Source organism: Apis laboriosa, unplaced genomic scaffold (genome assembly GCF_014066325.1).
Source record: "Apis laboriosa isolate Shangri-la unplaced genomic scaffold, ASM1406632v1 scaffold34_cov151, whole genome shotgun sequence".
Classification (NCBI taxonomy): Eukaryota; Metazoa; Arthropoda; class Insecta; order Hymenoptera; family Apidae; genus Apis; species Apis laboriosa.
Window position 1 is genome coordinate 8,988,145 of NW_025222928.1, and position 61,079 is coordinate 9,049,223.

The 61,079-nt window shown below is 26.5% G+C and overlaps 14 protein-coding genes and 1 long non-coding RNA gene across 18 annotated transcripts in view; 8 read left to right on the forward strand and 7 right to left on the reverse strand.

Moving 5' to 3' along the window:
• LOC122715093 (mitochondrial import inner membrane translocase subunit Tim13-like) overlaps nt 1-508 on the forward strand; it is a 1,285-nt gene extending 777 nt beyond the window's left edge. The window contains exon 3 of the mRNA XM_043937017.1: nt 374-508. Coding sequence (XP_043792952.1) covers nt 374-472 — 99 coding nt within the window. The 3' untranslated portion in view covers nt 473-508. The remainder of the gene's footprint in view (nt 1-373) is intronic.
• Nucleotides 509-3,588: 3,080 nt separating this feature from the next.
• On the reverse strand, nt 3,589-6,576 carry LOC122715334 (myb-like protein D). Its single transcript, XM_043937449.1, has 6 exons — nt 6,402-6,576; nt 6,204-6,257; nt 5,727-5,996; nt 4,807-5,596; nt 4,525-4,739; nt 3,589-3,968 (listed from the first exon to the last, which is right to left on the reverse strand). Exons 1-6 carry the CDS (start codon nt 6,495-6,497, stop codon nt 3,891-3,893), a joined length of 1,503 nt encoding a protein of 500 aa, XP_043793384.1. The 5' UTR covers nt 6,498-6,576; the 3' UTR covers nt 3,589-3,890.
• Nucleotides 6,577-7,082: 506 nt separating this feature from the next.
• LOC122715336 (EEF1A lysine methyltransferase 1) lies at nt 7,083-8,827 on the reverse strand. The gene is made up of 5 exons (XM_043937451.1): nt 8,675-8,827; nt 7,961-8,143; nt 7,598-7,745; nt 7,305-7,514; nt 7,083-7,243 (listed from the first exon to the last, which is right to left on the reverse strand). Exons 2-5 carry the CDS (start codon nt 8,114-8,116, stop codon nt 7,110-7,112), a joined length of 648 nt encoding a protein of 215 aa, XP_043793386.1. The 5' UTR covers nt 8,117-8,143; nt 8,675-8,827; the 3' UTR covers nt 7,083-7,109.
• On the forward strand, nt 8,724-12,119 carry LOC122715333 (probable glutamine--tRNA ligase). Its single transcript, XM_043937448.1, has 10 exons — nt 8,724-8,851; nt 9,030-9,334; nt 9,415-9,605; nt 9,682-9,937; nt 10,054-10,351; nt 10,488-10,867; nt 10,997-11,315; nt 11,397-11,617; nt 11,701-11,893; nt 11,958-12,119. The coding sequence occupies exons 1-10, from the start codon at nt 8,729-8,731 to the stop codon at nt 12,006-12,008; spliced, it is 2,337 nt and encodes a 778-aa protein (XP_043793383.1). The 5' UTR covers nt 8,724-8,728; the 3' UTR covers nt 12,009-12,119.
• Nucleotides 12,027-13,521, reverse strand: LOC122715335 (parkin coregulated gene protein homolog). Its single transcript, XM_043937450.1, has 4 exons — nt 13,100-13,521; nt 12,676-12,994; nt 12,389-12,538; nt 12,027-12,307 (listed from the first exon to the last, which is right to left on the reverse strand). The coding sequence occupies exons 1-4, from the start codon at nt 13,202-13,204 to the stop codon at nt 12,147-12,149; spliced, it is 735 nt and encodes a 244-aa protein (XP_043793385.1). The 5' UTR covers nt 13,205-13,521; the 3' UTR covers nt 12,027-12,146.
• Nucleotides 13,522-13,582: 61 nt separating this feature from the next.
• On the reverse strand, nt 13,583-19,967 carry LOC122715332 (DNA-directed RNA polymerase III subunit RPC1). 2 transcript variants are annotated; one of them, XM_043937447.1, is made up of 20 exons: nt 19,791-19,967; nt 19,351-19,486; nt 19,133-19,282; nt 18,708-19,043; nt 18,298-18,630; nt 18,080-18,217; nt 17,793-17,990; nt 17,273-17,509; nt 16,859-17,192; nt 16,507-16,756; nt 16,194-16,423; nt 15,753-16,103; nt 15,529-15,697; nt 15,118-15,457; nt 14,797-14,984; nt 14,560-14,707; nt 14,300-14,452; nt 14,036-14,236; nt 13,826-13,959; nt 13,583-13,719 (listed from the first exon to the last, which is right to left on the reverse strand). In XM_043937447.1, exons 1-20 carry the CDS (start codon nt 19,832-19,834, stop codon nt 13,632-13,634), a joined length of 4,158 nt encoding a protein of 1,385 aa, XP_043793382.1. In that variant the 5' UTR covers nt 19,835-19,967; the 3' UTR covers nt 13,583-13,631. The 2 variants fall into 2 exon arrangements, with proteins under 2 accessions (XP_043793382.1, XP_043793381.1); XM_043937446.1 differs by having other exon boundaries at nt 13,583-13,959.
• Nucleotides 19,968-20,416: 449 nt separating this feature from the next.
• LOC122715299 (replication factor C subunit 1) lies at nt 20,417-25,794 on the forward strand. Its single transcript, XM_043937383.1, has 16 exons — nt 20,417-20,470; nt 20,608-20,736; nt 20,840-20,980; nt 21,040-21,142; nt 21,238-21,650; nt 21,977-22,156; nt 22,259-22,660; nt 22,726-22,891; nt 23,017-23,232; nt 23,588-23,814; nt 23,905-24,239; nt 24,541-24,759; nt 24,860-25,033; nt 25,156-25,231; nt 25,357-25,533; nt 25,610-25,794. The coding sequence occupies exons 1-16, from the start codon at nt 20,462-20,464 to the stop codon at nt 25,718-25,720; spliced, it is 3,078 nt and encodes a 1,025-aa protein (XP_043793318.1). The 5' UTR covers nt 20,417-20,461; the 3' UTR covers nt 25,721-25,794.
• Nucleotides 25,795-25,935: 141 nt separating this feature from the next.
• On the reverse strand, nt 25,936-30,096 carry LOC122715300 (angiotensin-converting enzyme-like). The gene is made up of 9 exons (XM_043937385.1): nt 29,940-30,096; nt 28,413-28,755; nt 27,865-28,183; nt 27,569-27,793; nt 27,065-27,428; nt 26,819-26,980; nt 26,435-26,689; nt 26,195-26,370; nt 25,936-26,033 (listed from the first exon to the last, which is right to left on the reverse strand). Exons 1-9 carry the CDS (start codon nt 29,948-29,950, stop codon nt 26,023-26,025), a joined length of 1,866 nt encoding a protein of 621 aa, XP_043793320.1. The 5' UTR covers nt 29,951-30,096; the 3' UTR covers nt 25,936-26,022.
• A 3,205-nt stretch (nt 30,097-33,301) lies between these two features.
• LOC122715302 (actin, clone 205-like) lies at nt 33,302-35,244 on the forward strand. The gene is made up of 2 exons (XM_043937387.1): nt 33,302-33,531; nt 33,968-35,244. The coding sequence occupies exon 2, from the start codon at nt 33,999-34,001 to the stop codon at nt 35,127-35,129; it is 1,131 nt and encodes a 376-aa protein (XP_043793322.1). The 5' UTR covers nt 33,302-33,531; nt 33,968-33,998; the 3' UTR covers nt 35,130-35,244.
• Nucleotides 35,245-37,809: 2,565 nt separating this feature from the next.
• On the forward strand, nt 37,810-41,217 carry LOC122715303 (actin, clone 205-like). The gene is made up of 2 exons (XM_043937388.1): nt 37,810-37,946; nt 39,923-41,217. The coding sequence occupies exon 2, from the start codon at nt 39,949-39,951 to the stop codon at nt 41,077-41,079; it is 1,131 nt and encodes a 376-aa protein (XP_043793323.1). The 5' UTR covers nt 37,810-37,946; nt 39,923-39,948; the 3' UTR covers nt 41,080-41,217.
• Nucleotides 41,218-41,739: 522 nt separating this feature from the next.
• Nucleotides 41,740-43,772, reverse strand: LOC122715304. 2 transcript variants are annotated; one of them, XR_006346811.1, is made up of 3 exons: nt 43,401-43,772; nt 42,635-42,820; nt 41,740-42,069 (listed from the first exon to the last, which is right to left on the reverse strand). It is a non-coding gene; the product is annotated as an uncharacterized LOC122715304 (long non-coding RNA). The 2 variants fall into 2 exon arrangements; XR_006346810.1 differs by having other exon boundaries at nt 42,635-43,734.
• A 333-nt stretch (nt 43,773-44,105) lies between these two features.
• LOC122715301 (actin, muscle) lies at nt 44,106-47,170 on the forward strand. Its single transcript, XM_043937386.1, has 3 exons — nt 44,106-44,247; nt 45,358-45,508; nt 45,585-47,170. The coding sequence occupies exons 2-3, from the start codon at nt 45,383-45,385 to the stop codon at nt 46,587-46,589; spliced, it is 1,131 nt and encodes a 376-aa protein (XP_043793321.1). The 5' UTR covers nt 44,106-44,247; nt 45,358-45,382; the 3' UTR covers nt 46,590-47,170.
• A 2,986-nt stretch (nt 47,171-50,156) lies between these two features.
• On the forward strand, nt 50,157-53,942 carry LOC122715022. Its single transcript, XM_043936887.1, has 9 exons — nt 50,157-50,412; nt 50,679-51,386; nt 51,463-51,799; nt 51,880-52,214; nt 52,277-52,502; nt 52,593-52,931; nt 53,040-53,193; nt 53,256-53,419; nt 53,503-53,942. The coding sequence occupies exons 2-9, from the start codon at nt 50,740-50,742 to the stop codon at nt 53,800-53,802; spliced, it is 2,502 nt and encodes an 833-aa protein (XP_043792822.1). The 5' UTR covers nt 50,157-50,412; nt 50,679-50,739; the 3' UTR covers nt 53,803-53,942.
• Nucleotides 53,943-54,271: 329 nt separating this feature from the next.
• On the reverse strand, nt 54,272-55,938 carry LOC122715024 (26S proteasome complex subunit SEM1). Of its 2 annotated transcripts, none has more exons than XM_043936889.1 (4): nt 55,820-55,938; nt 54,762-54,927; nt 54,573-54,669; nt 54,272-54,353 (listed from the first exon to the last, which is right to left on the reverse strand). In XM_043936889.1, the coding sequence occupies exons 2-4, from the start codon at nt 54,844-54,846 to the stop codon at nt 54,305-54,307; spliced, it is 231 nt and encodes a 76-aa protein (XP_043792824.1). In that variant the 5' UTR covers nt 54,847-54,927; nt 55,820-55,938; the 3' UTR covers nt 54,272-54,304. The 2 variants fall into 2 exon arrangements, with proteins under 2 accessions (XP_043792824.1, XP_043792825.1); XM_043936890.1 differs by lacking the exon at nt 55,820-55,938 and adding an exon at nt 55,065-55,083.
• A 57-nt stretch (nt 55,939-55,995) lies between these two features.
• Nucleotides 55,996-59,556, forward strand: LOC122715023 (sugar transporter SWEET1). Its single transcript, XM_043936888.1, has 6 exons — nt 55,996-56,134; nt 56,620-56,697; nt 56,953-57,076; nt 57,745-57,900; nt 59,016-59,135; nt 59,228-59,556. Exons 1-6 carry the CDS (start codon nt 56,058-56,060, stop codon nt 59,333-59,335), a joined length of 663 nt encoding a protein of 220 aa, XP_043792823.1. The 5' UTR covers nt 55,996-56,057; the 3' UTR covers nt 59,336-59,556.
• The last annotated feature ends 1,523 nt before the right edge of the window (nt 59,557-61,079 follow it).

Genomic DNA, 61,079 nt, shown 5'->3' on the forward strand with positions numbered 1-61,079 from the left:
ACAATCATAATACTCATTATTTAGATTATTAATTACAAATATAATTTGTAATCAAATAACTATATTTATATTTAAATACAATTTATTTATTATTTTGCATTTGTTCAAAATGATAATATAAATAGTAAATAATAAATGATAAATAGATATAAATAATTAAAATTTAAAGTCTTAATAAAGCAAATCAAAAATTAAAATAAGATTAAATATATATTAAATATATAAAGATGAATTGATTTCATTTTAAATATAAAGTTTTTTTCTGTATTATATATATTAAATTATGCCATATAGAGAATAAAATGGTTAAAAATAAAGTTGAAAAAAAAATATGAATGAATTTTTTATAAATCATTTTATAATTTATTTGCAGAAATGTGTAGCAATGTGTATGGACCGATATATGGATGCATTTAATCTTGTATCAAAAACATATAGTGCTCGAATACAAAGAGAGCATAATAGAATGTAACAGTACAAATTGTTAAATAAATTGTTTCTGGTTGTATATTGTGTAATTGTATATCAACTATTTCCAAATATTGTTTAGGAAATTGTAATTATTATGTATATTTGTTATCAAATCTATAAACATTGTCATTTATAAACATTGAATAATTTTGTATATAACAATATCATTTTTGATTAATATTTATATAAAAAATAGATTTTTATATTTATAAAACTAAAAGTTAAAAATGGAATTTCAATATTACACAGTGAAATAACACTGCCATCTGTACTTATAAAGCATTGACAAATAAATTACTTAAACTTATAATCTGTTTTCTTTCATCTGAAATATTATGATTCATTATATTTGTCATATTAGCAATAATAATTTTTTATTTAATATAATTCTTTATTTATATTTTAAGTTTAATATAATTTAAAATTTTGGTCTTTCTCTTATATATGTAAAACTAAACTTTGAATAAAAATTTGTAAAAATATAAAATAATTTGTTATATGAGAAGATTAAACTTTGGGTAGATTGATTATAAGGTAGATAAAAAGAAAACGCAACAATTGCAAAAGAGAAAAATCTTTATAAAATAAATAACATATACATGAATATTGTTACATCATATTTCAAAATCATAAATAAGTAACTTAGATATTTTATAAATTCCGCAATTCCATAGTATGTATTTGCATTGTTTCTTATTCATATACACTAAAAGGCACAATATAGCTACCAATACTTCAACGTGGTTACAAAAATAAACCTCTAGGATTGTATGAAAAAATATTGTAAGTGATTCATTAATACTTCATCTGTTCAATTTGATATTATAAATTAGTAAATAACAATAATTACAACTATTTCATATCAGTGTTTGCAAAATCTATAATTAATTCATAATTCAGTACATTATATGCCATTATTATATGTACAGATCAATACAGATAGTTTATAACATAACAAATCGATGTTATTAATTATATATATATCTTTTCTTAGCAAAAAAAATAGTGCAAAGATATACATATGTGTTACATATAAAGAAATTTATTAATATTTTTTCTAATCTTAAAAAATATATTTTCAATTTTTTTTATATTGTATTTATTTTTATGTTCGGCATATAAAATGAAGAATTATATATTTATTATGTACCTTATGTACATTTTACAGATTTTCCAAAAGAAAAAAAAAATATATATATATATATATATATAACAAGATTTTTGTATATATTAAAATGTAGAACATGTGATATTATATTAATTAGTTTAGGATTATTTGAAATCACTTCTTGAAACTACATAAATATAAAAATGTTTATATACCCTGCAATAGAAATGTTTACAAAAACATTTTCTAGTTTATCAGAATGTAAAATAAAATTTGTTGATATACTGTTATAAGTTATGAAACATTTCTTAAATTACTCTCTTCCTTCTTTCTTATAATTTACATTGAAAAATACTTTTTATGTAAATTTCTTTACTAATGCTAACAATACAACAAAAGTGCTTAATAATCTTAATAACAATGGAATGTATTTATATTTTACATTCTATAAAGTGTAGGAATGTTCAGTATCATCCTGAAATTGTTTTTATAAAATTATATGTCATATCATATTAAAATGTAACCACGTTGATTGGTCAGGAACACACCTGCTTTAATATATACATAGAGATAAATATTGATTCAAATTAAGAGATTTCATAATACTGTAGAAAAGTAAACTTTAAATTTTATATTTTCATTGTTAAAAATATGATTTTTTAAAATAGATAATTGATTATTTTTTAATTCAGTTATAAAAATTGAATATTAAAACAATAAATGTTATAACATTAATTTTTAACAAAGCAATGAAATTATAGTAAAAAAATATATATATATTCATGAAATTATAGTAATTACTATATTATTACTAAAACAAAGTTTTCTAACTAAATGAAATTAGATTAATGGCATATTTATAGTATATTTTAAATATAATTAATGTTTAATTGAAATTTTTAAAAAATGAAATCTCTTTGTTTGAATCATTTACAATATTTACTATTGATGACATTACAGTAATTGTGTGCTACTAAAAATTTTGTGAAGGAAGCAGGCTGTACAACCGTTAACAGATTTTGATTTGTCAAGCATCCAGTTGATCCATTATGAATTGTACTTAGTTATTGCATTTTATTGGGGCATAGTATATTTATATCAAGATATTGGATTGCCCAAAAATTGAACTATTTAATATAGATTTCATCAATATTAATTCATGGATGCAAGTAAACATAAGCATCTATCAATCTTTTATTGAATATTAATCTTCAAATTCTTTAATTTTTAATTTTATGCATTTAGCACCATTATCTTTAAAAAAAAATAATTTTATACATTTTTTTAGACAATCCATTTTTATATAGACGGATGATTTACTGATATTGCTATCAATACTATATCAGTAACTTTAGTTAAATGAGGTAATGACATTTCAGTCATAAAAGTAGGGACAGGAATTATTTCGATAAACATAACAAAATTGTTACAAAATTTTTTAAAAAGATATAACTAAGTATTCAACAACCATTAATGTAACTGATTACTTTTCATTTTTAAAATATTTTAACATTAAGATAATTGTTTTTAATGAGTATAATACTAGATATATTTACAGAACAACGTAGAAGGCAGTTTGTCTGAAAGTATACAATTAACAATTTTATTACTTTCCTAATTCTTATGTTAATATAATACATCATAAAGAAAAGAAAACATTACTTTCCTAATTCTTATGTTAATATAATACATCATAAAGAAAAGAAAACAAAAAAAAAGAAAAAATATTTACTTTAAATAATATTTTATTATTTAATTGCTTCAAAATTTTATTTCATAGAAATTTTTTCTTAGAATTTTTATATGATTTCTATTTTTAATATTTTTAATTACAAAAATATAATTTAATATCTTATTACAATAAAATACAGATAATAATGGCAATTCATTAATTTAATTTATAATATTCAATTTCTTTTAATAAAATTTTTATAATGTTTCTATAAAAATCTGAATCTTCTAATATAATATAATATTAATCTCTTAAGATGTATTTAAAAAATACTACTAAAATAAAATAAAGTTCATTATTTATAAAAATATTTTTTGACAAAAAAAATTATAAAGTATTGAAAGTATAATATTTATAAATATATTTTCAGACAGTTTCCTTCTACGTTTTTTTGTAAGAGAACTTATAAGTATTGAGCCATAAATGGCAGTGCCACGTTAGAAATCAAAATAATTTTATAAATTTATACCAATTCGCATTAATATACTTGATGCCCTGACATAGAATATTGAATATTAATGCTATAAATGAATTAATATTTTAAAGTTCTTACAGTAGTTCTTTAGTATGTGTAGTGCATTATAGTTCCTTTGCACAATTTGTTGTAATACCCGTTGAAAAATTTGACATATTTTTGTCTATGTTTAGATCTTCAAGCTAAAATAAAATATATGTAATATTCAAAATATATAAAAAACTAAGATTATATTGTATAGGATGATTATATTATGTAAGATATTTTCATAAATAATTACTATTATAATTACTATTATAAGAATTATAAATTATATAAATATATTATAAAAAAGAATTATGAAAAATATAAAAATCACATATTGCTAATATATTATAAAAATAATTGTTCTATTTTTTAATATTTGTTGATATTTAGTAATATAAATTTTTTATTTTTCTAATATTTAAATATATGAAATAAACGCTTTGATATAATAATTCATAATTTAATAATATCTTTAATAATATATTTTATAATTTATATTCTAATAAAATATATTTAAAAAATAGTATAATTCCATATAGAAATTAAAAAGCGTAAAAAAAACTGATTTATGGAAGTTATGCAGATAATATACTTATATTTTTATAATTTTTGTTTAATATTGCTAATATATTTAAGTTTTATCAAACAATATTTTATAGAATATTCTGTATATCCAAAAAATAAATCTAAATTTATATAAAATTTACTTACACATGATGTACTGCTTAATATATCATCCACATCTTCAATTTCTTCACTTATATCTTCACTATGAGCACTATGAACATTATGAATTTTATCTTGTTTTTTTATTTGTAATTTTGGACTATTTGATTTTTGAGGATCCTTAGAAGGACTTTGATCATATGTACTACCAGATGCAGATGAGACAAAATCTTCTTCATAATTATCTATTCCATCAGTTCCTAAAAATATTATTTTTATAAAATTAATATTGTTAAAAATATATTATAAACATATACATCAACATACCAAGTCCAATATCCATTAATTCTTTCAAATCATTAATATTAGTTTTTTTACCATTTAATGGTGGGAGATTGCTAAGTATAGAATGTGATTTTTTATCTAAAGGTGGTAAATCTTGTAAAAAGGTGTCATTATTATGTATATCATTAATATTTTCTCTTTTTCCATCAACAATAATTTCTTCAAAGTATACAGTTTTTCCAAAACTGTTTCCAGTATTAACTGGTTTTTTGTTTTGTACATTATTTACTATTTGTAATTCCAAACTATTTATATTATTTTGCTTATTTATATCTTCATTTTGATTTGTTTGCATTTCAGTAATTATAGATTCATCAAACTTAATTAAAGGCTCGGTTTTATTTAGTAAACTTGTTTGAATGTGTGTATCTATCTCAGTCTCCTTTGTAGTATGATTCATCATTGTGCCATTTGGACTTGTAGGGAGTGTATCAAAATTCATACTATTGTTCCCTTTGCTATCAATTCCATTGTTTTCTTCATTATATTCAGAAGTTGTACTATTTTTGAGAGAATCTTGCTTTTCATAATTTAATTCATCTAATGAAACATGAACAGATGTTTCTTTATTTTTTTTTTCAGTTATTGTCACATTTATTGGAAGTTTTGGACTTTGTTGTGAAACACTTTCTAAATTATCCGATACATCATTATCATTTGACAATGATGTAGATTCATTGTTTAATACTTTTGGAATGGAAATTTCAAATGTTGTATTTGTAATATTTGTTTCAGTTGTATCAGTTTTACTAAATTTTTTGTCAATGTTATTCTAAAAAAATATTTATAATTATAATAAATATAATAATTATTTTTTCAGTTATTTATAATAATTTATTTCTTAACTATAACATTTTATATTATTTTAATAATATAATATTGTATTATTTTATTCTAAATACCTTTTGTGTATTTTTGAAGGCACTGTGCATGCTATTTTTTAAAATTTCTCCAAGCAATGGCTCATTGGATTCAATACCTAACTCTTCGCATAATTTATTTCTTCCAATATAGTTATATTCTTTTCCAAAGTATGTTTCTGGATCATATACAGATATTGTATAATCAAGACCAAAATATTCTAGGAACTCCCTAACCAAGGAAAACAATAATTTTCCTTCTGAATTAGCCAGGTACTGTTTAACGGTTTTATTAAGAAGTGGTTCTGGATTCTGAAATATTTTTATACTTGAAAATTTAAACAGTTTATATTTACTATATTTTTTCATCATATTATTTTTATTTTTTGCATTTAATTATAATATAAAAATATATGAAGAATATTTCTGTCCTTTAATAAATAAAAATATATTTCACATATGAAAAAATTTATATTTATTTAATATTGAGAATATTTAATATTCAGAAATTTGACATACCATTACAGATTCTTGTTCTTCTAGAGCTAAAAACACACTTGCCCTGAGTTCTGCCTATATAATTATAAAATATTTTAAAAATCAATATCATAAAATAATTATATTTATGTTTTATACAAATTTAATGGAAGAAATTATTTGATGTGATCTACATAACCTATGAAAAAATATAATTTTTAAAAAAATTTTCTATCATACCCGCACTTTTGCAAGAACACCATTATTTTCAAGGGTTTGCACCACTAAATCCCGTAATTCTGTGTCTTCCTCCATAGAAATGTTTCCGTCTATCATGATTATAAATAAAAATTATTCTCACAAACACTCAAGAAATGTAAATATTTACGCTTTCCATCGCGTGTCTTCTTTTCATCTGTTTACCTAGAGAATATTTTTTCTGTCTAGGGAATTTAAACTTAGAAACTGAAAAAAAATTTATTCCTATTTAATTATTATTATGATTATTTATTAATTTTGATATATTAATATACATAAAATTAAAATAAAATACATTTATACAACAAACATTGTAAGATAAATAAAATATAATTAAATAATAAATAAAATTACTTTAATACTTTAATATTTTACTCGGATATGTTATAAATTTAGAAATATTATCAACTTTTTTAAATTTTATTTTAAAAAAAATTAAAATTAAATTTGTAAAAAAATATTTTATATAATTATGATTTATTTAATAACAAATAAAAAAATATTTTTAGAAAATACATTTTTGATAACATTCGAATATGAAGATATTAAAATTTGCAGTTAAAATACCGGAAGTAAATATTATAAGTTAAAAATACGTATTATTTAAAAATAATAAGAATTTCTTTTTAATTACCGTGTAATTAATACAATAAAATACTAAAATTTTATATATAATATTTTTATTATTTTTTATTGTAACATTTTATCAAAATCAAAATTTGAATAACAGTAAAATTCATTTGCAAGATTATTTTGATGATGAGGTACAAAACAACAAACTTCTACATTTAATAATCTTTTTGCTAATTCACTCATAATAGAACCTGAAAAATAAAAATAATTAAAAATTTTAATTAATATGTAAAAAAAAATTATTAAAAATACCTGTACAAAGTACATAATTCTTTTTAGCTAAAAATTTTATTGTAAGAGCAGTTTTTGTTAAACATTCATCAGAAAGAAATGGTGGATCGGCTATAACCAAATCATAAAAATTTGACATATGCTGAGGTATATTCAAAGGAAACTTATAGTTATATGGTACAAAGTCAACTCCATATATTTTAAAACGTTCATCATATTCAAAAAGAGTAACTGCAAATAAATATTTGACAATATTATTAATAATAAATATTTTAAATAATGCATAAATTATTAGAATACAAATATTTCCATACTTTGTCGTTCATCACAATTCTTTTTTAATTTATTATAAAGTGTAGGACATGAGATTAAAGCAATTTTTCCATCAGATTCTGTACTTTGTACAGCACCTTTTACAAGAGTATTTATTGTCTTATCATCATACCAAAATTGACTTAATTGCTAAAATTTAAATATGTAAATGTTAAATTAATATATAATAAATAAATATATATAATAATATATATAATATATATAATAATAATATATATAATATATATAAATAATAAATAGATGAGAATAACTAATCTCTTTTGTAAAACACTTAATATATCAAATTTATGTATAAATTATTAAAAAATATTAAGAAATATATTATTTAATAAGAGTTAATTTACCCAATTTTCATCAAAAGAAATTTCTAAATCTTTATTTTCTAAACTACATTTTAACTGGTTTTCTCTTTCTTGTTTTTCTTTAAGAAACTCATTTAAAGCAGCAAGTGTTGTAGGGCATAATTGTAAATCATCATCATCATCATTATTTTTATACATCTTTCGTCGTTTTTAACTTTTTATTAACTAAAACACATTAAATTTATATTATTTTTAAATATATTTATTTTATATATAAACTTTATAAAGAATAGAATTATTAATTTGTTATTTGAAAAATTTATAATTTATAACAATATTTTATATTTATTAAAAATTTAATAATTTCACTGTAATTGATTATTTATTAATGTAACTTATTTTTATATAACTTAATAAATGTTATATTTTAAATGAATTAATTTATGTAATTAATGTATTATATTTATTATTTAATTATAGAATTATATAATTCAATATTTCATGTTTGTTCAAATTCGAATTATCAATGTCAATATCAATTTATTAAAAAATAAAAAAGTTTGATCTTAATCTTAATCTTTATAGGTTGTAAAAGATAAAAATAAAAAGCAATAGATATATAAAGCTTAAAATTTAGAAAAAATCTGTGATCTTAGTAATAAAATATTAAAGATTTCTTATCGCATTATTGCAATAAAATTTACACATTTATTTACTTACGAAATTTATTACTTTTATTACTACATAAGAACTTACCTTCCCGGCTAAAACAAATTGTCTAATTACATATTAAAAAAAAGAAAAAAATATATGATCATGGATGTAAAAGATGATATACAATTATTTGAATCTATTGGTTTAAGTGAACAAAAAGCTAAGGAAACTTTAAAAAATAAACAAGTTTCTAATAATTTGAAACTTGCTATAATAGAGGTTAGTAAATTATATAAATATATTTAAAATTTTTTTTAATATTAGTAATATAATTAAAATTTCTTTGTTTATATTTAAAATTAATTAAATTTAAATTTCTTTGTTTGCATTTTAATTTTATTATTTAATTTTATCAATCTGTAAATATTTAATTGTGCCATATGTGTAATATCTATAGGCTAATAAGTATGGAATTATTACACCAGAAATTGGAATTTTATTATATCATCTTGCTTCAAAAATTAAGAATCAAATTGCAGACAAATTGTCATTTCTTGCTAAATACATAGCTGAAAAGAAATTAGATACAATTCAAAGACTAGATGCCAGTTTAAATTATTTGCTTAATCATATAAAAGAAAATGTTAATATATCTGATTTTGAAAAAGAATGTGGTATAAATATTGTTGTATCACCAGAAGAAATAGAATATGAAGTAGAAAAAGTAATAAATGCACATAAAATAGAAATAACAGAGAAAAGGTATTTATATTATATTATCATACTTATAATTATTAACATTAATATTTAATATTTTATGTTTTGTAAAATAATTTTTATAGGTATCATTTTAATATTGGTCCATTGATGCAACAAGTACGTAATATTTTAAAATGGGCAGATGGAAAAGCAATAAAAAATGAATTTGATATTCAAATGCTTGATTTGTTAGGTCCAAAATGTGAGTCTGATCTTGTACCATTAAATAAATCAACAAAACAAGCAAAAATGCGAAAACCAGTGAAAGAAAAAAGTAAATCAGATAATTTCTTATATTTATATAGAACTTATATATTATAATTTATTAAAAAAATATTTATATTATTTAGTGGAATCAAAAAATGTGACAATAACAAATGATAAAGAAGATGTTGAGACAGTAAATGAATTAATGAAAACTAAAGTTAATTTTCATAAACCAGGAGAAAATTATAAAACTGAAGGATATATTATAACACCAAATACACATAAATTACTTCAAGAACATTTAAAAATAACAGGTGGTAAGGTAATAACTAGATTTCCACCAGAACCTAATGGAATTTTACATATTGGTCATGCAAAAGCAATTAATATTAATTTTGGGTATGTTCTATCTTAGTATATAATTATATATATTAATTTTATTTAATTTATATTATATTTCAAATAATATTCCTTATTTATTTATTTATAATTTAATGTATAATAATATAATTTAGATATGCAGCAGCTCATGATGGAATCTGTTATTTACGCTATGATGATACAAATCCTGAAAAAGAAGAAGAAAAATTTTTTATTGGTATTCGTGAAATGGTAGAATGGCTCGGTTATAAACCAGTTAAAATTACTCATTCTTCTGATTATTTTCAACAGTTGTATGAATGGGCTGTTATGCTTATTAAAAAAGATTTAGCATATGTCTGTCACCAATCTAGTGAAGATATAAAAGGTTTCAATCCACCTCCAAGTCCCTGGCGAAATAGACCAATTTCAGAAAGTTTACAATTATTTGAAGTAATTATTAAATTAAATTATTATATTTTTTAGTATAACAATATAAATATTTTTAATTTTTGTAATTTTTTAACTATATATATAAAAAAAAATATAAAATTTTAAATATTTTAATTACTTTTGATTTTTTATATAGGATATGAAAAGTGGTTTACTTGAGGAAGGTGAAGCTACATTACGAATGAAAGTAACATTAGAAGAAGGTAAACAAGATCCAGTTGCATATAGAATAAAATATACTCCACATCATAGAACAGGAAATCAATGGTGTATTTATCCAACTTATGATTTTACTCATTGTTTATGTGACAGTATAGAGAATATAACTCATTCTCTTTGTACAAAAGAATTTCAATCAAGAAGATCATCATATTATTGGCTTTGTAATGCTTTAGATATTTATTGTCCTGTGCAATGGGAATATGGTAGATTAAATATTAGTTATACAGTTGTTTCTAAAAGGAAAATCAATAAATTGATTGAAGAAGGCATTGTATCAGATTGGGATGACCCAAGGTATATTTTAGTGAAATTCTACAAATATAATATCATATAAATCTTTGATATTAATATTTAAAGTCGTGAATTTTTAATTTATTGTATATATATGTATATATATTGTATATATATATGTTTTATTTTTAGATTATTTACATTAACAGCTCTTCGTAGGCGAGGTTTTCCTCCTGAAGCTATAAATAATTTTTGTGCACAAATGGGTGTAACTGGTGCTCAAGTAATTGTTGATCCACTTGCTTTAGAGGCATCTGTTAGAGATGTCTTAAATATAACTGCAAGTCGACACATGGTAGTTTTAGATCCATTAAAAATAACTATTAGCAATTTTCCTCACGAAAAATCCATAAAAGTAACAGTTTTTAACTTTCCTAATGATCCAGACAAAGGCAAACATGAGATTGATTTTGATGAAATTGTATATATTGAAACATCTGATTTCAAAGAGGTATATAGTATTATTTTAATTCAATTATACGGATTAATAAATATTTTTTATTATTTTATTAAAAATGTTATATATTTATAGAAAGCAGAAAAAGATTTTAGACGTTTAACACTAAACCAATCCGTTGGTTTAAAGCATGTAGGAATAGTATTAACAATCAAGGAAATTGAAAGAGATAGTACTGGTAATATTGTAAATCTCATAGTCAAACAAGAATCTATTTCTGAAACTAATAAACCTAAAGCCTTTATACATTGGGTATCAAATCCTATATTAGCATCCATTAGATTATATGAACGTTTGTAAGTGTTAACTTAATGCAATAAAATAATAATAATTTATCATTTATATAAATAATTTTTTACTTATTTGTGATAATTTTCAGATTTAAACACAAAAATCCTGAAGATATTAATGAGGTACCAAATGGCTTTTTAAGTGATATTAATTCAGTCACTAAAAAAGAAATTGTCGGATATATTGATAAAAGTTTAGCAAATTCGGCAAAAATTTTTGAGAAATACCAGTTCGAACGTATAGGCTTTTTTTCTGTAGATCCTGATACGTTACCGGGAAAGGTAATTGAAAGTATAAAATTTAAATTGAAATAATGTTATTATTATTGATTTTAATCTTTTGCAGCTTGTTTTTAACAGAACCGTAACATTAAAAGAAGATGCAGGAAAAATATAAATAGAATTATTACATTTAAGCAATATATATTTTCAACTTGATAGATTCATCATCAATTTTTATAATATTTTGTTATGATATTTGTAAAATAATAATTTAAAAAATTATTAGATAATTAATGGATAAATAAAAAGCTATTTAATTCATCATGCAAGATTCATATGTAGGAATCATATACTTAATATTTATAAAGGCATCTTCACCTCCATATATTTCAAGTAATTCAAGAGTTTCTTGTATTATATCTGCAACATTTTCACCCTTCTGTTGTGCATAATCAATACCTTCTCCAAGATTTACTAAAATATCAATTTTTATTATTTTTATGTAAAATTATATAAGTAAAATTGTAGAATTATAGAAGTATATTAAAATCTTACCGTTCCTATCTTTTAATAAATTAAGAACTGGTAAGATTTGTCTAAAATATGGTACTAAAGCTTCTCCAACACAATCTGCTGAGCGTACAAGATTTTGAAGAGTTTTCAGTGTTGTACACAAAACTTCCGGTACTTTTGTATTTAAAGCTTCTACAATATATATAAATTATATATAATTATAAATAAATTATATAAAATAATAAAAATTTATAAATTTTAAAATTATTTAAAAATAAAAAATGGAATAAAAAAATGAGAAAATGAGAAATGAAAAATGAAATACCTACTTTTAATAGGAATTATTAATTGTGGTACAACAGGTAAAATTTTAGGTCCACCATGTTCTAACATATCAGATATTCCTTGTTCTACTATGAACTTAAGTGGTTGTTCAGTTTCTGTTAAGCCATCAAAAAATAAAGGTAAATAGTGATGGAAATCTAAATCTTCGATGTTCACTTTCCAATTAAGTTTTAAACCATACATATCTTTTTCCAATGCAATTGGAAATACACCCCATTCATAAAATTTCCGAAAAGTTGATGGTTTGGCTGGTTGAGGTTTATATAATTCATAGCGAGGAGGTTTTGCAACTACAGTATTTTCCTATATAAATATATATAGGAAATCTTATAAATAATATTATAAATATTATAAAGAAATATTAATTCGTATAAATTTAATTTTTAGAATATTGAAATATTATATTACCTGTAGAGCTTGAATAGTGAAAGCAGGAACAACTCTGGGTTTTCTTTTTTTATGTTCTGATGTATCTTTTCGAATTTCTTTCCAAAATTTAGTTTCATTTACCATTCCGATACTTTTTTTTAGTAATATTCAATCAAAAAAAATATTTCAAAATTCGAATGAAATATTATAGAATATATATATAAATGAATATAATTTTATTTATTAAAAAGATACCAAAATTTTATATTGATAATTCGTCAGTACCTAATATCACTGAATCGTTCTAGGCAGCAACTGAAAATATGGATTTAACACGTTTCTTAGCAACTATTACAGCTGATTAATCAACTATTATAAATAATAACACATATACATCTATTTAAAAATTATTTTTATCTTAAAATTAAATTTATCTTAAATTTTATCTTAAAACATACATAAATTTTAAATGAAATATACTAGGAAATATAAAAATATTAAACTTCTATTAATATACATCTCTTCATTTTATGTACATTAAATATTTTGGTAAAGAATAAATAACAATTATTTATGATTTTGTTGCAGATTTTATAATTTTCTTGAATTGTAGATCATCAAATATTAAATCCCTTTTTTTTGGTTCATCTTTATCAGCTGTATACTTTTAATAAGAAAAATAATGTATTAAAAATATGATTAATATATAAAGTTAAAAATTGAATAATTTTTTTGAATTTGAAAAAATAAATTTGAAAAGGATATTTGTGAAGTAATTTGAAAATTCCTGTTCCTACAGGTACTGGAATACCCATTATAATTGATTCAGAAACTCCGCAAATAACATCTTTTTGCCCATAATAAGCTGCATCAAATAAGTGATCAGATGTCTTTTCAAACTGTTAAACAATCATTTATATTAGTATTTTTTCATAACAAAGATATAATAAAAAATATAGATATATAAAGTCTTACTGAAGCTAAATTTAAGACAGATTCCTTCATTTTAGCTAAACCTTGTCTTGTAATACCTAATACTTCTCCTCTGCTAGTCATTAAATCTGCTACAAGCATTGGATGTCTTCGATCAATACTCATTCCATGATTTTCCATGACCAATTTAATTTCTGTCATTATAGTTGCTCTTGCAGCCTCAATACCTAAAGTTTTAAAAACCTGAAACATTATATAATGTATATATATAATTCATAGATATATAAAGATAAATTTTATATTTACTTCAATTGTATTGTTTGAAGTTGTTTTTTTGCCAAGAACTCCAAGAGTTGCCATTACATCTCGCATATTGTCTCCTTCTACGAATAATTTATATTTTTTTTTACCACATGAATCATCATTATGAATTACAGCTCTAGAAACTGATGGTAAACCCTTAAATTGTATAAATATAAGAATATATTAAATTTTTCAAAATTAAAAAATATTTATTTATAATATATATATAATATATATATTCGTTTTTTAATTTATACATTTACCTTTATAACAATATTTGGAATCAATTCTTTAAGTTGTGTAAGAGCATAATTTAAACTATATTTATTTTTGCTTGGATTCACAGTAATAATAGAATCTCCTCTAACATTTACCAATTTTGGATTTAGTCTTAATTTTGATGTACAAATTCTACATAAATGTTATAATAATTAAATTTATTTGTATGCAAAGGAAATAACACTTCTTTTTATATTATAAATATAAATTTATACACTTACGAATAACGTATAGAATTGACATCTACTTCTAATTTCAATAATTTTATTCTATCAATATCTATCTTGATTAATAAAAAACAATCATCTGGAAGATAAACTTCTTCAATATATTCTGTCACTTCTCCTAAAGTAGTTTTTTCAATTCTGCCTTTTACTCTTCTAGCATATTCTGGATCTGCATCATTTATCTAATACCAAAATGAATCAAGAAATGAAAAATAACATATTATTTAAATACATATTATATAAATACTATTTAATTAATTAAATAATATCTTTTCATATAAATAGAATTTTAAATAAATATAACACAAAACTTACTAAAGCAGCAGTAATAATCGGAGTACTAATTTTGGGACTTGCATTAATAATTTCTTTAATACGCGGTACACCTTGAGTAATATTCATAGACGCTACACCGGCGAAATGGAAAGTTTTTAATGTCATTTGTGTTCCTGGTTCTCCAATACTTTGTGCAGCAAGTGCACCTACAGCAGTACCTGGTTCTATCTTTGCTCTCATATATTTTTCTTTACAAGTATGAATAAATTCAACTAATTGAGAAACTGTGAGTCGTTCAAGTTGTAAAATTACAGGTACATTTAATGCAGCATTATGTCGAAGGCGTGCTATTTTACGTGCTACAGTTTTAAGGAATGTGCTATAAGAAAAAGTAATATTTAATAATTTATTTTTAATAATATTAAAAAATGAAATAAATGCTATATTTACGATAATTCTTGTTTAAATTCTTCACTGAGACATTCATATTCCTCAGAATTTAGTAATTCATTTGTAGCTTTAATTACACTATGACCATCTAATGATTCTTCATTTTTACATGGAGATTTGGCTCTTACATGATCCAATATTCTCTTATAATCTACTGGACAATCTTTTCCTATTAAAATAATTATGTAATTATTTTATTTTTGATATTATACATAATATGTTACCTTCCATGTATGTAGGATCTAGAGCATCTCCCCCATACAATATTTGTACAATATCTCCTACTGAATTACGAACTGTCATATCATAATGAAGGCACAAATCTTCTAAACTCTTAACTAATCGTCGTTGCATATAACCAGTTTCAGCAGTTTTAACTGCTGTATCTACAAGACCTTCTCTTCCACCCATTGTATGAAAAAAAAATTCCGTTGGTGTTAAACCAGAATAGAATGAATTTTCTACAAAACCTTTAGCTGCAGGAATTTTCGAATGTCTTTCAAAATGTGGTAAAGCTCTATCTTCAAATCCATTTGGAACTCTATGACCACTAATAGCTTGTTGTCCCACACATGCTATAGAGTAAAAATATCATAAGAAATATTAAAAAAAATATTCTTTTAATTATTATAAAAAATATGTATATATGTAATTAATAAATATACCAATCATTTGAGAAATATTAATAAAGCTTCCTTTACTGCCAGATAATGCCATAATTAATGGACTATTACTTGGATGAAGTTCTTTTAAACATGCTTTACCAGCATGATCACGAATTACTGAAAGTTCCTTTAATATCATTGCTTCTAATGTTTCTTCTTCTGTACAACCAGGTTGACATATAAGACGTCCTTCTTCCATGTCTTGAATGTATTCTGTACACTTAGAATATCTAAATCATAATAATTAATAAATACATAATTTAAATATTTTTATTTATAAATAAAATAAAATGAGTTTTAAATTTAAACTTACCCTGCATTTAGAAGTTCTTGTTTAGCTTTAAGAAGTCCTTGACCAGGTGTAACATCACCAATACCAATTGAAAAACCTCTATTCATAAGGAAGAAACTTGCCATTCTTGCTAACCGCCACATAGCTATTGTTGCAATATCTTCACCCCAATCACGCAATAAAATATAAAATATATTTTGTTTTGACCCCGAACCTAACGTTGATTTATCCATAGATCCTGCTAATAATTCTGAGTTCCGAATAATAACATCTGCAATTTATTATTTTCGTTATTAACTAATAATATTATTAACTAATTTAAATAAAAAAAATTTTTATTAACTAATAAATTATTAATAATAAGAATACATACAAGAATCATTAATACATAATTCTTCATTGGTAGTGTAAGCTCTTCCTTTGGTTTTTAAATTAGCTTTAATATTACAAGTATTATTAGGTTTTAAAATTAAACTAAAAATTTGTTTTCCTGTCCATAATATAGTTGGTTTTAAAATAGCTGGTTCAGGTAGATTTATAGACATAGTAATATCAGGTCCTGCTAGAAGACAACCAGCTAATTGACTTGCTTGAGTTTTATTTAGAAACATGTCCTTTTGAGTCAGAAGATATCCACCAGTAATAAAATCTTGTGTTGCAGCTATTAGTAATTCTCCATTGCGAGGCGTAACTAAATTTGATTTATTCTAAAAAAATATATAATATTATGATTTATATGTAAATAGTACATTATTATAAAGTTAATAAAAAATAATTTGCATATTACCCCCATTAAAACTAGAGCTTCTGCTCTTGCTTCTTCAGTTTGAGGGACGTGTAAATTCATTTCATCGCCGTCGAAATCAGCATTATATGGAGTACAAACACATTCATTAAATCTAAATGTTCTATGATCTAATATTTTTGCTTTGTGTGCCATGATGCTTAATTTATGTAATGACGGTTGTCTATTGAATAATACTACATCATCATCCCTCAAATGTCTTTCAACAATGTCACCATACTATTAAAAATAAAATATATTATTGATCATTCGTTTTTATATATAAAATATTGGATAGGAATTACATATAAAGTATTGCATATAGATAAAATGATTTAAAGAAATGTTTAATTAAAGATATATATTAAATAAATATAATTTCAAATGTTCAATTCAAACATTTCTTTTTCACATTTCTAATGTTTTAAACTATTCATCACTTGCATCTATTGTTCACCACATTTAAATCTTCATTCATTCAATAAAATTATTTATAATTGTATTATTTTAAAGATAAAATTACCTGTAAATCTTGAGCAATTTTTTGACGGTTACCATATCTTAAATATTTTTTGAATTGTGTTTTTCCTTGTTGTATAAAATTTGCTCCTGGATGTATATCTGGACCATTTCTTACAAGTTTTCGCATTAATTCTATGTTTGATGGATTAACTTTTTCAGGATATGTTAAAATTTTGGCAACATGAATAGGTACACCAACCTAATAAAAAAATATAAAATATGTAAATTTTAATGTTTAGAACAATATAAATATATAAAAAATTAATTTATAAAAATATAAAACTTTACTTGTTCAATTCTAAGATTAGGATCTGGTGAAATAACAGTTCTACTAGAAAAATCTACACGTTTACCAGATAAGTTACCACGAAAACGACCTTGTTTTCCTTTTAATCTTTGAACCAATCCTCTTCCAGATTTTTTTGGCTGGTCAAAATATTTTAGCAATTTATTAATGATATATCAAAATAGATAAAAATTTATATCATTTATTATAAAAAACTCACTTGCATATTGAGAGGTATACCAGACATTTCACTATTTATATAAAGGGCACAATGTAATTGTAGAAATTCCCAATCCTCACTATACATTTGTACTTTAGCTCCACTTTGTCTGTGTTTTTGAATAACATCATTAATAAAAACTATTTCTGATAATTTCATTGTTAAATGATCTTCTGTTGTGCCAGCTTTGATATCAGATACAACACTAGGCCTAATACAAATTGGTGGCACAGGAATCCTTGTTAATATTAAATCTTTTGGTAATGCACATTCTGTATTCATCATTAATAGAGGAATGTCATTTTCTGGAATTTTTTCCAAAATACTTTGTACCTGGAATTATGGTATTATTATTGGATTAAATAAAAAATAAAAATTATTAAAAAATGAATTTGATTTTTATTTTTTACCTCTAAAGGATTTAACACATTAACTAATCCACTTTGAAGTATTCCTTCTAATGCTTTATTTTCTTCAAGAACATTATTATATTCTGCTAACTTTTGTTGAACAATAATATCTACTTTTTTTTTCGCCTTATATTTTTCATGAACTATTTTGAGTAAACCAGCCTTTTTGACAGTTCCATTAAGATCTCCACAATTTTGACAAACTGATGTTTTCTTAGCTTTATCCAAAATCTGTTTACGCAATGCTTTACGTGTTAAATATCCCAAATTAGGATTTAATACTCTAGTTAAATAATGTTTTTTATCTATTTCAGATAACATAACATGAGAACAATTCTATAAATAGATAATGAGATAATGCAATTATTATTATGTTATTAAAACTAATATGTTATTAAAATTAAATAAAATAAATAATAGATTACTTTACAAATAGTTTGAAGAATACCAATAATAGATCTAAAATAACCAACATGAAAAACTGGCAATTCTAAATCAATATAACCAAAATGTCCAATACATTCATTTAAAGTTTTACCACATGATGCACAATTGGTAGTATTATTACAGGTACCCTAAAAATTTATATTGATATTATTTAAAAACATTAATTTATGAAACATAAAAAGAAATTTATATGTACCATTCTTCTATCAAGAACTCCATATGGAACTGGAGTGTGTTCAACATCCTGATTATATAAATTTTTAGCCACAACATGCATATGGGCTTGTCTTTCCATATTGTGGCGGCTATCCACTCCAAATGAGACATGAGAACTAAATAATTCAAAAGAATATAGATAAAATATATCAAAATTAATAAATAATAATTATATATATTAAACTTTAACTACATTATTAATTTTTTTAATCAAAAAAAGCAATTAAATAAGTATAACAATAAATATTTTAACAAAAAATTCAGTTAATAAGATATATAAAATATATAAAATTATATAAAATTTATAATATACAAAATTTGTATATTTATACTATATTTTTAAAAATACATTTAACATTAAAAGTAATAAAAATGATAACATAAAATTTACTTTTAAAGCGAATTAAATAATATACATACATTTTGCGAGCTACGTCTGTTTCTCTAAATTGTTCTTTTACCATTGTGGAGGTTATATATTATATTTTATTTTCTAATGTTTAATATATTATTTAATGTAATTTATTTATAACTTATTTATAAATATTGTATAATATAAGTGAATAAATGTTAAACTATTATAAGATATGTATTACTTTTTTTACATAAATTACTTAAATATTCAAAAAAATTCAAAGAGTTCTTAGAACACGTGTAATCTTCTATTCGTGGTGCCATCTCGAATTTGACAGCTATAAGTCATATAATCTTGTGCTATCACGCCTATATAGCATGTAATACTTTTAGTTTTATCTATGTATAGGATTTGTATAAAACTTTTATTAAATTAGATTTTATTTTTCTTTTAATTTTTGTTTAAAATGAAATAATAAATAATTATAAATTTATTTCTAATAAAATTCTTTATTAGAATTCAAATTTGAATTCAAATACATATATATATATATATCAATACAATATAGTAATGTATTAATACATGCATAACAATGTATATAAAAGCGCGCGTGATGGATTGGATATATTGAAATAAAATATTTTTTATTATATTCATTGATTTATCTTTTTCGCTCAAAATATTATTTAATTGATTTATATATTGCATATTTATCGAATTCAAATATATTTAAAATATGCCAAGAGTAAGTTTGAAATCCTTAATTAAATAGTTAATCAAACAATCGAGGTTAAATATATTCGTTTTTTATCGGTATAGATATATTTTAAAAGTACTTGTTGAAAATGATATTAATTACTTAACATTTTTAATTTTTTTTAGGATATACGATCCTATTTTCAAACAGCTAAAATAAATTCTAGCGTCGTTTCAACAAAGGCTGTTAAAAGACGTATTATTTCATCTGATGAGGATGATGAAAAACCAAAACCTTCATTTAAACAATCTAAGGTTTAAATTAAAACTTTTAATATATTTGTTTATTATAACTTATTTTTAAAATTTTAATCTTTTAATTTAAAGAATAAGAAAATATATTTTGATTGTGTTTTAGAAAACAAAAATATTGGGAAAGAAAGTTATTGCATCTGATTCTGAAGAAGATGTTAAGATTGTTTCTCCTGCTGATATATTTGGTAAAAATCCAATAAAGAGACAAGAAGCACCAAAAATATCTAAACAATTACAAAAAAAGGTAATATTATCTAAATAATATTATAAAATAATTACATATAATTTCATTAAATATTATAGGAAGCTAGAAGTCATCATGATGATGATTTTGAAAGAACATTATGTCAATTAGATACCTCTGATATTGAACAAAAATATTTAACAGAAACTAAAGTTAACAAAGGTATTACTATAAAGTTATAAAAAATAATATACCAATTATTAGTATATTATTTAATGTAATATCATTATAATTATATTATTTTTTTATATTTATAGATTCTCATAAAAATAATGACGAAAATAAAGAAAAGATTCCTGTTATAGCCATAGATTCTGACAAAAATAATGATGAAAATGAAGAAAAAATTCCTGTTAAGAGTAAAGAAAATGTTAAAAAAAAAAAAACATTTGATAAAACAAATCAAGAAAAAAATAATGAAAAAATATATAAATTAAAATCAAAAAAACATTCTAATAATTCTAATAGTTCTAAAAGTTCAAGTGAAGACATTGAACATGAAAATTCTGAACATAATAAAATTCAACATAAAAAGACATCTTCTAAAAAAATGGACACTTCTGATATATATGAAGAAATAATTGCAAAGAAAAAACAAAGTGCTACAATGTATCAACAATATCTTCAAAGAGGAGGAGCTAGAAACCCAGGCTCAAAGAAAATTCCTGTTGTATGTAATGACTGAACAATATTAGATTAAAAAAAATTGTTCTTTTAATTTAGAAATACTACGTGTTGCTGGTAAATTGATATTTGATTTGGTAAAAGAGTGCCAGTGATAAATTATTTGATCCAACAAATGTGACACACAATTGATATATGGCTATCAGTGCTGATTAATATATGTATGTGTTGAATTCAATTAATACAATACAACTATATGTTTGTGTAAATTGATCTTATCTTGTTATACCTTATATTTTTTTTAAGTGTCAATTTATCAGCAATGCATAGTATATGTGTATACAAAAAAAAAAAAAAATATTAAAATTTTAGGGTGCTGAATATTGCTTAGCAGGATTAAGTTTTGTAATAACTGGAGTTTTAGATTCTTTAGAAAGAGAGGAAGCTGAAGAACTTATCAAACAATATGGTGGACGAATTTTACATCAAGTTACAAAGAAAACTGATTATATTATAGTAGGTGATCAAGCTGGTCCATCAAAATTATCAAAGGTAATAGTAATTATTACATAATTATAATTAATTTATTAAAACTTTATATAAAATGATTGTCTATTAAAAATTTTTCTTATTAATAATTTAAAAAATATTTAGGCTGATAGTTTAAATATAAAGAAAATATCAGAAGATGATTTATTAGATCTGATACGTACACGCCCTATAGGTTGCATTGATGATATACATCAATCTCGTACAAAATTAAAAGACAAATTAAAGCAAAAATCTGAAGAATTAGAAGAAGAATCACCATCAAAGAAAATAAAAGTTATTGCGAATGAACAAACAAAAAATTTAACAGAAATACACAAAGAAATAAGCAAGAAAGAAATAGAAACATCATTGAAAATGTCACTACAAAAAGAAGAATATGATACTAAAGATATAAAAATAAAATCTCCAATTAAAAAGAAACATACTGAATTCAAAGGATCACTCATAGAAGACAAGAAAGAAATTGATGATGCAAAAGATATAAAAACAAATATTTTACAAGATGTAAGGAATATTTGAATACGATACAAATAATTTTATTAGTTTTATATTGCTTATATTTTTTTTAGATAAATAGTAAAATATCAACGCAGGCATTGGTTGAAAAATATAAACCAAAAACTATGAAACAGATTTTGGGACAACAAGGAGATAAAAGTATTGCTAAGAAATTGTATGCTTGGTTAATAAATTGGCATAAAAATCAATCTGGTCAAGTAAAACATATAAAACCTAGTAAGTTTTTTATTTTTTATATAAAATATATTCTTATAACTTATAACTTATATATTTAATATAATATTCTTATAACTTAAATGTTTAACATAATTGAAATTTTTACTTATTTTTTTTTGCTTTAGATCCATGGGCAAAAAACAGTGATGGAGCTTTCTTTAAAGCAGCTCTATTATCTGGTCCTCCTGGAATTGGAAAAACGACAACTGTTCAAGTTATTTGCAATGAATTAGGTTTTGATCTTATAGAATTTAATGCATCAGATACTAGAAGTAAAAAACTTCTAGAAGAAGAAGTAACAGAATTATTATCTAATACTACATTAAAAAATTATTTTCAAGGTATATTTACTTATGAATTTATTTCCTGAATGATTTATTTATATATATATATCATTTTATATATATATATATAATGATTAATAGTTAGTAAATCAATTGCTTTATATTACAATGAAAGATTTCTAAAAGAATTTGAATAATTAATTTCATTTGCTGTTTTGTATTAATATTCTACTATCTGATAACTAATATTTTTAAATTTTATTTTATGTTTATTTTTAAATATTTTTAAATTTCATAGTATGTTTGTAAATATATTTAATAAAATATTTTAATAAATTTTGATTAAATATATTCAAAATATCATATATATTTTTATAAAATTATTTTCGTATTTTTTAATTTTATATTACAGATAATAAAAGTAAACCATCATCAAAACATGTTTTATTAATGGACGAAGTGGATGGAATGGCTGGTAATGAAGATCGTGGTGGTCTACAAGAATTAATTAAATTGATCAAATTAACTGATATACCTATTGTTTGTATTTGTAATGATCGAAGCCATTCCAAAATGAGAACACTTGCTAATTATACATTTGATCTTCGATTTTCAAAACCTAGATTGGAACAAATTAGGGTAAAATAATATGGAATTTAAAAACTTCAAAGAAATAGTTAATAATATTTGTTTTATGTATTTTTTATTTTACTATTTTTTTTTATATAGGCTGCAATGAAATCTATATGTTTCAAAGAAAACATTAATATCACAAATGAAGATCTTGATTTATTAATTGAATCAACTAATCAAGATATTCGGCAAATTATAAATCATTTAGCATTATTTGTTGGACAAATTGGTTTTCAAGAGAAATCTGGAAAAAAACATATAAATAAAGATCTGAAATTGGGTTCTTGGGATGTTGTAAAACAAGTATTTTCTGCAGAGGAACAAAAACATATGAATTTCAATGAGAAATGTGATCTATTTTTCCATGATTATAATATAGCACCATTATTTGTACAAGAAAATTATTTACTGGTTATACCTGAAACACCAAAGTATGTATTCAAATAAAAAGATATATTTAATTTTCTTCCTATTTATATAGATAAAATGAAGCTATTGATAATGAAATATCCAAATACTTAGATATTTTATAATTGGAATCTAATTCAAAACAAATATTCTGATATAAAATAAATTAACAATTTGAATAAAAATTGAATTATTTTAAAATCTTTATCTATTTAAAAAAAAAAATATTAAAAAATATTTAAATATTTAAAAAAAAATCAATTGCATAGTTTATTTGTTTTATATTGTTACATTCATTTAATATTATTTTTATTTTACATATAGAAATAAATTATTAGAAAAAATAGCTGAAAGTGCTGAGAGTTTAGCATTGGGAGATATAATTGAAAATTGTATAAGAAGTAATAATGCCTGGTCTCTTTTACCAATACAAGCTTGTTATTCTTCTGTTATACCTGGGGCAGCAATGTCTGGTCACATTAGTGGTCAGATTAATTTTCCAGCTTGGCTTGGACGTAATTCAAAAGCCAGTAAATTTAATCGGTAATATCATAATTATTAATTAATTATAATTCTTTTATATTCTACGTATTTTATATTCTATATTTTATATATAAATTTTTATGATTTATATGATTTTCAGTTTAATGCAGGAAATCACTTTACATGCTCGTTTGACTACTAATGCAAGTAAAGATGCTATAAATCTGGATTACATTAAATATCTCAGAAATACCATTATTAGACCTTTAACAGTTGATGGTATTGAAAATATAGCTATTGCAATAGATGTTATGAATCATTATCACTTACTCAGGTTAATATTTCATTATTTCATGAAGATTAACTTTTAATTAAGATTAATTATATTAATTATATAATTATACTTTTATAATTGTAAATTTTTTTATCAAATTTTATTATTTTTATTATTAATAGAGAAGATTTAGATTCTTTAGTGGAAATTTCTTTATGGCCTGGTCAGCAAGATCCAATGCAAGTTATAGATAGTAAAGTATGTCATATTTATAAGTCATATTTATAATTTATTAAATCATTTTTAATAATTTTATACATACTTAAGTATATATAAGTTATACATACTTAAGTAAAGAAAAAAAAAATAAATTTATATTATAGGTGAAAGCTGCCTTTACAAGAGCATATAATAAGAATTCTGTAGTTCTTCCATATGTAGTGAATAGTACATCAAAAAAGAAAGCAGCAACAAATGTACAAGAAGAAGGTTTAGAAGAGGAAGAAGAAGAAGTAGATTCTGATCAAAATGATAATATGGATACAGATAAAATGATTAAGGTTAACTAAAAAATATTTCCCATTATGAAATTTATATTTATAAATATTTAGTTTATTAATTAAAATACATTTTTAGACAAAAAAACCTGGCACAAGTAAAAATACGGAATCGAAAAGTGAAAAGAAAGGCAAAAAGAATACTGATAACATTTCTAAACGCCGAAGAGGACGAGGAAAAGCAAAATAATGCAAATATTATAAAAAAGGAATGTGATTTTTATTTGAAAAATTTATTATTTTGTAATGTATTTATTTATTATTAGATTTATAATACTTATATATTTTTCCATTTATTGTGAAAATTTTGTTGTTGTAAAGAATGATGTCATAAATCATTCATTAATATATCTATTGCGTAAAAATGGACAAATATTTTTTTTAAAATAATAATATTCAAAAAAATTTATTTTTATTTGTTTTATTTATATTTTATTCATATATTATATTTTTATTTATTCATCTTTTTTCTAGTGCCTATTAGACCAAGATTCATGCACATCCTGAAATAAAATTTAAAAAATAATAATTAACTGATATTTACATTTTAAATGTAAAACTGACATTTTTATATATCAATTTTTGTGTTTGTTTTGGCTTCTGGAATCGAATTCATATAGATAAGATAGATAAGAAATATGAATTGGATTATCAAAATATATACCTTTTGATTTAGATTTCCATCCAATATATTCGTTAGTTTTTTTATTTTCTTCTGTAAGCCAATCTGTTAATGGTTTGAAATATTCCAATAGTCCGGCAGTATCCATATTCCTTTGACCAGTGATTTTTTCCATTGCATCTTGCCAAGGTTTAGAAAAACCCAATTCCAACATTGATCTATATCATAATAATTATTCATTTAATAATTGTTTCCTTGACTTGAAATTTAATGAAGACTTACTTTAACAAATTTCCTGCTGCTGTATTATTATAAATATCACATTTATGTAATGGTTTTGAATTTGAATTCTGCGGATCATATTGTTTTGCCTCTATACAAAGAGCTTTGTGAAATTGGAATTGTATTATAAAACTGACATAATATCTAATGTATTCGACATTTGCTATTATATGATATTTCGCACCAGGATCGAAGTCATCTTCTGATCGAGTTATTGGTGCTTCAATACCTTGAAAAGCTTCAGCAATATCCCACCTAATTATTAAATCAAAATTTACAAATTAAAAAGATTAAAAAAGAAATATTATTTAATATTAAAGAATAAATTTTTATAATTTTTTTTGTAATTTTCCTATATATTATTTAAATATTAAAGTTATTAACCAGAAACAATTATAAACATCTGGCGTGATTTCTCCACGGAATACACTCCAGCGCCACTTTTCCATCGCATATGCAAATGGTAAGAAGACGATTTTATCAAGGCCTTTCAAATAAAGATGATTAATATTAGCTTCCACATCAGTTGAATCATCATCCAGTAATCTAAAATATAATATTTATATAATTTAAAAAATAATATTTGAAGTTGTTCATATTCATTTTAATATTATGGCATAAGTTATTTACTTAATGGTTTTTAGATGGCTCGGTGTAGATGCGCTAAGTGCTATAACGTCACCAACTGCTTCATGGAATCCAGGATTCGCACCTTCTTTAAAAAAAGTGGGTTGATTTTTATATTGTAGATAATATTCCACGTGACCCATTTCGTGATGTGCGGTTAACAAGTGTTCCATCGTGACTTCAGTGCACTGTTTAATTCTAAAGTCCTTGCCATCGTAGAAATCCCAGGCGCTAGCGTGACAGATTAGTTCGCGATCTTTTGGCTTTTCCAATATTGATCGTTCCCAAAAAAGATCCGGCATTGCAGTGAGATTGATCGAAGTGAAAAAATCTTCGGCAACGCGGAAAATAGTTGTCGCATTGTATCCTAAGAAAATCATTGTTTAAAAATTAAAACGATCTATCTATGTGTTTTATTTTTGAGTTAAACAATTTTTCTTGTTCATATTTTTTTACGTATAAATTCTACTTATTTATAATTAACATATATATTAATATTAATCAAACCTTGCTTTATCATAGCATCGGTGACGTCTGGCATTTGTTTTCCTGGATACGGAGTAGTAAAATTTGCGATGTTACTCCAACTTTGCGCCCACATATTGCCTAGCAAATGTGCTGGGATGGGACCATCTTTCGAAACGATATTTTCACCGTACTTTTTTCGAAGTTCGCGACGAACATATGCGTGCAATTGTAAATAAAGTGGTTTCAATTGTTGCCAGAGTGTCTCTAAAAATATTTTATGACAAATTGATATCGAATTTTAATAATTTTATTAAATATTTTAACTTTTAACTCACCGATTTGTTCAGGAAAATCATCAGCCTCATAATCTTTTAGCCAATAAGCCGCGTTATCAGAATAATTATTTAATCTGGCAGCCATATTACTTAATTCAACGTATCTCATGAACAAAAATTTCACTTTTTTACCAGTGGCATTTCTCCATTCGGTCCAAATATATTTCAGTTCTTCAGGATCGCGGCTCTTTTTTAAAAGATCCGTTAATTCCGGTTCTAAAGCGAGATCGCATTTTGTTCGATTATTGTAATCGCAGATTTTGGCAGTGCTATAGATGTTTTCCATTTCACTTATAATTTTCTCATATTCTTGATAAAGCTATAACAAACTTACAATTAATTATTATGGATCACATTTTAAAATCGCATTTAAGGCAACGTAAAATGGAATTTTCATTGAATAAAGATAAAAGCGTAAAAAAATTGAACAATTATTATTATGACTTTTTTTTATATCTCACACTTTTTTAAATATCAATACTTTCTGACATTATTTTAAGATTTTAAAGTTAAAGTTTTTGGTTTATTAAAATTTCAGAGATATTTACATTTTCAGGAAGTGCTGCATAACCTAGAACGCTAAGTTTTGAGAATTGTCTCTTGATGCGTTCATCCTTAATATCCTTCCACGAGAATTGGTTCACTTCTTGCCATGCGGATTTAAAGTACTGTGCCGCTTTTGAAGATACGTTCAATTTATCCGCTAAATTATCTTTAGTCAAATTCGATGCATATTTCCATTCGGCGAGCGTTAGCTTATTGTTCCATTCTGCATATTGTTTGTCGAGTTTATTTAGAAATTCTTTAGCCTTTATCAGGTTATCAGTCTTATTCGTATCCTGAGATGTTGATATTCCCCATACTAGCGATACAAATAACGCCACCAACAGTCTGCAAAATTTTATATAACGTTACAATGTTTAACATAAATAATTGCAGATAAAAATAATAATAAAATGTTTCGTAAATAGAAATAAACGTTTCAATAATTTTTATGATTTCCTTTGAGAGGTTACAATGTGTAGAACATTACAACTTATAAAAAAAAGTTTTATGAATTTTTCAGAATATTACAAATAGAAAAAAAAAAATTTAGAGATGCAGATGCATAATAGTATTTATTATGTTATAATATGCCTATGACAATATAAATAAAAGGGTTGAATGATAATATCGCGTCATGCTCCAGACCATAATACTTTAATCAACTACGATCTTTGAATTTTTCAATCAACTAAAATAAGATAATGACTTCTAACAACCAATTGTGTAATATTATAACGTGATAAGAATAATGAAATTAATTTCCAAACAAATTTGTGTTTCGTTTAAAACTAGATACATAGATACATAAACAATGTGTATAGTACATTACTATTTACGATTAGTAAAAATTTTAATTTCATTTCGATTGATTTTCGTACGATCGATATATTGTTAAAGAAATATAAATAATAACAAAATAACATAGTAGTAGTAAAATAGATAAATATAAGCATTTCATTTATATCTGTACTTTTTAAAAGAATTAATAAGATAATGTTTTATCTTATAATAAGTTTTATATTATAATAAGATACGATTATGTTTTTGTTTGATTGTAAAATTTAATTAATTAATTTTATTCAAAAGAATTTAAAAAAAAACTATTTCTTAATTAAAATAAATTTAATAAAAACAAAATATAATTGTATATATAGAAAGATACGTGAAACAAATATAAAATCAAATATAATATTTAGACTACTTCAATCACTGAAATGAAAGATTTCTTTCACAAAGTGGATATTATCTGATTATTATCAAGAATAAATATCGATACTATGATTTCTCTTGTTAGATTAAATCATTAAGTTGTATATATGTAAAATTTAATCAATAATCAATAAGTTAAGTTAAATTATATAAAAGTATGATAAAAATATAAATTGCAAGAAAAATCTGTTTCATATTTGAGAATTATATATTATAAAAATGCATGTAATCCATAATTGTCACAATTGTTGTAATATTATCGAAATCAAACTTGTTTAAACAAGTTAAAAATAATAAATTTTTTTTTCTCCCATACTTACGAGCGTAACATTTCCTTTCGATGTTCGACGCTGAAGTTCGACGAATTAATAAAACAGTTGACCAACTACCACAATCGGTCAAGGAGCAACTTTCACGAGTCTAGGCAAATACCGTTCCCTCGCGTAACAAAACCTGCCTACTGTCCGGTGAACACTCATCGAGTGATGTCGAATCATGAGATACGTCTAACTTTTATGCATTACCCCCACTCTTTCGATTTAATGTTTTCTCCAGTAAGAACAACGTTTACAATATATTCGTGCCGGATCATGTTTGCTCTTCGATGAATCGATGAATTTATCATTTTTCATTGAGTATGGGAATTGTAAAATATCCTTTTGCCTTTTTTTTTTGTCTTTGATATTTATAGTATACTGATATATACATAGATCTCGATTTTGAATTTAACTCCCGATTATCTTTATGCTAGAGTCTTGAAATTGAAGTTTTATTAAAAAAAAAAATCCACCAAATAATATGTCATTTACAATTTTCTGAAAAAATCACAATGAACAGTTTATTATTTTCTCACAATAACTTAAGATACACAAATTATCAAATCAGTTTTTCATATACCACTCGATTCGTTATTGAACACATTTGTTGTTCCTTTTCCATTTTTCCTCGTCATTATCCAGTTTCGCGATAATAATGAAACGTCATAAAACGTTTTATTAAACGTTTTATAAGCAAATTTTGATTGATTTTTTTGTCAATCATTTTTATAATTGGTCGAAATTGACGACTCAGTTGCTTGTCATTACCAACTCTCATCCCATTCTTTCATCCGACGAACAAGTTTTACATTCTCGATTCGTAACAACGAGCGTGTCCTTGCATCGAATGTTTTGCTCTAATGTCCTCCAGTTTTTTTCTTTGACTCTCGCTCGGACAATCACCGTTCCGTATACACTTCCACGGGAACGTGTCATCCTCCATATTCGTTACTCATTTCAAGGGCTCTCGTTACGTGAATTGAAGAGTAAAAAGTCTCGTAACCATGATAAGTAATATGACGATAATTGTACTTATGAATCGAGTTGTCTGACATCCATTAACTACGAATTTATTCCATTAGAATGGAACAAAGAAATCAAAATTATTTTGCAATTATTTTCTAATGACGAAGAAATTTTTGATATATATATATATATAGATTTTAGAAAAATGATTTTTTCTAAAAATTATAATTTTTGAGATCATCGTGAGAATTTATACTTTTAATTTAATTTTTATTGATCAGACGAGGATAAGATAATTTTATCTTTGTTAAATACTGATATTTTGGATAAGGTAAAAATTTGTAAAAGAGTATCATTAAAGAAGATAAAAAATTTAATATGATATAATATGCTATACAGTGGATTTATAGAAAACTCGTCAATATCGTTTAAAAATAATTTTTATCTTATTATTGTTGCCTAATTATTGCTTATTTAATAAGTAGTTCTGTTATCTTTGTATACATAATGAAGGAATAATGTTAAAATTGTTTGCTCTCGTGAGAGATGATTCATTATGCAAAGAGTTTCAAGTTATCGGTTTAGTTTGTAAACAATATTCGCTTATAATTCTTTTACTATTATGGCAAATTAAAATTAATTTGTAATGTAATATAAAATATATATGTAACAAGTATATCGATAACTGTAATTGAATTATCAAAAAATATCAAATTATATAATAAAATATCTAATAAGTTACTCTAATACTAATAATAGATGATTGTCAAATTGAATGTCAAAAGATATTAAATTAATTTTGTTCCGATAAGACACATTACCTTATTTACGTTCAATTTAAGAGATTAAGAAACTAGCAACAAATTATATAATTATATAATTATCAAATTAATTATATCATTAACATATTTAATAATTTAATATCATTTATTAATATCACGTAAAAGAGTATATCTTGCAGAAATGTTGCAGTTATATCCATCATACATACATCGTATATATATAAGTACATACATTATACTTAAAATAGCACGCTCGATATAATAAAAGCATTATTCGTGAAATTACTAAAATCAGATTTGTGAATATAATTCAATGATTTTTAATAAATCTCAATAATGACGAATTAAATTTTTTATTTGGCAATTTTCTATAATTTTTACTAATATATACATTCATGTTATAATTTGTTAATTTCGATAATTTTTATTAGAAAAAGTAAGTAAAAGAAGTAATTTTAATTGATTAAAAATCATAATTCGTATGTTAAAAAAAAAAATATTGAACGATATTTAAAATAAAAGGACGATGAAAATTTGACCGTGTTCACTGACAATGAACGTTGAAAATAAGTGAAATGCATCCTTCATGAGTCAGACACAACAGAACAGTGAATCTTATTATAAAAGATACCTTATTAATAGTGGCAAAAATTCCACTAATAATTCCAATAATAGTTTTACACTTTTATACATAATTTTTGCCACATTCACGCAAGTGACGATAAAAACAAGTAATGCTATTAATCAAAACTGTTAAAAAAATTAGAATTATTTTCAATAAATTTTCAAAAATGTATACGAGATATATATTTGCTCGAATTATGAAAATTTGCTGATTTGGAAGAGAGTCATCTTACGTAATAACGCGCCATTACTCCACACACGTATTTTCGTACACAATATGACGAGTGTAACAAATTTAACACGATAAACAATTACGTTTTTCTATTACTCGCTTATACCTTCGAAACTAAAACAAAATTTCCTGTACGTGTTTTAACAGCATTACAACAATTTTACAACGCGAAAGCACGCAAATGTAAACACGTTAATAATTATTACGTACCTATACAAATTAGAAGAATATTATTTAACAAACTTTTTACGTTTCAAAATATAACTTTATGCTATTTACATGCTCCTTTGACATGTACCAACTTAACATTTAGTCACGATTAATCGACTCTTTAACAAGATCCTCGATTTACATTAAATCATTTTGATGTCTCAAGTGGCTCCTCATCAATGTCTCGATTTGGTTACCGCATGAGCCAGTGACCCGTTGAGAAGCGTGGTAGAAGGAGGCTGCTTCCTCGAATCATAAATAAATCCGAGATTAAGATTTTTCAAATATCGATCGAAATCGAATTTGCTCGTGCATAAAAGATGTTATATAGGGGGAGGAAACAAACGATTCGATCGGATATTGAGAATCGTTCTAACGGAAATCACGAATATCCATCGACAGATGGATCAACGTAGAAACTAATTCTAGCCACGATTATGCGCTACTTGGGTAAGGTTGGAGAGTCGGTGGGAGGCAGCCATATAATTCTCACCGCTGTTCTCGGACGGCCAGGGACGTCCAAATTCGTATCGCTATCCACCCTCTGCCTGAGATTCTGACATTGGCGCTATACTGATTTCCTGGTTCGTGGCGTGTCCGATCCGCAGACATCGTCACGCGAAGCTTTCGCGTGGGCAGAGGCGGTGGCCAGCCCTGGAGGCGTCCCGCGTGCCCATCTTCGGTAGCGTCGCGTACGCTGCGGATGTTATATCTGGCGTCGCGACGCCCTCGAGCCTCAGCCGCTCCTCAGCCGCCCGTCGATTCACAACTCATCCCCACGGTTGGTAATTCTGCGAAATTCTCGCTTTATTAGAACTCTCTTCAACGTTCCATTTCGTATACTCGTATAGAGACGCTTCGAAGGAAGACGCGTGGTGTAATAATAATCGATCGATGCTTTGTGGTGACACGAGTGATTAAAAAAAAAAAAAAAAAAAGAATCGATAGGTTTTAGAATTTTCTAATTGTCACGTGAATGGATATGTACTTTATCGAGTGCGGAAGATTCTTAGGGTGAATCGGGTGAAGTAGAAAAAATAAGTGAAAAATTCGAATTCTTTTGAATTGTAGATAGAATTATTAGTATATCGAAGAAATTTCTTTTTCGAATTATTCGTTCTCTTTTTTTACTGAACAAGTGAAAAATAATTATTCTTATGCAACGTATATAATAAAATTTCGATATTCAAACTAGCGATTGTAAATATTTTTTTCAGAGAAAAAAAAAAACGGTAGAAAAGCAGCAAAATGTGCGACGACGAAGTAGCAGCCCTTGTTGTCGATAATGGATCCGGTATGTGCAAGGCCGGTTTCGCCGGAGACGACGCCCCCCGCGCCGTCTTCCCATCGATCGTAGGTCGACCCAGACATCAAGGTGTGATGGTCGGTATGGGTCAAAAGGACAGTTATGTAGGCGACGAGGCTCAGAGCAAGAGAGGTATCCTCACCTTGAAATATCCTATCGAGCACGGTATCATCACCAACTGGGATGATATGGAGAAGATCTGGCACCACACCTTCTACAACGAACTCCGCGTTGCCCCCGAGGAACACCCCGTCCTCCTCACCGAGGCTCCCTTGAATCCGAAAGCTAACCGCGAAAAGATGACCCAGATCATGTTCGAGACCTTCAACAGTCCGGCCATGTACGTCGCCATCCAGGCCGTGCTGTCTCTGTACGCTTCCGGTCGTACCACCGGTATCGTCCTGGACTCGGGAGACGGTGTCTCCCACACCGTGCCCATCTACGAAGGCTACGCCCTTCCTCACGCCATCCTCCGTCTGGACTTGGCCGGTCGCGATTTGACCGACTACCTCATGAAGATCCTCACCGAAAGAGGCTACAGCTTCACCACCACTGCCGAGCGAGAAATCGTCCGTGACATCAAAGAGAAACTTTGCTACGTCGCTCTGGACTTCGAACAGGAAATGGCCACCGCGGCCGCCAGCACCTCCCTCGAGAAGAGCTACGAGTTGCCCGATGGACAGGTCATCACCATCGGTAACGAGAGGTTCCGTTGCCCAGAGGCTCTGTTCCAACCGTCCTTCCTGGGTATGGAGTCCTGCGGTATCCACGAGACCGTGTACAACTCCATCATGAAGTGCGACGTCGACATCCGTAAGGATCTGTACGCCAACAACGTACTGTCCGGTGGTACCACCATGTACCCTGGTATCGCCGATCGTATGCAGAAGGAAATCACTGCTCTGGCCCCGTCCACCATCAAGATCAAGATCATCGCTCCCCCCGAGAGGAAGTACTCCGTATGGATCGGTGGATCCATCTTGGCTTCCCTGTCCACGTTCCAACAGATGTGGATCTCGAAACAGGAGTACGACGAGTCCGGCCCTGGCATTGTCCACCGTAAATGCTTCTAAAAGTATCGTCGACGATATAGCAACGTCGCATAAATATCGAAGAATTATTAACCGACTTGGAGGAAATCGAATATATGATCTAGCATCGGTTTCCTTTAAGAAATTATCATGCTGCGATAAAGCAACGTTACTGAAATATCACGTTATATGGATCATCATTAGATCTCATCGAATATTCATCGTTGTGGTCATCTAGATGCTAGACGTGCCACGACAATCTGACACTATTGACTTCTTAATGTCCGTGGGATGGCTAACGAAGTCATGCTCATCTATCACTTCATTTGGACGAGGAAGCTGGCAAAGGTGTTGGTTCTCGATACAGAGCTCGCTCGCGAGTGGCCAATCCTTGTTCAATATCGGGACAAAATTCGTGAACGATGGTAGAATCGGTTAATCTTACTTACCAAATGCATCTTTCGACCGTGAAAGGGACATTCTGGACACGCAAAGGAAGAAACAGAATTTTCAGGAGGAATTGGACCAACTTCGTGGGAAGCTGCGCTTTTTTCACTGTTCACGCGAGATTCCTGCACCTCTAACTAAATATGCCTTATATCTATTCTTAGTTTCCTAATCGAATTCACCATCAATATTAATTTATTTTGTAAATATTATAAAGTATATATATTGTTATATACGATATATCAAAAAGTGAAATGAAATATACATTTTCTCATACCATTATTTATATCCTTTAGTTCCAATGCGTTGGTATATAACCGACGTTTTTAATTCTCTCTAATATATTCCATATTCTTGTTCAAAGTTGTATCGTCACTTTATATTCCTCCATCTCTTTATATTCTTAAGTATATCGATGAAATACCTGTAACGTAAATCGTTGCATAAAAATATATATATATAGATATTTAGAAATTGAACGTTGAAAAAATTTACATATAAATTTCGTTGTTCTTTTGCATCGTGCTAAATTAAGTATTTCGCGTCATCGTTATTGAATTTACTTATAAATAAGTTTAGGAGATAAGCGATCAAGAACCGAAATATCTTTCGAGAGCAAGCATTAACATAATCCTCGTTTTCATTAGAATTCTATATATAATTAATTATTATCAAATATTCGAATTTTTATTTCTTAATCTTTATTTCTATATATTTTATACGTGCTTTTTACGTAAAAAAAAAAATTGCTGCTTTCTTCGCGATATTCAAGACCGAAGAATATGTCTGTGAGAGCGGAGAAAAGGTGACATTCAAGTAGTTTTAAAATAACTATTATTATGATGTGGAACAAACCGTGGATGACCTTGGCCTATTGTGACTAATTTACTCTTGAACAGTTCCATTATATATATATTTTTTCCAACCTTATGGACATATTTTTTAAAAAAAATCAAAATCTTCATTTTGGGGGGGGGGGGGGAGTTCGATCGATCCTGAAAATTCGAATCTTGAAAATCGAGAGTTTTCGCTAAAGAAGAATCTTTCTTACATTCCTCGAAAGCTTTTTCCGTCGATAAACGTATAGTTGACCGATAAAAGATCTACAGGTTTATTTTAGTCCAGATGCGTAATCTCAAAATATTCCTCCTACCTCTGATATCTGGGAAAAAGAAGAGAACAAGCATCGCATTGATAGATTAAATGAACGTTGAAGAAAATTTTTATAGCGATAGAAAAGAAAATTTTAGATCAAAGATTACGAGACTTTTGAAATAGATAATACGTATTGATAAGTACGATAAGTGTACAAAATGAAAAAAATTGTAATTCATAGACATGAAATATAAGTAAAAGTTTATAGAAATGAAATACAAGTAATGAGATAAAGTAATAAATAAGCAATAATTATCGAAATGACAAATTGTTTGCAAAGATAATTTTTTAATTAAAGAATTCAAACAAAGTTTATGGATAAAAAATAATAAATGCTTAAATGTAGAATACAAACGAAATTCATGATAAAATAGTCTACGTTATATTGAAAATTCTTGATACGTTCACCGTATTCTAAATTGGAATCACGATTTTGCTAAAATTACTTAATATATCTTACTTTTTTTTTAACATCTTATTTTTATCCATTTAAAAGACATTTATCATAAGAATAGAGAATTTTGAAACATTATCAGAATTTGAAGAATATATCTAAGAGCAAGCTCACTGAAAATTTACTCAGAAATCTATTTGCACACAAGATAAATCAGTGCTGTCACTTTCCATCCCCATCATTTTCCACGCAAACCATATCCACCTCTTACGTTATGTACGACACTTTGGTCTCAAACAAAACGAGAGAAAATCCACTTCCGTAACGAAACAAGACCAAAACTCGCTTCGTATATCGGTAGTTTCGAGAACTAACCTCACATATACTCTCAACTTAACTATCAAACGAATATGTTTGACAAAGAAAAAGAAGCAATTAAGAGCAACACGAATTCTTCGATCTCGCGAATAATTCGATCTATAATCACTGATTTATCATCTCTTTCCTAAATAGGAGAGGAAGGAACAATGGCTAAATTTTTTCAGAAACGAACTCGCGAGAAGGCTACCCTCTGGTGACGAAAGGAATAATTAAGAAAAGAAAAAAATTCGAATGACAGAAGAAGTACCTACAGGAAGGAACGTTATCGAAGATTTTCAAAACGGCGCATTTTCCTCGGTCCGCTTAGGGCCTGGGGCCGCCTAGTTGGGCGAGCGTCGCGACGCCACGCGAGGCAAGCCTTTTTCGTGCCTGTCGGGCAACCACCATCCCACGAGAATGCGGGGGCGTCGTGACGAGAGCATATATTCGACGTCGGGACGCTCCGGAGGCACAGACGCCACTCCAACTCTGTCCCGTGCACGGTACGTAGAAAACTATTCTCTGGAAAACGATCCATTTCTCCATCTATCGGATACTATCGGTTACTTTCGACAATCCTTCGATGTATCGTCCATATCGATACATCGATATATATTCGATTCGATTCCAATCGATTCCATTGTATAATATTCCATATCTTTGCGATCGATTCCATTGTCAAGCATTTCGATCGATTGTTCGAGTAGAAGAAAGCTTCGGATGCGTGGCGGTAGACTTTTAAGGGAGCGGTCGAGTTTCCTTCCGGTGTCTCGTATCTGAAATAGTATCGAAAGTTAATTGCGTTCGTATATTAAAGAGAGAAAAGTAATAAAAATATTTGATCTCGAATTATAGTAATAATATAGATATTTTTCAATATTTATTATATAGATTAACCTTTCGATTATTATTTTCTTTCGTATTAAGTTTAATATTTTAAAACATTAAAATAATTATTTTTTTCGATTTTTTCGATCTATTAATATCTAGTTAATAAAATTGGAAATAATATAAATCTTTTTAAAAGATTATTAACCGAAAGTATCCAATATCATACACTTCTACTATATTTAGTTTTTATTAATTAAATTTAATTTTAATATAAAGAATAAAAGACCTATTGAATCATCATAAAAGATTTCATGAGACTTATCGTTAGAATCATAGAGTGAAATAAATCATCGGATATCAAGATTCTACAATCTATATCCATTCTCCATATTTACAAAATCTATTTTAAAATCTACTTACTCATATTACATAATTTGCTATTTTATATTATAAAAGATATAAGTAAGTCAGAATATCGAGTATTAAAAAAAAGTTTTCCTATAATTTTTAAAATTATTCGTAGCAGTAAACAAACTTTCGCAAGAAATGTTTTCTGTTTTTCTATCCGTTTTCGACCAATCTTTTCGTAAATGATGGCGCACGCGATTTTTTCCCCTCGAAGAAATCAAAAAATTCTTCTAACCAGCTAATCACGAGTGCCAAAAATACGCTTACAGGGCGAATGGCCTATCTATCATCGTGTTTAGATATACATATTCGAGGTCTTTGTCCGTGTGTAAAGTTGTTCGTCCTTTTGTGAAGCAGCAGGCATAATTTTGGCACACGCGCGCCTCGTCGTTATGCTTTATCCCTCATCACGGTCCGTGGAGGAGCCGCGGCGAGCGGAGACGGTGTTGCCCACCATAATCGTCGCTTGCACTTATTAGGGATCGTCCGTCGGCCGTACGTCTAAAGTTAGCGTCGCGGCGCACCGAAATAGTGGCGCGACGCCGCCGGAGCCGCTTGCCTATCGTTTTATAGGCAACTGGGTCAATTCTGGCGAGCATCGACGCTTTCCGCGAAAACTTCATCGTACTACGTGATTCTATATTTCGTTACGTATCTATTACGCGTACTTCGTCTTTTACTATTGTATATTCGCATGTTATGATTAAATGATATTCGACTATATAATTAAAGATTGCGTTTCGTTCGTTAAGAATTATTTCGAATTTTTTTCTTTTCTCTTTTCGTTATTATATTCCGTTTTAGAAAATATTGCGTTTAAATATCTTTACGTAGATCGTGTTTTGAATTTTGAAGATTTGGATCGATACAAGTTATTCAAAAAGATTTTACGATTTTTTTAATCATTTTCCATAATTTATAGATATTTTTCATCGCATAAAATCGATTTCTTCTTAATTAAATATAAAAAATTTTAAATGAATTTTGAAATTAATTAATATATTTATTAAACCTAATATATTTATCACACGTCACGAATTTCCGACATATTTTCACGATGAATCAGCGTAAACACAGAGAACTAGAAATACATTCGACAATGACATTGGACAATAACAAATAGATCTTTAAAAAGATCATTATATTATGACGACAGTAAAAATATCAACGTATGCAAAGACGTTCTCGCACCAAGAGAGAATTAACGAAGAATAACGAGGGATAATAATTTTTGTTACAGAGCATTAAAATCGAAGAAGAAACAAAATGTGTGACGACGAAGTAGCAGCCCTTGTTGTCGACAATGGATCCGGTATGTGCAAGGCCGGTTTCGCCGGAGACGACGCCCCCCGCGCCGTCTTCCCATCGATCGTAGGTCGACCCAGACATCAGGGTGTGATGGTCGGTATGGGTCAAAAGGACAGTTATGTCGGCGACGAGGCTCAGAGCAAGAGAGGTATCCTCACCTTGAAATATCCTATCGAGCACGGTATCATCACCAATTGGGATGACATGGAGAAGATCTGGCACCACACCTTCTACAACGAACTCCGCGTTGCCCCCGAGGAACACCCCGTCCTCCTCACCGAGGCTCCCTTGAATCCGAAAGCTAACCGCGAAAAGATGACTCAGATCATGTTCGAGACCTTCAACAGTCCGGCCATGTACGTCGCCATCCAGGCCGTGCTGTCTCTGTACGCTTCCGGTCGTACCACCGGTATCGTCCTGGACTCGGGAGACGGTGTCTCCCACACCGTGCCCATCTACGAAGGCTACGCCCTTCCTCACGCCATCCTCCGTCTGGACTTGGCCGGTCGCGATTTGACCGACTACCTCATGAAGATCCTCACCGAAAGAGGCTACAGCTTCACCACCACTGCCGAGCGAGAAATCGTCCGTGACATCAAAGAGAAACTTTGCTACGTCGCTCTGGACTTCGAACAGGAAATGGCCACCGCGGCCGCCAGCACCTCCCTCGAGAAGAGCTACGAGTTGCCCGATGGACAGGTCATCACCATCGGTAACGAGAGGTTCCGTTGCCCAGAGGCTCTGTTCCAACCGTCCTTCCTGGGTATGGAGTCCTGCGGTATCCACGAGACCGTGTACAACTCCATCATGAAGTGCGACGTCGACATCCGTAAGGATCTGTACGCCAACAACGTACTGTCCGGTGGTACCACCATGTACCCTGGTATCGCCGATCGTATGCAGAAGGAAATCACTGCTCTGGCCCCGTCCACCATCAAGATCAAGATCATCGCTCCCCCCGAGAGGAAGTACTCCGTATGGATCGGTGGATCCATCTTGGCTTCCCTGTCCACGTTCCAACAGATGTGGATCTCGAAACAGGAGTACGACGAGTCCGGCCCCGGCATCGTTCACCGCAAGTGCTTCTAAGCAGTTATGCTCGATTCAAATTATTATTATTATCGATATATTGTTATTGCTACACCTTTTCCCAAAAACACACCGTTCACTGCCGTACCGCTTCGTCTAGTTGCGTTTCCGTTAGTTCGTTTCTATCGGCTTTGTTTCTACGTGGCGGTGAGATTTTTTCCGACGAACATTGTCTGAATATATACGTCATCTTTTGTATATAAGTTTACATCTACGGAATAAATCAGTCTTATATTCTTACAACTAATCAAAACGGTGCTCTTCATTTTACGATTCCCTGAATATCAATATTTTAAAGTTCGGTTTATTTATGAATCTATTATGTTTTTCGAATATTGTTATTATTATTATTTTTTTTTTTTGTTAAAAATTGTTCCTTCCGATCAAATCAAAATATATATTCTCGGTTTTAATAGAAACAATTTTTCACACTTATGAGTCGAATATGTTATAATAAGGTGCAGATCGGATCGTTTCTCATTAAAATCGTGCATTTACAAATTTCGGTCATTGTAAATATTAAGGATGAATTAAAAAAAAAAAGAGGGCGAGCCATCAATCATTGTACATTCGTATTGATAGCTTTACTAGATAAAAATTTTGCGTAAATTTAAAAAATAGGATAAAAAATAGGAGTAATAGATTTAACTATTAACGGGGTTCTAGAAAAAATTTGTTTATTAAAATTTTCATATAAAAAATCTAAAAACCGATACTAATGTATCGAACATAAGTAATATTTTGGGAGGGGTAGTAGTGTACATTGACCTACCATGCATGGACTGAATAATGCGAAAGAATAATTTGCTTCTTTATCAAAATTTACCAGGATATGCAAACGGGCTTCTTTGCGTCTTATCATAAGCTTCGTAGTCCATTTATTAAAAATAGATGCACGCTCATTCAAAAACATATTTCCTTCTTGGCTTTCTCTCCTCTATTTCAATCAACACTTTGAGTGTTTGTGCTTGTGTTTTTGCTTCATATTATCTGCAAATTTATGACGTCAATTAATTATATAAATTTTGGAATTTTTTTAAATATTTTTAAAAAACAGAACAGTCTTACTATATTTTTATATTTATAATTTTGTCCTTTTTTTAATATAATCATAGTTATACTTTTTAGGTATATAATAAGAAAATTTTATAATTTTTCAAAATTTATTCCATTTCTATGTTTTTTTAATATATCTAGTTATACTTTTCAGGTATATAATAAGAAAATTTTATAATTTTTCAAAATTTATTCCATTTTATATTACAGTTATGCATTCATATTTGTAAAAGAAAGAATTTAAGGAAATTAATTCATTCTTTTGAGAATGTAATAGAAAAATTAATTTTTTAAAATTTTGATGATTTTTATGATACACGTATAATTGAAATGATTTTTAACATTTATGATAAAAATATCTGTACATTACATCCTATTAGATTATTAGGTTATAATTTTCATTTAATCGATAATTATATTATTATTTATTTAAAGATAATTTCTAATTATACAACTTAATTATAATCAACTCATAATTTATAAATGAAAATTGCATTACCTTGGAACATTCCATCGATTGTCATCTCGTAGCATGATCACTTGTAAAACTGTCGATAGATCGATCACCGTATCCGTATAAGTGTAAAGGATTTCGTGTGAAAGTTTACGAGAAAGATGTGCTGTTTCGGGGTTGAAACTGGGCAATGCGAATCCGCGAATCGGTCGCACGGTTCGACAGTAGCTTCTGCAAAAAGGTGGAGGGGATCGGTGGTGGCTCGAGCTACGTAGTCGCCCTGTGCATTCCCAATTATAGAAAGCAGTCTAATCGTTCAATAATTTGATTCTATATGCCTTTCATCGATTGGCTTGATCGAATCATTTTCGCCGATGTGCAACCATAAAATTCAAATCGTTTAGCATTAAAAATGACATCACGTTCCGACTATAATCAGGATTATTATTGTTGGCACGCTGCGACATGCGAAGAATATATACATTTTATGAGTAGAATGACAACTGTAAAATGAAACTGTCATGATAATCGAAGCTTTCATTAATCATAACATATGTAAATGTTTGTTTTTTAATGGAGATTTTAAAAATTGGCAATAGAATATTAAAATGAAATAATAAGATTTAATCACATGAAATAATGATAGGTTATAAAATTAGAAGATACGATTAAAATCAATCGGAATAGAAGAGATTAAATTAATATTAATCGAATCAATGAAATCGATCAATTTGTTTTAATATTCTAATCTTTATTATCCTAATAGATATACGCTTTTACTTTTTTATTTTTACATAGTTTACATGCATACCTATAGGTTAAATTATGTTGTGCTCCCTGCTATTAACCGGATGCATATTTCTTCAACTTACAACAATTTAAAAATAACACATTCCTAAAATTCATTCATTAACATCACAAACCACAAACGTAGAGATTTAACTTTATCGAATCTTTCTTTCGTAAAGTACAAGTTAGCACGCTTCACGTGAACTCGTAAACTTCATGCCTATTAAAAGCTATCCACGCATAAATCTAACCTATAAACTTTATTAAGTTCACTTATTTATAAACTGTTATTAATTTAATATATAAAAATTGAACATGTGATATTTACTGTTGTTTTTAATTAATTAAAAAACAACTTCTTCTTAATATTTAAATTTAAACTTTTTGAACTCAAACGTAAGAACAAATATATATTTATACACCGTGTTGAAATTATTCAGAAGTGAACTCTATTTTTCATGAATGATCGAACGAGAATGATCGAACATAAATCGAAGGATAAATCGAATTAAAAATCGATGCCCTTCGACCCTTGTTCGATTAGCACCCGGTGAGAGACGGCCCTGGCGTGTGACGAGTCCTTATTTGGATTGGGGGGCCGTCGGCCGCCGCCTCGTCGCGACGCACAGCGTCTCTCCCTCTCGGCGTCACGGTTAGGGCGGCTAAGGACTAGGTGGTGGCGGCGGGCCGAGACGAGTGTTAATGCACGATAGATTTCCATCTAAGGGGCGGATCGCTATTTTCGGCTGCGAACCGATATGGATAAAGGGACCCCACAGAGCCGGCACTGTGCCACTCGCCGCTCTCGGTCTCTTGCACGACGTACGCCCTAAGCGACTGTTGCCGATCTTTCGAGTAATTAGCGAACGGTAAATCGAATCAGTGTTTTTCTTAGTTTTTATTCAATTAGACCGTGTTAGTGTAAATAATACGAGTCACCATATCGCATGATTGTAAATTAAACTTATTAGACAACGATACCGACTGAGTCAAGTGCGACACACTGTACTAAAGATCCATGCATTGTATTACATTGTATGCCTTTCGAGCTTCTGAAATTTTAAGATTTTTATCTGGCCATAGATCTGTCAAAACATTAGTTCTGACATATATCGTAACTTCATGACTTCGCTATAATGTGGTCCGAACTACTATACCGATAAACTTTCTTTTCTCGATCGCTATGGTCGAGACGAAAGTTATTCGCGTATGATTGCTTTGGTCCTTGGAAAATGGAAAACAGTGCATAGAAACGTAACGAATCGTAACCGAAATTTCGCAAACTGTAATTCGTATCGTTTCAGTGATTTCGTGAAATGGAAAACGGTGTCAACCTTGTTGAGAGATTGAATGATCGAATACTTTTTCGTTCCAGGATCTTGCATGTTTACATATTTTGATTGTGAAGTGACATTCTACGAATTGTGATAACGATGCTAGTGCTTTTCTAATTGTTCGTCGTTATTGCTAACTTTGATAGACACTTTTCATTTTTTAACAAACTATTGGATACTTTTTTTAAATCATTTGATATAATTAGAATATAGATTAATTTAATCGATTTTATAATTATGATGAAATTTTTCAATAATAATTAATAATTCAAACAAATTTTTATAACCACATATTTTACTAAATTAACGGATTCCTTTGTTTTAAAATTAGATTACGAATATTTATCTATTTTGTTATAATTAACATTTTTTAAAAATCTTGGAATTTTATTAACTGTGTTAATTGATATTTTTCATGACACGAGCTCATAAACGAAATTTATTTATTCCTTATTTATTCCTGTTTATTTTTAATATTATATTTTTTTTTACAAAAGTTTTCTTTGTAAGATTAAATTTACAAAGAAATAAAAAGATTCAACATCTTTACATGTAATAACTTGGTAAAACAGAAAGTTGTGAATGATTAAAAATATATATATACAAGAAACGCTTAATTTCGAATATTTAATTAAATTTCTACAGAAACTAACATTAATAACCAACCAAGATGTGTGATGATGATGTTGCGGCACTAGTCGTGGACAATGGGTCCGGTATGTGCAAGGCGGGATTCGCTGGAGATGACGCACCGCGTGCTGTCTTCCCCAGCATTGTTGGCCGTCCACGTCATCAGGTACGCCATTGAAACAATAAATATTCTACGTTACAGTTTGCAGCATCAAACAAAAAATTTTCAATAATTATTCCAGGGCGTGATGGTCGGTATGGGTCAAAAAGACAGCTACGTAGGAGACGAAGCTCAAAGTAAAAGAGGTATACTCACTTTAAAGTATCCTATAGAGCATGGTATCATTACTAATTGGGACGATATGGAGAAAATATGGCATCATACCTTCTACAACGAATTACGAGTTGCTCCCGAGGAACATCCAGTTCTACTTACCGAGGCTCCCTTGAATCCAAAAGCTAACCGCGAAAAGATGACCCAGATCATGTTCGAGACCTTCAACAGTCCGGCCATGTACGTCGCCATCCAGGCCGTACTGTCTCTGTACGCTTCCGGTCGTACCACCGGTATCGTCCTGGACTCGGGAGACGGTGTCTCCCATACCGTGCCCATCTACGAAGGCTATGCCCTTCCTCACGCCATCCTCCGTCTGGACTTGGCCGGTCGCGATTTGACCGACTACCTCATGAAGATCCTTACCGAAAGAGGTTACAGCTTTACCACCACTGCCGAGCGAGAAATCGTCCGTGACATCAAAGAGAAACTTTGCTACGTCGCTCTGGACTTCGAACAGGAAATGGCCACCGCGGCCGCCAGCACCTCCCTCGAGAAGAGCTACGAGTTGCCCGATGGACAGGTCATCACCATCGGTAACGAGAGGTTCCGTTGCCCAGAGGCTCTGTTCCAACCGTCCTTCCTGGGTATGGAATCCTGCGGTATCCACGAGACCGTGTACAACTCCATCATGAAGTGCGACGTCGATATCCGTAAAGATCTGTACGCCAACACTGTACTGTCCGGTGGTACCACCATGTACCCTGGTATCGCCGACCGTATGCAGAAAGAAATCACTGCTCTGGCCCCGTCGACCATCAAGATCAAGATCATCGCTCCTCCTGAGAGGAAGTACTCCGTATGGATCGGTGGATCCATCTTGGCTTCCCTGTCCACGTTCCAACAGATGTGGATCTCGAAACAGGAGTACGACGAGTCCGGCCCCGGCATCGTACACCGCAAGTGCTTCTAAGGTGTTGCATTCAATACAAGGGTTCATGATTTTCACCTGCTTTCTTTTCTTTTTTTCTATTCATGGTCACGTTTCTTGAGCCGTGATCCTCTTAAATATGAATATATGAATTGTAGGGGAAGAAAAAAGAGAGAAGAAGGTAGAATGGGGGGAAAGATAAGGTTTGGGAAAGAGAAATTACTAAAGTGCCTTTATTCAACACATTTATCAGACTGTAATTTACTTTTTAGTTTGTACAACACGACTGTTTGTTATTAACGTTAATTAATTTATTGATAATAATTTTCCTCGATCATTGCAACAAGTTCCTTCTAGATCTTGTAAACTTGTGTACGTTGATTTACATGTATCGTACAGACACACACACACATACACACACAGGATACAAAGGCTTTCTTGAAAACCGTAAGCGCACGTAATTTGGCATTTGCGATACGCACGGGGTGGTAATGGACGAGAGTGAAGTATACGATATGGAAAAACCATAACCAGGCGCATCGACGTCGGCTCATATTGCTGTCTGGCGTATTGTTCTTATTATATCATATAATTAATGATAATAAAACTGTATTATATAATAATTCGATGTCGGATTATGTGAACCTTATCGCACGTGTTAGTTTCTGGCAAATACTCAAAAAGATGATATAATTGACGGGAACAAATTGCGATTTTATAGACAAAGAAATTAAAGAAAATTAGTGTTTTGGATTTTCATGACATTTATCTACGAATACAGTGTATTTTGGCAACCGGCCAATCTGGTGCAATTTCAAGTAACCATATTTTTATCTGTTTCGACAGGCCAAAAGTTATATAGTAATTAGGAAAAATCATTATAATTTTTTATGTTTCTATAAATTTTCTGCTCGTTATTCCATTAAATAAAATTAACAGTATATAACGTAAGTATATAATATAAAAATTAAATTTTCAAAACGAAAAATAGTTTATATTAAAAATTGATAATATATTAATCTTAATAATCAATAATCAGAAATAAATCAATAATCCACATTCTGTTTATTGGTAATATTTTACAAAGAATAAAATTATAAATCAATTAGATCAAATCTTTTCGGATAATAATAATTGAATTGATCTGTTCTTTCCTAAGATTCATTTGTCAGATTTAATTTTATTAATATGCGCAAAATTAAACTTCGCTTATTATTCTCTTATTTCATTTCATATATTTTGCATCTTAATTTCGTTCATCTAAATATCATTTTCGTAAAAGAAAATTTCTCTTTCCAAAAAAATCATCTCTTTTCAATGGTAATCATATTTAAAAATTAAATAGATTTGTGTCCTTATGACATAGCATTTTCGATATACACTTTTTGAATTCTAAAACGATCAACTACAGACTTTTCTTCAAAGAAAAACCTGTAATTCGAGACGAATGATAAAATTGTAAGACAAATAAAGAAATAGCAAAAATAGAGTTGCCGGTAGCTGAGTACATGGATACTGTGGCTATCGAAGAGTGCATGCCGAGGGTCCCCGGGATTACCTCCTAGCCTTACAAGGACCCCGGGTGACTTACGCTTATTCTGACACTTCACCGACTAAAATTAGCGCCTGCACTCTTTAGGACGTGTATATGCATGCATGCGTGCATCTGCATGGGGTAAACGTGCAATAGGATAAGTTTATCACACTTCATCTTTCTTTGGATATGCGCTGAAAATATTAATGCTAGAAGATAAATTATTTTGCTTACTCAGCGAATATTTATGATTTAATTAATAAATTCCCGAATCATTTATATATAATTTAATTATTATCGTATTTTAATTTGAATGAATAATTTCTAGTTACTCTTTGTAATATTTTTTATAATATACAAGAGATTAATTTTTTCGAATTTATTAACTACTCAACTTTTGAAAGAACGAATAAATTTATTATCATATGATAAGTAAGATTTCTTGATTGATGATAATATTGATATAATGATTATTGTTTAATTTAATTATCAATTATGTTCACTGATATTGCATTCATCATATTATTTTTTAGATTTTCTATAATATTTCTTAACACAGATATATATAAATTATGTTTTTTTTATTATATTTATTAGTTGAATTAATGTTAATTCAAAATATCAGCATCATATATCAGATATTTTTTTGTTCTGTCATCGTCTTAAAATGTATATTTTAAAATCATTGTATAAATAATATTTTTACATTAAAGAATAAAATAGATTGAAATGAAAAAAAAATTATAAAATGTATTCAATTAATATTCTATATTTTATTATCAATGTGCCAAGAGTAAACATAAGTAAAGAAAGTAAATAGTGAGAGAAGAATAGAGACATTAAAAATTGTGAAATCAGCGCCATCTTCAGAATGCCATAAATGAAATACATAAATACTTATACAAAAAATAGTGGAAGAGGGATAAATATAGAATGAGAATTGATAATCAACACCATCTTTTAAATATGAAAAACACTTCTCAAAGCTAGAATAAAATAAAATAAGAATTAAGAATCAGCGCCATCTTATTTCTTTTTAGAAATAATTTTTTAAAATGATATCTGTGACACTTTGATAAAAAAGGTAATTACTAAAACGTTTTTAAGATCAATGCCATCTTGCGTTTGACTATTCAAAGGTCCGACTTGTTACTAATATAACATGCAAAAAGATTTGAAATCGTGTGACGTCTGAGAAGTTATTTTTCTTATTTATAACTTGGAATACTTCCTTATACGTTCTACTATCTTAATAACAAATCGGAGCTTTGGGTGTTCAAACGCGAGATGGCGCTAATCAAAAATTTTTAATAAGTTTAAATATTATAGAATAATTTATTGAAAATATATATTTCATTAACAATTAAGGAAAGAATTAAAAAAAAAGACATTTAATTAATTACAATTTAAAAGTTATTTAAATAAAAATATATGATATAAAAATGAATAATAAAGAAATATTTGCTTATACATGTATGTATCTTTAATTTATATATAATAAAATATATACAAATATATATAAAACTGCAATTTATAGAAAAATATTCTGTGTATGTACAAAATATATAAATATATCTTCCTAAACCGAGTTATAAAAACATAAATATAATATAATTTTTGTCAAGATTTTTAATCAATAGCTAGGCAAAAAAGATAATAAAATTAATCAAATATTAAACTCATCTTATGAACGCATAAATACAAACAGTAATATATAGATAAATAATAAAAATAGAAATTAAAATAGAAGTTAAAAATTGAAGAATCATAATCTTTATACAGTTTGTATTTTTATATTTTCTGTATTTTTATATTTGTTTATGCGTCATCATTATAAGCATTTATTCTTATATATATATGTATATGAATATATTGTGTTTCTTTATCAATAAAAATAATTAATCTCATAATCACAATATCAAATACTTATACATGTTTTTTCATGTGATAAATATATTTATATATATTTTGACATATCTTGTATAAAATATTGTTTATGCTTTAGATACAATGATTATTACTGTCTATATATTGTAGTAAAGCAAAGATAATCACGCGGTGACAAAGAGATAGCCATTCTTTTTTAAATGTAATCTATGTCTTATCGTTTAGTAAAAAAAAAAATAAAATGTTTATAAAAATTCAGGTGCATATAAATTCAAAGCTTATTAGTTAATGATTTGTGACTATTAATGTGTATATATGAAACAACTAATGTTCGCGAAAGAATTTGATGATCCAATTCGACAGAGAATAAAAAATGTCGAACTTACAGTATAAAATATGTCAATATGTCAATACAAGTAATATAGGAATATTTTAGGGATATAGGTAAGTTTTATAAATAATTATTAAAATATTAATACAGTTAAGTATAATTCTAAATAAAAAGTAAAATTGTATATGAATTTTGTTTCTTAGATACAAAATTTTTATGTGACACAATGTTTTTTCATTAAAAGGATTTATCAAATAAATTTTTCCATATTATCATTAGGATTTTATTATTTATATTAATATAATTTATAAATTTATAACATTTTGACATAATTTTGATATTTGTAATTTATAAAATAATGAAAATATTTATTTTACAGATTTATATTATATTAGCACAAAATGTAATGTTAAAAGTAATATTCTTATATTATTTTTACAATGGGAAAAGTTATACCAATGAGCTGGTTGAACCAGATATTGTTGGTTTTAAGTATATTATGTGCATTGTTATCTTTAATTATACAAGAATGGGCAGGTCTCACACCATTACCAATATATGTTTCTATCTTATGGGCTATTTTTATTATAATATTATCAGTATGGCTCAGTTGTTTTTTATTTCAACTTGCATTAAAAGCTAATAGTCCACTTAATATAAAATTTCTTAATAATTGGCTATATGAAAAGTTTATAAATAATTTGAAATTATATGAATATAAAAAAGAAAATGAATGTAAAAATAAATCTGAAAATGAAGTAAAGATAAATAAAAATATAAATTCTATACAAATACCTCATAAAAAACAGAAAGAAAAAATGATCGCTATATCTAATGAAAAGGAAACGAGCAATAAAAAAAAGAAGAGAACAGTAGAAATACATAATTTAGTAAAGGAAATAAATTTAAAATGCATTAAAGTTTGGTATAAATCTATCAGTGATGACAAATCATTTCCTAATGAAGCACAAGAACTATTAAAAAAATTATTGACCAAACTATTTCATAAAATCAGTTTAATTGACAAAATAAAACTTACTCATAAGCTGTCTAATGTGTTCTTATTACATTTAAAAGAATATCACAGGTAATATATAATTTCATATATAATAATATTTATAAAGTAAATTATTATTTAACCTAATGATTGAATTATATTATAGAGCATTACGAAGAGTAGAAAAAGGAACTGCACCAAATTTAGAGGAAGCATTTAAATATTTGCATCCTGGTTCTCGTAATGTAGCAGTATTAGAGCATATGCTTCATCGAATGGTTACTATTTTAGCACAAGAATTTTTACAGTGGGAATTAACAAGTTCATTGCCATGTAAACTTTTATTATCTATCTTAGCAAAAAGATTATTAATAGTTATTGAAACAATAAGTTCTCCACATTGGCTATTTCAAAATTTGTCAGATTTATTACAACCAATGGCAAAAGAAGTTGTCAAAATTCAAAATAAACAGGAAAAAAATGTATATTCACAATTCACTAAAGTATGTTCATAATTTCAAAATGTTTGCTTTTTTGTTTATTTTTTTACCATTATTTTCAATTAATGAAATGATTATTTCAGAAAGCTATATCTAATGCTCTAGGAGATGGTATAACATCTGCAACAGCAGCTCTAATTCCACGATCACTACCAAAATCAAAATCTGAGTCATCTAATGAAGCTTTAATTGAGCATAAAAATACCTCATTATCTATAAATGATAGGAGACCTACATTACGTTTACATAATTTAGCTACAGAACATAGAGGTCTATGGGGTCAGAGTATGGTAGAGGTAGATTCTGAAATAGAAGAAGATAAAATATCTCCTGTATATGAAGAACCTACAGATTTTGCTACAACAATTGCTAGACTTAGAACTGTATTACAACAAAAATCAACTGTGAATACACCTTTGTGAGTAGTAATAATTTTTAAATTTTTATAAAAAAAAATCAAATATATATTATATTTTTTAGACATGTTGAAGAAAAGTCTTATGTAGTATATGAAGGTAGTCAATTTACAAATTTATCCATTCCATGGACAGAGTTTCATACAGCTCTTGATGGTTCACAACAGTTACTTTATTGTATTCAATTTGATGATATAGAACAACGCGGGGTTGATTTATTTGAAACTACAACTGCTACTGTTAGAAGACAATATCGTGATTTTGCTCAGTTACATACTAGTTTACAAGAGGTAATTTTAATATTCATTATACATATTTATCATTTATTGAAATATTATGTGAAATATTTTTTGATATTTTATATAATATAAATTTTACAGATTCCAGAATTAGCATCTGTTATGTCAAATTTGGTTTTACCAGAAGGCGGTCGTCTTGAATTAGAAAACTATTTGAAAACTTTAACTACACGCTTGGCTAACGAATGTCCATCACAATTACGACATTTTCTACGTCCAAGTAGTAATGCTAATAAAAAGGCGGATATAGTTGCACCACGATTTGATAAATTTTTGGTTAAGACAGTAAGTGGAGTTTTTAATACCTTAAAAACAGTTGTTCCAGGTTTTGAAATTGAACAAGAAGAAGAAAATGTACCCTTACCTACATTAATGCCTTTAGCTGATATTCCATGGAGATTTGTCGAGGATATTAAATCGGTAAATAAATTTAATATTAAATAGATTATGTGTATTTAATTAAATTTATATTTCATAAATTTTATAAATAATTTAATTTTATATAAAAATTTCATCTGATTTTAATAGAAAAGTTTAGCAACAGAATTTCAAAAGTTAATAACTGAAAGAACCGAATACTCCTGTGTGGATTCTGCTTACGAAGCTGTTGATTCAATGGAAAGTACTAATGATTCTGCATTATTAACTAATTGGTGGGAAATTGTAAAAAGTTCTTATGAAGGTAAATATTATAAAAAAATTAAGTATTTTGAAAGTTCAATTTTAAATTATCTTTATTTTTAGAGGATATTGACGAATTGGATTCACATCTAATATTAACAAGTGTTGCTGTAGATCTTATTTGTGAATTATTGACAGGAATTGGAAGTAATAATGCCTTACAACAACAAACAGTTGTTAGATGGATAAAATTACTATTTGGAAGTGTTACTGAATCTATATTACAAGTAATAATTTATATTTTTTTATTATGTTTTACTATTACAAAAAATTATTATTATGTTCAATTACGAATGTGTTTAATTTACAGGCTGTTACTTTACGAATTTCCGATCAATTGAGTAATATATCACTTCATACTGTACAAACTAAATTTTCTGAAGAACCATTAACATTAAAAGAAAGACTGTTACAAGAGCTATTAATTAAAATTCCAAATGACATAAAATTAATATTTGGTGAGGATGATACTTTAAATATTTTGAAGTATTTACTTGATTCTTATGAAATAAAAAAAATTAATATAGACTTAAATTTACAAATATTAGATGTTCTAGCATCACAGTTATTAAGTTCATGTAGATCGAATCATAGTAAAATATCTTTATAATTTCATTTTATTTTAATTCGATAAAAACAGTCAATTCAATTCCTTTTTTCAATTCTATTAAACTATAACTATAAAATTATTGAAGTTAAAAAATATTGCTAGTTAAGAATTGCTAGTTACTGAAATATATTTTAGTCAAAAGGAATTGATGTGCCATATGTACTAAATTTGTTGACTCGATATAATGTAGAATTATATAAAATTTTCCAAAACAGACTGTGTACCTGATTACATATTTATACTAAAGATGCCAAGTATTTTTTTCATTAATACAGGACTCTTATGAGTTGTATGATATACTTCATGTATATTAGGTACTATATGCATTTAAATTGTACATTTATATTTAATGTTTAAGTTTTGTACAAATATTTATGAAAAATTATTATATTTCTCAATTAATAAAAGTCTATCAATATATATCAAATGAAATTTAAATGTATATGAAATCTCAATAAGTTAATACATATTTATGAATAATAATATTTAATTTATAATTTCATTATGATTCCTTTCCTTTGTTTTGAGCCTTTTGTTTCTCTAATTGTGCTCTGAAACAAATTATTTTAAAAAATTATTTAATATGCTTTTTTAATATATATTAGTGTAAATATCTTAATATTTTGAAAAAAATTTATATCGGAGATAAATTATTTTTAATATAAACCTTTTTATTACATTGGAAATATTAATATAATAAGACGTTTAATTATTTATGCATAATTTGTTAAAAAAACATTTTTGAAAAATAATATTACAATACGAATTACCTTAATTGCTGATTAAAGTCATCTTCTACATCATCATCATCCCAGTTATCCTCCCAAACACTGATATCTTCGTTGTCTTCATCTACTGCAGTCCAATCTACAAAGTCATTCAATCAAATTGAGGTTAGAATACTACAAGAATACTTTTATTGAATTTTAATAAATATACACGATATTGAATTATTTTACCTTCTGCAGGGAATTCTTCAAATTCATCATCCTCTTCTAATAATCCTAAATCAATTTTTGATTTATCGTTTTTACTTTCTGACATCGTGAAGTGAATTAACACAGATCGCACAATAATGTTTTATGGAGTAAAATCTTATTTGAATTTTCTAGATTTTTCTTGTTACTAAAAATAAAATATTCAATATTGATAATTTTGAATTAAAAAAAGATATTTTAGATAGATTATTATAGTAAATTTCTTGTAAAATAAACAAAAACAAAGCAATATATAATATTTCTTATAATTAAATAATTAATTACATAAAATATTAATAATGCAAAAATAATGTTTTTGTATATATTGTTCCATTTTATCTTTGTATTTGATTATTATAAATATTATCTTATTTTCTTTTAATTAATTCATTCAGGATTCAAAAAAATTACTTACATATTGAAGATACATACAATAAGTTTATCTATCATGGATACATAATATTTATGACGCAAGTATAATATCTTTTTCTAAATAAATCATTTTTTTCAGATATGAATAACGTAAATTAAATTTATTGAAAATTTTTTTTAAATAAAAGTAAATTTAATTTTGAATTAAATATTTTAATATTTTATTAACTATTTATATTCAAATAATTTTTAGTGAAATAATATATGTAACAGAATTTATTTAAATTATATTATAGATATTTAAAATTAGCGCTAAAAAAATTGAATCTTTGTTAAATCACCAGATTGCGTTGATCACGCTCATTGATTATAACACGCATATGCTATTTACTGTTTTATATAGTTCAATAAAATATTATTGAAATAAATATGTGTAAAGTGTTGTACAATTAAATTATATCATACATAAAAATATTGTGTGAAATAATAATTTTTAATTTGAAAATTAAAGCTATATAATTTAATTTTTATTAATCATACGAGCTGCAAATACTTAAGATATATTCAAAATGATTAAATATGTTCGATTATTTTATCATAAAAAATGGAAATTTCCTTATATTCTTTTTTACATGACATAGTATAATTATGACGTAATAATTAAATACCTTTGATTTCATTTATCAAAAATTGACAATCGATTGGAATTTATGCCGATAAGCAAAAAGTGTACGTTTATGTCGCAGTGGGGCGACACATTAGCGTCGCAAATGGAAATAATATTACCAATCATTATCTTTTTTCCTAATCTTCCTATTTATACCGGTTGCACTCCATTCAGTTTCCTAGTGATGAAGTGATTCATAGTAGTTACTGAGTTTAGAGGAAGATAACTGTTAATCTACAATGGGCTTAGAGAATTATAAAGAACTTGTGGCATCATGTGCCTCAATTTGTACAATGGGTCAAATGTTATCTGGAACGTAAGTTGAAAAAATACGAAATATTTATTTAATTTATATGTTTTTTGAAAATATAACATTTGATTTCTATTACAAAACATATTTATAATAAAAAATATTTGAGTAATTCAATAGAAATATTATCGTCCTTTGATACTTGCATTTTTTCTTCCACGTGATAATAAATATAATATAATTGATTTCTCGCTTGTACAGTAGATCTATATCTATATTTTTTAGATCTATATATATGATATTTAATACATAAATTTGTATAATGAAATTATAGTCATAAAGTATATTCGTCACATATAACTTTATAAACCATTTAAGATTATATTTTTCATTTTATCAATTTAATTTAAAAAATGTTGCAAATAAATATAAATAAAAATATTATATATATAGATTTTATATAAAAATTTTAAATATTAAATAATAGAAAATAATAATAGAAGATTTGATTATAATTTAATTGTTTAAATTTAAATGTCACTTAATTATAGATTGATATGTAAGGATATTTATAAAAAAGGCTCATCCGAAGGTTTTGATTCCATGCCTTTTTTGGGTGGTATAGGAATGTAAGTGTAATACTTTATTTAATACAAAAAGCATAATGATGACTAAGTAATGTTAATTAATGTTATTTAAAAACATTATTCTGTTAATTATTTTAATCTGTTATATTGTATAGTAAAAATATTTAAATATATCAATATTTTTGTTCATAATTGAAGTATTTTTTTTTCTTTTGTGAAAAAATATGTTATAATTGTAATATAAAAAACCTATAGATTATCTAAGTAGAACTATAATAAATTAAAAATTTTATATAGGTGTATTTTAATGCTTCAATATGCATGGATTTTGAAAGATATTGCAATGATTAATGTTAATGTTTTTGGATTACTCACAAATATGGCATACATGGCTGTATTCTATTATTACTCACCACACACGGTACGAATTTATATTTCTCAATCAAATTGCATGATGTAGCTTCTTTCATTGTATCTTCTTGTGTCTTTTTTTATTTTTTATGTTTAAAATCTTTAATTAATAATTTGTTGTTATGTATAATAGATGAAATTAGATATTTAAGTTTTAAATATAAATATGAAATCTAAATTAAAAACAAGAAGTTTCATATTTATAACGTATTTTAATTAATAACATTTCTAATTTCTTAATATTTTAATAATAAATTTAAAACAATAAATTTTTGATATTTAAATATATAATTATTAAAAAAATATAATTAAATAATAAAATCATATATATTCTATTCATCTGTAGTATAAGAAATATAATTATACATAAATATTAATTTGTATTATTATTTTAAAAATAGTATCGATATTTTTTAAATGATTCATTTTATATTTATACATTTTAATTTATCAATTTGTTTATAAATCTATGACAGAATCGATAGATATATGATTTACCACGAGATTTGTATTTTTATTAAATTTCGAATAATTATAATAAAATATATCGATAGTTTGGTAAAATTATATCTTTAGAGAAGAACGAAAGTTCCTGCTGTACGAAGAAATTTCGGACAAATATTTCTAACCACATCAGAAGCTGAATAAATATTTGATATCAAGTCTTCGCATTTTTAGAAACATATACTTGCTTTGATAGGCAAGGCAACAACTTTTGTCATGGTCTTTCTTGCATATGCACAAGTGGAAAGTCCCGAGAAGATCGAATTTAGATTCGGTTTGATTGTGACAGTGTTATTGTTGCTCTTAGTAGCATTTCCTCTCGTACATCTTGTAAGTACAAATTTTATGTATATTATTTTATAAAATAAATAAATCCAACAAATAAAAGATTTAATAAAAATATAACATTAATTTTATTAAATATAACATTAATTAAAAATGTAACATTAATTTATTGACATATAAATATTAATAAATAAATATTAAAAATGAAAATTAATAATGAATATTAAAAAATTTAAAAAATAATTACGTATTTCACAAAAATAATTTTATCAATATATATTGCTAAATAGTTAATTCTTTTTTATACAATAATCGACGAAGAATTTTGCAATCATTGCACAATAATTCTGTGTTGCGACAAGAAGTTTTAAAAAGTTATAAGCTGTGGCAAATCATGCGAAAAATGTGTAATCATAACAATAGAAATAGCGAAATGAAAATTTTAAAACGTTAGAATTGATTGTCTCTGTAAGACTAGTTATAATTATAAAATGTAAGATTTGAAATTAATATATAATTCTCAAATTTTATTCTTTCTTATTGCGTTAATTTCTGATTAATCAAAGTATTTTTCGTGATATACGTCATTGAATGTAACAATGTTTAATTCATTTTTAAACGAGCGATTATTTCTCCGTAATCTTTTAATTTAACATAGATATTTCAAATATGTTGCATTTGTATCGCATTCAAAATAATGCTTATGACTTATGATTTTAAAGAGTTGACTTATGATTTTAGAGTTAATATATACACATATAAATACAATTTATTAATATTAAAAATATCGATTAATAAATATAATATAAATTCAAATGTTAATCTTTAAAAAAATATGAAAATTTATAAAATAAAAAATTAAACAAAGATATTTTAATATATTAAAATATCATTTTTTAAAATATTATGATATTTAATATATTATATATATTTAAAATATTACCGTGAATAATATTGTTATACATTTGCATAAAACAAATAATGCAAATAAAAGTTTCGCTTGAAATATTAAATTTCAAGCTTTTTTAAATATTAATTTAAAATTAAATGATTTATGTGCAATGATATTTAATAAATTGTTTATAAAAAATGGATTTATTGGATTTATTTGAATCGTTAATTGTTAACGATAATTGTTGTTTTTTTCTTTTGTTTATCAGAGAAAAATTATAGAAACAAAAAATACGGATATTCTTCCATTTCCGATCATATTTATGGGTACTATTGTCACATTTTTATGGTTATTATATGGTCTCATAATTAATAACGTTTTTATTATCGTAAGTAAACTATCTGTTTTTTATTATTTTCAAGCAAATTATTTATTTTAAGAAATATATATTAATCGCTAATACGTTATATTTTTTTAAAGTTTCAGAATTCGGTAGCTTTTGTTTTATCTTTGGCACAAATGTCGTTATTCGTAATATACCCATCGAAATCGAAAAACAAAGAATCCACACAAAAGAAAACGGAATAAGAAAAGTGAAGTGAAATTATGTAAATATTAAAAGCGTGTAGATTTCAACAAAAATTTTATCTTCAGCTATTAAAATTTATCTACACGTATACTGATTAAAATAAGTTTTAACAATTCCAATAGTTTTATTATATAATATACATCACATTATTAGCCACGACTGTGCCTACTATTGTGCCTAGACAATTTAAAAAAAATAAATAAGATTTTTTTAAATTAAACGATATTTATATTTAATATTTATAATTAAATATTAAAGAGTATTTTTTAAATCCTGAATATTGTAAATTATATTGGTAATATTTTAGGTTTAGTTACAATATAAATATAGATTTTCATTAAATTATATTTCTACAAAAATGTATTTATAAATCGTATTAATTAAAACTTTTCAAGTTTACATTATATATATTCAAATATTGTATAAAGATAATGTATTTTTAATAGTGTATTTATAAATATTATTTTTAGTTATAAGTTTAAACTATAAAAATAAATTTACTCGTTATATATTATTTTTAATTATAAGTTTAAACTATAAAAATAAATTTACTCGTTATACGTATATATATATATTAATAATACAATTGTGGACAAGGCAAAAAAAGGGGGAGATCTCCCCTTTCAATTATTTAAGTCATACGTTATATTTAAAACAGGAAGATCTGTTCAATAGGATAACAATGGTTCAAATGATTATGAATTTTGGTAATTATCTACGTAAGTATATTGACTTGACATTATTATTTATAAAGAAATCAATTTCTTTTTAATTCAATCCTAATAAATCCTAATCATTTTTCTTTAATGTTTACCATTACTTATTTAATCGAATTTGCATAAATTTTTGTTTATAACTAATAATAACAAAATTTTAATCTAAATTTTAATAACTTTATCATTTATAAAAATTCTTCATTTCCAAGTTCTATTTCTAAATAATTTATTACATAAATATTACAACAAACAAAATTTCTATCATATAAATCTTATCTTATCTTAATGTTTCTCTAAAAAAATTATGATATTACTTCGTCAACAAATGAGCGTTCCTTTTTCAATAGAATCTATTACGCAAATTGTATACGTTTATTAATACGCGCAAAAACGATGTAATACTTGTCAATGACTGACACAATCTTCGATGAGGAGCATGTGTGCGTTCGCGTCAGGTCTACTCTATTAAGAATAACCAAAGGTGATTACCATTTTACTTTCTACACGACCACGTTACGCAGCATGCAAATGCAATTCTCCTGGCAACTGGTTTCGTCCCCTTACGATTTACGTCTACGATGGCTCGTTAGTAGTCTCTCTTGGTATCGGCTTATTATATGAGCGACGTACATCATCGCTTGACTTTCTGATCGAGTTTGCTGGTTAATAGCAGGAAATAGCAGCCTTCTATGTAGACAGTAGCATGTCTGGTATATGCCGTGGTCAGTAACGTGTTCGATTGTTCGACGGACACTGGCATTCTATGATCTCACGCGTGAAATAGAAAATAGAACTGAAATAGAAAATAATATAAAATAGAAAAAAAATTTTCTTCTTTCTTTTGTGCTGATTTGAACTTAATAAAGTAAAGTAAATATAAAAAGTAAATTATATGGTAATATTTATTTATCATTGCAATATGAAGAAGAAACGTTGGTGACGTGTGTTTTTGTATAATAAATAATAATTGTATAATTTTTTTTATGAATAATAAAAAACAGCGTTGTAAATTTTCGTATTAAATTAT

Coding starts and splice junctions, on each gene's coding strand:
- LOC122715334 (XM_043937449.1), bottom strand. CDS start 6,497: ATGATAGACGGAAACATTTCTATGGAGGAAGACACAGAATTACGGGAT. Junction 5,597..5,726: donor CCTTCAAAAATACACAAAAG/GTATTTAGAATA, acceptor ATATTTTTTTAG/AATAACATTGACAAAAAATT. Junction 4,740..4,806: donor ATTAATGGATATTGGACTTG/GTATGTTGATGT, acceptor TAATATTTTTAG/GAACTGATGGAATAGATAAT.
- LOC122715336 (XM_043937451.1), bottom strand. CDS start 8,116: ATGTATAAAAATAATGATGATGATGATGATTTACAATTATGCCCTACA. Junction 7,746..7,960: donor TTTCTTTTGATGAAAATTGG/GTAAATTAACTC, acceptor TTTAAATTTTAG/CAATTAAGTCAATTTTGGTA. Junction 7,244..7,304: donor GAATTATGTACTTTGTACAG/GTATTTTTAATA, acceptor TTTATTTTTCAG/GTTCTATTATGAGTGAATTA.
- LOC122715333 (XM_043937448.1), top strand. CDS start 8,729: ATGATCATGGATGTAAAAGATGATATACAATTATTTGAATCTATTGGT. Junction 9,335..9,414: donor ATAGAAATAACAGAGAAAAG/GTATTTATATTA, acceptor TAATTTTTATAG/GTATCATTTTAATATTGGTC. Junction 11,316..11,396: donor AAACATCTGATTTCAAAGAG/GTATATAGTATT, acceptor ATATATTTATAG/AAAGCAGAAAAAGATTTTAG.
- LOC122715335 (XM_043937450.1), bottom strand. CDS start 13,204: ATGGTAAATGAAACTAAATTTTGGAAAGAAATTCGAAAAGATACATCA. Junction 12,995..13,099: donor TCACTATTCAAGCTCTACAG/GTAATATAATAT, acceptor ATATTTATATAG/GAAAATACTGTAGTTGCAAA. Junction 12,539..12,675: donor ATTAATAATTCCTATTAAAA/GTAGGTATTTCA, acceptor TATATATTGTAG/AAGCTTTAAATACAAAAGTA.
- LOC122715332 (XM_043937446.1), bottom strand. CDS start 19,834: ATGGTAAAAGAACAATTTAGAGAAACAGACGTAGCTCGCAAAAT. Junction 16,424..16,506: donor CAAGAACTTCTAAATGCAGG/GTAAGTTTAAAT, acceptor ATTATGATTTAG/ATATTCTAAGTGTACAGAAT. Junction 13,960..14,035: donor CTGTCTTAAATTTAGCTTCA/GTAAGACTTTAT, acceptor ATTGTTTAACAG/TTTGAAAAGACATCTGATCA.
- LOC122715299 (XM_043937383.1), top strand. Junction 25,232..25,356: donor TGCAAGTTATAGATAGTAAA/GTATGTCATATT, acceptor TTTATATTATAG/GTGAAAGCTGCCTTTACAAG. Junction 25,534..25,609: donor ATACAGATAAAATGATTAAG/GTTAACTAAAAA, acceptor ATACATTTTTAG/ACAAAAAAACCTGGCACAAG.
- LOC122715300 (XM_043937385.1), bottom strand. Junction 26,690..26,818: donor GATGTTTATAATTGTTTCTG/GTTAATAACTTT, acceptor TTTAATAATTAG/GTGGGATATTGCTGAAGCTT. Junction 26,371..26,434: donor GCAGCAGGAAATTTGTTAAA/GTAAGTCTTCAT, acceptor ATTATGATATAG/ATCAATGTTGGAATTGGGTT.
- LOC122715302 (XM_043937387.1), top strand. CDS start 33,999: ATGTGCGACGACGAAGTAGCAGCCCTTGTTGTCGATAATGGATCCGGT.
- LOC122715303 (XM_043937388.1), top strand. CDS start 39,949: ATGTGTGACGACGAAGTAGCAGCCCTTGTTGTCGACAATGGATCCGGT.
- LOC122715301 (XM_043937386.1), top strand. CDS start 45,383: ATGTGTGATGATGATGTTGCGGCACTAGTCGTGGACAATGGGTCCGGT. Junction 45,509..45,584: donor TTGGCCGTCCACGTCATCAG/GTACGCCATTGA, acceptor TAATTATTCCAG/GGCGTGATGGTCGGTATGGG.
- LOC122715022 (XM_043936887.1), top strand. CDS start 50,740: ATGGGAAAAGTTATACCAATGAGCTGGTTGAACCAGATATTGTTGGTT. Junction 51,387..51,462: donor CATTTAAAAGAATATCACAG/GTAATATATAAT, acceptor ATTATATTATAG/AGCATTACGAAGAGTAGAAA. Junction 52,503..52,592: donor TACATACTAGTTTACAAGAG/GTAATTTTAATA, acceptor TAAATTTTACAG/ATTCCAGAATTAGCATCTGT.
- LOC122715024 (XM_043936889.1), bottom strand. CDS start 54,846: ATGTCAGAAAGTAAAAACGATAAATCAAAAATTGATTTAGGATTATTA. Junction 54,670..54,761: donor TGAAGAATTCCCTGCAGAAG/GTAAAATAATTC, acceptor ATGACTTTGTAG/ATTGGACTGCAGTAGATGAA. Junction 54,354..54,572: donor GACTTTAATCAGCAATTAAG/GTAATTCGTATT, acceptor AATTTGTTTCAG/AGCACAATTAGAGAAACAAA.
- LOC122715023 (XM_043936888.1), top strand. CDS start 56,058: ATGGGCTTAGAGAATTATAAAGAACTTGTGGCATCATGTGCCTCAATT. Junction 56,135..56,619: donor GGTCAAATGTTATCTGGAAC/GTAAGTTGAAAA, acceptor ACTTAATTATAG/ATTGATATGTAAGGATATTT. Junction 59,136..59,227: donor TTAATAACGTTTTTATTATC/GTAAGTAAACTA, acceptor ATTTTTTTAAAG/TTTCAGAATTCGGTAGCTTT.